The sequence below is a fragment of the Pinus tabuliformis genome, chromosome 9 (genome assembly GCF_031772625.1).
Source record: "Pinus tabuliformis cultivar Carrire ecotype Pingquan chromosome 9, CPIR1, whole genome shotgun sequence".
Lineage (NCBI taxonomy): Eukaryota > Viridiplantae > Streptophyta > Pinopsida > Pinales > Pinaceae > Pinus > Pinus tabuliformis.
In genome coordinates, this window is record NC_142307.1 from 586,529,061 (window position 1) to 586,601,149 (window position 72,089).

Genomic DNA, 72,089 nt, shown 5'->3' on the forward strand with positions numbered 1-72,089 from the left:
CAATAATAATGTAAGGGCACAATAATATCAATAGTGGGCTTCTATGGGTTAGAACAATAACAATATGGGGGTAACACTAACAATAAAAATAAGGGGTCTACACTAGCAATAACAATAAGGGGGTTACACTAGTATTATAGGGACCTAACATACATATACAGAAATCAACGCTTGCATATGCACATATATGGAGGTCAAATTCTATACATGTTTGGTATAGTCATCAACATCCAATATTGATATCGACATCATAATTATCGTCAAGGGGTCTTATATTCTTGAGAAAACTCTGGAGGGATATATACAATGAGTATATGCAACCCCTTGATGATGATGATGATGTCAATATCGATGTTGTTGTCTATATATGTGTGCACACATGAGGCCATGCATATGCAAAATCTAACATTTGTATATGTGTATATTGGAAGTATATTTTGTGTATGTGGGGCTTCCATATATGTGTGCATATACAAAAACCATATTTTTTATATGCAAATCTTCCATATATGTGCGCATATAGATTCCCATTCATGTATATCTGCATAAATATGCATATATGGAAATGTAGGCTTTTGTATATGTGCATATATAAAAGCACTTATGTAAATGCACATTTACAAAAGTCAACTTCCCTATATGCACATTTCATTTATGCATACATAAAAATGTAATCTTTCATATATACATGCATATATAAAAGCCTCGAATTCCATATATGTGTGCATATATGGAAGTTGTTCATATGCAAAAACTAGATTTTGTATATGCATAGCTTCCACATATGCACACATACAAATCTCTGAAAATATATGCATGTGTAGAAGCACTTTTGTAAGTTCACATTTATGGAAGTTAGCTTCCCTATATGTACACATACAAAAGTGGACTTCTATATGTGCACTTTCTATATATGCGCACATACAAAAATCAACTCTCATATATGCATAGATATACATGAAGGTTGAATTCCATTAAATATAGCTTTTGTATATGCATGCATAGCTTAGGTATATTTGTGCATATGAAGAAGTTTGATTCCATCTATAATATATCGAAGTTAGTTTTTGTATATGCACACATATACAGAAGCCAGCTTCTGCTTCCGTATATGTATGCATATCTAGAATTTGCACATACATATTAGAAGTTAGTTTCCATATATGTGTGTCTTTCATATATGTGTGCATATACAGAAGTTGACTTCAATGTAAGAAGACTTCTATATATGCACATATACAAAAGAAGGCTTCCATATATGCATGTATCTGGAAGTGGGCTTATGTATATGTGTGGTATATGTGCATATATGGAATCAAGATTCTATATATGCATATATATGGAAGCACACTTCCATATGCACACATATATAGAAAGTGAATTCCATATATGTGTAGCTTCTATATATTCCTACATATATAGAAGTTGGCTTCCAAATATTTGAGCATATATAGAAGTAGGCTTATATATATATGCACATTTACGAGAACATGCTTATAAATATAAATAAATAAATATATATATATATATATATATATATATATATATATATATATATATATATATAGAGAGAGAGAGAGAGAGAGAGAGAGAGAGAGAGAGAGGCAAGCTTTGGTATATGCACATTCATTAACTCTTCCTCCAACATGGTATTCTTATGGAGCAATATCATAGGTAATAGTTAGTTGGCTCTACCTCATTAATAGTGTTTGCATGATGAGTGGAAGGGTCAATTGCCCCTTCCTTAAGCATAGTTTTCAAGTAGATGGGGACCTAAGACGTGTCAACCATCTCTTCCTTCAAAATATATTTTTTTTCTAAGGGATCCCAAAGAAAGATCTACTAACTCTAATTACAACATAGCATTTCCATTGAGTAAGTACAAGGAGAATGGTTGTTTAATCCTTTGTAAATCATAATATTTTATTCTAGGCGATCATAGGGAAGGGTTGAATTACCTTTCCTTCAATATATCATTTTCATAGAGGGTGAGCATGAAGAAGGGAAAACCAACCATTCCTATAGTGTGGTATTGACATTAACAGGTATCCACTAGAAGGGTTGGTCAAACCGTCCTTAAAATAATATTTTATGTAGAGGGTGACCTTACAAAAGGGTTATTCAACCCTTCCTCTAGCATATTAGACTAAGGGTCAACTAATCCTTCCTCAATGATGGTATTTTCATTATAAGGAATGTAGTGGAAGGATCAACCTGTCCTTTAGCAACCATAGATTTTGCATAGAGATAGATTCCAATAATGGGTTTGCCAAACCTTTCACCAAAATAGAAACTGTATCAAGGGGAGATAAAAGAAATATTGTTCAACCTTCCCACTAGCATAGTATTTTTATTGAAGGGGTGCATATGGAAGTTTCAACCAATAAATCTATTTTAGGGGATCATGAGGAAGAGTCAACTAATACTTCCTCTACCATAGTATTCTCATGTATGTGGAGCACAAAGAAGGGTCCTCAAAGATAGCATTTGCATCATGATGTTTTTGGTGGAAGTGTCAGTTGACCCATCCTCAATCATAGTTTTTTCATAGATTTGAATCCAAGGGAATGGTTGGCCAACCCTTCCTTGAGGATAAAAATCTCATTTAAGGAACCTAAAGAAGCATTAACTAACCGTTCTTAACTATGAAGCTACCAAAATCCAAGAGGGATTATATATCTCAAGATGCAAATATTTTTTTTAGTGAAAAACGTGAGAAAACATTTGATCTTAAGAGATTTGATCCCTCTCAACATTTGATAGATTTGGAATTAATATGGAATGAGAATTTGTGCCCATAACACACATAAAGTACATCATAGTGACTAATACAAAGAAAACTTTTGCCATGAATCTAAAAGGAAAGGAGCTAAAATTCATTCTTTGCCCAAAAAAAGTAGGGGGAAGAGATCCAATACTAGACCTTTTAATGCTTGCACCTACTACCTCTTGAGAATATGAATGGACTCTTACAAATTGCAACTTGCACAATATGATGTGAAACCAAAACATTTCTATTTGAGAGAAATCAATCCACCACTAGACCCATGGGAGCAAAGAGAATTCTAGGCCCCAAATTTTAGGGTTTTCTTGCTTCAATATTTCCTACTTCTTGTTAAAGGAGAAGAAGAATGCGGATTATTTTTAGCACATATGAATAGGAAGGAGAAGAATAGGGAGGTTGATCTCCACCTCATCATCCATTCCAACTTATTCTTCTTTATTTTTTGTAAAAGGGATTTTGTAAATATCCTTGGATGAATAATTTTCCTCAATTGATGAATTAATATTATTTCGAGACACTTGATTTGGAACTAATTCATCAACTTAGGTCTCATCACCCATAACTTTTGCCTTAAGGGACTTCAAATTCTTTTGAAGTGATCTCACCTTCATTGTCTGACCTTATGCTTTTGATTTTGCAATTAGTTTCATTCTCATCCATGGCTTTGAACTCTTTGAACTTCTTAAAAGCTCCAAATTTTTCTTTGAGGAAGGAAACCCACATCAACCTACTAAAATCTTCAATTATTAGCATAAAATATAATTTACCTGTGGGTGACTACATTCTAGATCATCCACACAGATCCATGTGTACCAGCTACAATGGCTTCGATGATTATTTTTGTTTTTATTTGAATGAAACTCGATCTTGCTTTCCCAATTGGCAATATTTAAAAATTGTATTCTCTGGTTTTCAAAGCCTAGGAAAATCCTTGACAACATTTTTCTTGCTAAGCTTGACTATTTGATCAAAGTTCATGTGTCAAAGCCTTGTATGCCATAAATAATTCTCAGCAATCTTTGTCAAGCAACACCTCTTTTTCTTCTCTTTGAGCAGATAAACATTATTATATGTTCTCATAGCTTCAACAATTATCTCACATGTGCTTATAGAATTGATTTGCTAGTTTCTGGCTTTAAATATCACATCATAACCTTGATCACACATCTACGATGCACTATTCAAGTTATTCTTCAACCCATCAACATATAAAACATTATTGGCTTTACCTTTTCCATTTGATAAATTGACCACTTTCCAAGGAGCTCGTACCCCTTATCTATAAGCTACCACTTGCTAGCCCTGCTTAACCATTTTTCATCCATTTTCAAACTTAGATCAATAGGCCTTCTCTTATTTCAAAATAATTGAATTCATCAATCACCAACACCTTTAGCAATCTCTAAATATTGATGAAAAAACCTTCAGCAATTTGTCATCATTGAACACGCCTAATTGATCAAATCGCCAACCATACATACCTACAAAATCAATCACTAATCTACTCTTTTCTTTTTCAAACACCTTTGAGACACCAAGGTTGTTGTAATGCCCTACTTAATCTTATCATGCGAATTTTACTAGTGTTTAAATTACCTGAAAATATTGACTTATAATTATCAAGAAATATTGGTACATACCTACATGGGTGAAACTGTGAATATAATATTGATATAAATTTTATTACTATTCCCAACCTATCTCCTCAAATTTAAATTTTTATAGGATATGGTCTCCTTCCAATTATTACAATTTATATATTCATATCTCATCCCCGAAATGTCCTGTCAAATTTACTTGGGAGAAGACATGGTTGTCTCCAATTGATTACCAAAATATATATTCATATCTCATCACAAAATGTCCTCTCAAATTTACTTGGGAGAAGACATGGTCGTCTCCAATTAATTACCAAATTATATATTTATATCTCATCCCCAAAATGTCCTCTCAAATTTACTTGGGAGAAGACATGGTCCTCTCCAATTAATTACCAAATTATATATTCATATATCATCCCTAAAATGTCCTCTCAAATTTACTTGGGAGAAGATAAGTCAAATGTAAGGATGAGGGGGTAGTTATGACATTAATGATAGGTGGTTGAGGTGGAGAAGAGAAGGGGGCATAAAAGGGGAAGGATGATGGGAGGAGAGTGTGATCCTTGATCTTGGTTTTGGTTTTGGTTTTGGTTGTGGTTTTGGAGGGTTTTGTTTTGAGAGGAAGGTGAAGAAAAGAGAAGGGAGAGAAGGAGAGTATTTTTTTTAAATTGAACACACTACATCTAGTTGGACTTGGGCTCAAAGGGCTAGGGAACCTATGGAGGTTTCTTGGGCTAGGAAATACTTCCTAGTTCGCTGGGAGGCAAATCCAGACAGGTATTCAAGAGGAGCATCCCAACAGGATTAGGAGCTCAGGGGCATCTCAACTAGGCTATTGGAACTTATAGATTACTCATGTAAGTAATTGCAATGAAATGTTTACTTATTTAGTTATGGGAAATAAATTTTATTGGTAAATTATCATCACTTAAAAGTTTAGTAAGAAATAAGTTATTTAACCTTTTATTGTATATAAAAATAGAGAAATTTAGTTTTGTTAGAGGACCCTAGGACTAAGCCTTACACGTGGTATTGGAGCGGCTTCAAAATCTGGACCCAAGACCCATTAGACACAAATCTCCGCTAATTTTTTTTTATAAAAATTATGTGGAACTGATTTCATTTAAGACTAATTTAATGATTTTTTTCTCCACTTCCTGTTTTGAAAATCCTCTTCCAATGCCATTGAAAAGAGCTTTAAAATAGGCATTCATGATTTCCTATGGAGAACCATTTGAAGATTCTATGAAGGATTGTAATTGTTTCGGAGAATCTCCAGTCTTAAAGCGCTCCTTGAAAGCAAGGAGCAACTCATCATGAATGCTCAATGTGTTCAATTTGGTTAGAACAGTCTCCTCAATATCTTGTTGAATCTCAAATACCTCATCATTGTTTTCAGCTTGAGTTTTGTTATCAAGTTCACCCTTTTCATTCTTGACAGGCTTCTCAGACACCCCATCACCATTTTTAGCTTGAGATTTCTTATCAAGATCAACCTTTTCATTTTTGCCTGAAGGCTTCTTTGGTGATTTAGACTTTTGTTCTTCCTAGCTGTCCAACATGACCATTTCACTTGTAACAGTTGTTAACTACTCTCTGATACATTGTTGTGCGGCTTCAATAAAAGTATCAGTAGCCCATTTCACATCATCATTCTCATCTGGCTCCTCGTTTGCATCATCATGGCTTCTGGGAGGAGAACGATCTTTGTCAGAACTAGTTTTCTTCTTAGCAACGTTGGATGCAACTTTGTGGCCCTTTTTCCTGGATGGTTTCTTGGATTTTTTTAGCTTCTTCATCAATAGCCTCTCCTACATTCAAATGTTCCTTTTCTACTCTTCTCATGGCCTTCTTATCTTTCCCCCCCTTCTTCTGCTCTAGCAGATTCTTCAAAATAAACGTAGTAAGCTTGTACCTCATATCAACATTCGAAACATATCCACATGTAGCAAACTTCAGTGAAATCATTTGTGTTTTTGAAATATGGATCTTTGTCTTGGGATCTTTGTCTTGTGATAAAAATCTCCAACAAAGCTACAAGTTTAGCACTATCATGAGCACCATTGAATAGAGCAGTCCCAGATTTTTCATCGAACTTTGATTGCACACTGAGTTCACAGCTGAAATACTTTGTTGTATATGAATGGGGTCTGGCAAGAGCTTTAGCCACATCTACCATATTGAAAAGATTTTTCTTTATGCCATTACCTTGTCCATCAATTTTTGTAACCAACTTAGGCATCTTATACCTATAAAAGGCATCATCTTTGTTGCCCTCGCCAATATTTAGAAGAGCCATATTTTCTAATCAGTTCTTAAGTGGAAGGCAAGAGCGAATTTATATTTTGAAGAACCATTTCTATCAAGAGTTAGATACTATAGTATGTAAAAGGCCACAAAATGCCTTCCGGGAAAAGGGACTTTCTCTATGATGTTTTAGCACTCCACCTTGCACATGGAAAAATGGGTGCATCCAACTACAAACCCAAATCAACCTCGATTTCTAACTTGGCTTCGGCTGCATATAGCCAAAATATTTTGTTACAAAGATGAAGCTGTTTATTCTTTTCTTTGACGTAGGACAGTATTTGACAAGTAGGCGAATTAGCGCCAAATATGAACAAACAACTTCATACTTAAAAAAGAATATTCAACCTGTATGCCCTCCACTTTGAATGTGATTGACAACCGATAGGACTCAACTTGAAATCTGGACCATACAAGTGTTGAAAAAGATTAGCCATGAATTATAAAAACCTAACAGTACAATTCCATATAAATCACAAATGATAATATAAAAAAAATCATAACATTATAATACGACAAAAGGCATCACAAACAATGTCATAAGAATTTGTTTATAGATTTCACATGTGGGCAATAATGGATGCAAGTTGGATGAAGATAAAAGATATGTGACAAATTTAGACAGTAAGAAAAGAATTTAGACAATCAAAATTTAGCAAAAGATGCAGAACTCAGAGATGCCTGCACTACAGAGAGAGCAATAAACGTAACAAGTTTCAACATAGAGTCAAAAAAATCTGAGCAATCTACATTATAGTAGACAATCATGGATTTCTACATTATCAAATTAACAATATTTGATATTTAGAACTTCTTTTATCATACTCTGTGTATTTCTTTTAGCCATTTAACAACATAGGACATATGGTGCTCATGGTGATAGGGAAAAACCTAGATTTTATCTCCTTCCTCATATTCTGCAAGGAAAATGTAGCATTGTGCTGCTTCATTATTTACATTTTCATTTTTCTCGGGTTTCTTGTGATTCCTGATGGGGAATGAATTGACAGCAGACTTAGTTATTGGCGGTGAGACATGAGATAATGGCATTGTCTATGAACGAGCTATTGATTATCGAGGAATCTCATCCGGTACCTCAAACAAGGCCTCGGCAAGCATCAATACCTTGAATGCCCATAAGAGGTTCCGTCAGAACCCTGCACAATCTTTGCAATGCCCAGATCTGGGGTCTAAAACACCATCGCCTTTCTACATTGTCAGCCTTCAGCTTTTGAGAATCTTTGATGATTGCATTTGCTATAGGAATCTGGAAATGCAAATAACAATGAATCTCCAATCTTCCTCCCCATTCCCTTTGTGTGCATAACCAAGATATCACAGTGATCCAAGATACCTATCTCACTTAGGCATTTGTCAAATTATTGGTGTGCCTCCTCAATTCTCCCAAGACTTGAACAACAGAATTACGAATATCAGAAACGTATTTCCATGCCGATGATCCCTTGTATGCAAGCACTAGTTCTTCCACCAAGCTTTCCACATATGGGGTATTACGCATCCACGCCAGCTTAGTGATGGTGAGAATCCTTTGAATAACCAGTATCATTATGGCATCATCCTTTGCATGCAACCAATGAAAGAAAAGGGAAATAAACGCCTGAAATAAGCTATGATAACCAATTCCATTCCCTTAATCAATGGCTCAATATGTTGGAGCCATATGATGCGGCGTTCCTTGTCTCTAGTATGCCTCTCCATCTCTCTAAGCATTTCATTGAATATTTCTCCATACCAATGTCCACGAGGGTTCCTCCCCTCAATACAATTGATAAGTGTCATAGACATTTCAACTACAGCTTTCCAAGGTTGTTCACTACCAGATATATTTCGGCAAGTTGCATCGAGTATCACATCCTTGTACCAAAAGAGCTCAGCAAAATTCATATTCATTTCTAAATGGACAAGAGCTATCATACCTTGACCCTTCACTTCAGGAGACCAATGATCTAAGGATGTCAATGCCCAAGGGATAACCAATGTACATAATGGTCTAACATATGGATGTTGAATCTATTTCAAACACCAACGCATTTGGTGTGATTCTATGACTGAAGGAGTTACTGATGCTCTACGAAAGTCTGCATCCAATTCATCGTCCTTAAAATTACTAAAACTACATTTAATGGCATCTTTTATCATCGGAAATATTATGGGTATTAACTCTATAACTAATCTCTTTTCGAACCCTATTTTTGTCAAATCCAAACCCTTGTCATTGTATGAGATTGAATAATTGCCAACAACATTCAATGGGTTTTGCTCAGGATCAGAATAAACAGCCTCTAATAAGTCTGTGATTGTCTCAGCTGCAACAACCTACAATTTTTTTGGAATCCATGACATTAGGGCTGCCATGTTGGCATTGGATGAAGCTAGTGATGCACAACAAAGAAATAATCCTGTTATTTTTTGTGTTTCTGTAGCGTCTTTTAGCAACCACTGCCCATCCTTGACTAGAAAAAGAGACTCCAAAGTAGATTTTATTTCTACTCTTTTCCCATCAGAATGATTTTGTTGGGTTGAAGACAGTATTTCCAGTACTTTGAAGGAGTCTTCAACTAGCCATCCCTTGGAATCTTTGAATCTACGCAGGCCTCTTTTGGTCTTCGTTGTTATTTTTATTTAGTTTCACATCTGGTTGAGCCAAAACTGCCTTCTGTGTTTCTAAGTCTTTGAAAACTTCGATCCTTGAAGATTGATAACATGTTTGACAATGTTTGGGTATGAAACACATTGCTCTAGGCATGGATTAAACTCATTTTTGTGCATACCAAAGCTACGCCACTCATTCAAGATAAGGCTCAATCTTGCAACCTCACAACCATCTCTTATGTAAAAAAAATAAAAATAATAATAATAATAATAATTGAAATTAAGTCACAAATATTGACCTAAAAGCTTCTCTCAATTCCATTAGTTTTGATGAGTTAAGAAGTTATGAAAATTATATGTTAAACTTATTTTGAAATTGAGATTTATGTGATTTGCAAGTATATAAGTGATATTAATTTTTATTCTCCATTCTATTAATATCACAAAGTGGCATTCTTTCATCCCACAATATTTTAGATTTTGTCTATGAAGCTAGTAAGAAGTCACATTTATTTTGGCAATGTAATTTTTCTTCTTTAATCTAATTACTGCAAATATGTATATATATATATATATATATATATATATATATATATATATATATATATATATATATATGCATTCATAATTTCTTAGGAACCTTTGCTTCAAAGACACTGCCTCTTCAAGAGGTGAGACCAATTGTTTATATGTTTTATAGGAGGTCCCAAGATTCATAAAATGGACATAAAGGGTTTTATAAAACATAATATAAAGGGTGGGAAGGAACAACTAATGGCCATAGAAGGAAGACATGACTTAAAAGGGTATTATTCACATTAGTATTTAACTTAATTATTTGAATATATTAAACCAAGTTATTAATTAGCTTAATATTAAATTATATTTATGGTACTAAAGAAAACAATTTGTGTTAGAGTGTGACTTACAAGTACATTGCACCAGTACCCTAGTGAGTCTCAAGAGAAAATTTGTAAGTTATGTAGAGGTCACACATGAGAGGATTTGGTAGATCCTTGGGAATATTCTCAATACTAATAATGCTTGTTTACGAGCATAGTAAAAGAAAAACTTATGACTGTTGTTATACACATCTATGTGAGTCAGTTAAGAGGGACACGTCCTAGGATGGATTAATGAGTCTTGTGTATCATACAAATATTTGAACAATTCAAAATGTTGAGGATGCGAAGAAATCAAGGTCAAGGAGAGTCATCACAAGGACCTCCTACAAATAACCCATTACCTTCACCAGAGTTGACTCTCATCTTGCATTCCCTAGAAGAAATTAGTGATACTTTAAAAGGGTGCCAAACAAATGAAGTGGAAGTGGAGAAACCTCCATCAAGGTTAGGAAATCTCGAGGGATCAAAGAGACTCTGATGGAGGACCTCCAATCAAGGACATTACTAGGGAATTCCAAAAGATTAAGCTCCCGGAGTTTGCAGGAGGTCATGCCAGCGAATGTGCAGAAGCCTGGTTAGAAGAAATGAGAAGGTTCTTCGCACTAACGGATTATAATTCCAATTCAAAATCTAAAATATCAACATTCCAACTCGGAGATAGTGCTATGAATTGGTGGGGTAACTTAGAGTGTCAACTACACCTCACTCCAGACACAATTATTTTGGAGTTATTCGAGAAGAGATTCAATAAAAAGTACCTACCAGCATATTATGAAGAACAATAGGTAGGAGCCTTCCATGCCTTGGTACAGGGAAATCATACAGTAGAAGAATATGAAATTAGATTCATGGAATTGGCCAAGTATGTCTCCTACATGGATACTGACCAGCACCAAGCAGATCGTTTCATTTATGGATTGAACCATAAGATTAGGGCAATGGTACGGATGTGGAAACCATCCTCAGTTGCAGAAGTTGTGGAACATGCTCATTATGTGGAAGAACACTTAGACTTAAATGGGGGAAACAAAACCATTTTTCCAGGCCAACCAAGGTTTATGGGGAAGGCCCCTTGTACCTTCCCTAAGGGAGGAAGTTTGAGACCACTGCCATATGGAAACAGGGTTGTACCCAGAGCACTGACGGTGGGGATTTTAATGGTTGCTAGTGCAGCTTCACCCGCAGCTTCAAGGGCGTGTGTAAATAAAGGTCATACGCAAGGAGAAACAAGTAGGGGCAGAGGTCCCAAGGGAAGGAACTCTTTCCAAAGAATTCCACAACATTCGGTTCAAGGTCTACCACGCATCACTTATTGGGGATGCAGGAGACCTCATTACCGGCGTGATTGTCCTAAGTTACAAATTGGTCACAATCATAGAGAAGGAAAAGCACCAATGGGGGGAGAAAGTAGCCACCACCGAATATATGCAACAGTTGATAACCAACAAGTTGAACACCAGTTTGCTGTGGTAGAAACCTCGAGTATGATAAACAAATTAAAAATTAAAATTTTTTTCGATTCGGATGCTACAGATAGTTTCATTTCATCAGTTGCATTAGAAAAATGTTGGTTGGTAGCCTATGAGCACGATGACTTTAAGCAAGTTGAGATGGCTTTTGGGATAAAACAAGCAGTAGGACCTAGTGTTGATCAATGTCAGGTAAACCTCGGGGTGTGTATGACTAAGTTGAAGGCATACGTCACAGCATTAGGGACGTATGATGTAATTATTGGAAGGGATTGGCTAGAAACTCAACGAGCTTTGGTAAACTGTTTCAAGAAGAAGGCAATTTGTTTAGATGATGAAGGTAGGCAAATTGAGATTTTTGGAATCAAGAGAGGAGTTTCACTACAATTCATATCCATGATGAAGGTAAAACGTTGTCTCCGAGAAGGTTGCAAGCTATATGTGGTCGAGGTTGTAAGTGACCAGAAAGGATCCTCCCTAGATCAACACCCAATTTTGTCAGAATTCAAGGATTTTTCTCCCAAGGAATTTCCTGGATTACCTCTTGTAAGGGAGATTGATTTCACAATCAACCTATAACCTGATGCAGAACCAATATCTAAGACACCCTATAGGATGACTACTCCAAAACTTTGTGAGTTGTAGATTCAGTTAAAAGAGCTCTTAAACTTGGGATTTATCAAACCTGGTATTTCACCTTGGGGTGCACCAGTGATTTTTGTCAAGAAGAAGGATGGTTCCTTATGGCTATGCATAGATTATGGGGACTTGAATGGAGCCACAATAAAGAATACGTACCCGATACCTCAAATAGATGACCTATTTGATCAAATGAAGGGAGAAACAGTTTTCTCAAAGATCGATCTACAATTTAGATACCAACAATTGAGGATTAAGGAAGAGGACATCTCAAAAACTGCATTTTAAACTCGGTTTGGGCACTACGAGTTTGTATTTGTTCCATTTAGTTTGACAAATTCACCAGAAGTATTCATGAGCTTCATGAATGGTGTGTTCAGGAAGTATTTGGACCAATTTTTGCAAGTCTTTCTGGACGACATTCTTGTGTATTCCAAGAATGAAAAGGAGCATGAAAAGCACCTAAGGATTGTATTGACTTGCTTAAGGGAAAATCAATTGTATGGAAAATTGTCAAAATGTTCCTTCTTTCAAAGGAAATTTCATTACCTTGGGCACATCATTTCAGGAGAAGGAATTTTAGTTGACCCAGAAAAGGTGAAGGCCATAATGGATTGGCCAGTACCGAAAAATGCTCATGAGGTGCATAGTTTTATGGGGCTAGCAGGGTATTATCGTAGGTTTGTGGAAGGGTTTTCAAGGATTGTAAAACCCATCACCACATTACAGCAAAAGGGGGTCAGGTATGAATGGGCATATGAATGTGACATTGCATTCACATAACTAAAGAGGTTACTAACTAGTGCACCGATCCTTCGAGTACCGGACATGGAAAAAGACTTCACTATCTAAACCGATGCTTCGAAGCAAGGATGGGGTGCAGTATTGATGCAAGAAGGCAGAGTAATAGCTTAGACATCTAGAAAATTGAAGAAAAATGAAGAGTTGTATGCTACCCATGACATAGAATTAGTGGCAGTGATGTTAGCTTTGAAACTGTGGAGACACTACCCCGTTGGGAGAAGATTTGAGTTAAGAACAGATCATCAAAGCCTGAAGCATCTCTTCACTCAAAGGGATTTGAATGCTAGAAAAAGGTGGTGGAGCAAATTCATGAGTGACTATGATTTTGAGATCTCATACATCAAGGGAAAGGAGAATGCGGTGGCTGATGCACTAAGCAGGAGACCATGAACCTTCTCCCTAGTATCCTTAAAGGTAAATTTGAGGGAACGTGTATTGGAGAAACTCTTTGAAGATAGTTGGTATCTAAAGGTTATCTCAGCAATCCAAAGAGGGAAGTAGATAGAACGAAAGTTTGAGGGATATGTCCTTGAACCAGATGGACTATTGAGACTTCAAGGGAGAATGTGCATACCTAAGGAAGGGGGTATAAGAAGGACCATCCTCGAAGAGTCACATAGAGCACTCTATTGTGCACATCCTAGAGTGAAGAAGATGTACACAGGCACGAAGAAACTCTTCTTTTAGGTAGGCATGAAGCACCGCATAGTCCAGTTGTCGCCAAATGTCTTGAATGTCAACGAGTGAAGGTTGATCGTCGCTATCTAGCAGTACTCCTACAACCACATGACATCCCTATATCTAAATGGGAGATAATTTCCATGGATTTTGTTGTGGGTTTTCCCCTCACGTCATAGGGGCATAATGCTATATTCGTTATAGTTGATAAATTGACCAAATGTTCCCATTTCATTCCAGTAAGAGACACTTACGATGTTACTAATGTGGCACGAGTTTTTATAAGTGAGGTTATTTGACTACATGGGTTACCCACAAAGATAATTTTTGATAGAGACTCTCAATTTACATCTAGGTTTTGGACAAGTTTGTAGTCATCACTAGGGACTTAGTTGAACCTGAGCACTGCATATCATCCAGAAACATACGGGCAAACTGAAAGAGTAAATCAGGTTATGGAAGACATGCTTAGGATGTATGTCATGGATAATGAGACTTAGTGGGAAAGATACTTACCATTGGTAGAGTTTGCTTATAATAAGAGTTACCATAGTTCAATCGGGATGCCTCCTTATCAAGCTCTATATGGAAGGCCATGTAGGACACCACTGAGTTGGGAAAAGTTGGAGGAGTGATTAATAGTTGGGCCATAATTAGTTCAAGAAATAGAGGAACAGCTAAAATAGATTCAAAAAAGGTTAAAGAAAGCAAAAAATAGACATAAGAGTTATGCTAATTCACATAGGATTGATCATAGTTATGAAGTAGGGGACCAAGTTTTTATTCGTATCCAACCCAACAAAAGCACCATTTGGTTTGGGAAAGGGACGAAGTTGTCACCTCGGTTACTAGGACCTTTTAGGATCAAGGAGAAGATTGGACCATTTTCCTATCATCTTGTACTGCCACCCCATTTGCATAAAACTCATGATGTTTTTCATGTATCTATTTTACGACATTATGTTTTTGATGAATCTCAAAAACTAGATTGGAGCGAATTGCAGGTCTCAGACGTGGGAACCATAGTGGTCGAACCATTACACATATTGGACCATAGGGTTTGACAGCTCAGATGTCATATGGTGAACCAAGTTAAGGTCCAGTGGGACAAGTACAGCCCAGGATCCGCTACCTGGGAGGATGAAGAGACTATACCTCGTGACTACCCCTCACTTTTTGAGCATCTGTGATGCCCATTTTTTTACTTAGATAGCTACCTATGCTAAGGTTCTATTTTGCAGTTCCATGTTATTTATTTATGAACGCTATGTGATATTGATGCATTTAGTTGGACACGTGAAACTACTTATATAAATCATTTGATGGATTAGGTATTGATGATGGAAATGTTTGATGTATGACCTAATGCATGACTTTCTTGGTGATGATTTATCTAGTGCATGACTTATCAAAGTTATTTTTGTTTCATGTATGGCTTAAGTGGATATGATTTATTTAATGAATGACTTAGTGAAATTATGATTTATTTCTAGTATGAACTACAAAATTGACACATGGATACTAGACTTAATAACATGATGTTTAATATCACTTATCTATATATATCTTGTTGTTATATAAATGCATGAATGAGAACTAACCTACAGATTGGAAAGAACTATATGATAGCCAAGATCTACTCTTCCATTGGGGAAGGTCAAGACATCTAATGAGGAAAGGTATGATGTACATTGTTCTATTACATTTTGTATCTATTGAATATGCACTCTTATGACATGGGTAAAATGTAAACGACAGGTGACAAGACTACTTGACTGGATGATTCGATGACAAGTATCCAACCAGCACTATAGTGTGGTACATATTAGGGTGTTGACCCTATTTGTGAGGAAGGATGGAGGTATTTCCCACCGTGTAACCTCCAAACTTGGAATCGTGTGAGGGCAGTGACGGACATGCTCCCCTAGACATGTGATGACGATTTCCAGTTGCTTGCTAAGGAAGTTAGGTCAATATAGTGGACGCTTCTGTCATATTGGTCTTATCAGTGGTTAGATTGGTATAGCTGATGCCATAGTATATAGCAACAAATGATGGATAGGGTGGGAATGAAAGTAGGCTAGGAAGGATAGGAGGATATAGATTAGTTGGAGACTCTTGAGGGGATGTGATGTCATTGTCTGACTTATCAAATTTTACTACTATAACTCTCTCTCTATTTGTTATGCCTTATTATCAAACTGCTTCGAACTCCTTGTATCTTTTTTCACTCTAACTTCGAGACAAAGTTTGCTGAAGGAGGGGTGTATGTAATTCCCTACTTGATCTTATCATGCAAATTTTACTAGTGTTTTAATTACCTGAAAATATTGATTTATAATTATCAAGAAATATTGGTACATACCTACATGGGTGAAACTGTGAATGTAATATTGATATAAATTTTATTACTATTCCCAACCTACCTCCTCAAATTTAAATTTTGATCCTAGGATATGTTCTCCTTCCATTTATTCCAATTTATATATTCATATCTCATCACCAAAATTTCCTCTCAAATTTACTTGGGAGAAGACATGGTCCTCTCCAATTAATTACCAAATTATATATTCATATCTCATCCCCAAAATTTCCTCTCAAATTTACTTGGGAGAAGGCATGGTCCTCTCCAATTAATTACCAAATTATATATTCATATCTCATCCCCAAAATGTCCTCTCAAATTTAATTGGGAGAAGACATGGTCCTCTCCAATTAATTACCAAATTATATATTCATATCTCAACCCCAAAATGTTCTCTCAAATTTACTTGGGAGAAGATAAGTCAAATGTAAGGATGAGGAGGTAGTTATGACATTAATGATAGGTGGTTGAGGTGGAGAAGAGAAGGGGGCATAAAAGGGAAAGGGTGATGGGAGGAGAGGGGGATCCTTGATCTTGGTTTTGGTTGTGGTTTTGGAGGTTTGTTTTGAGAGGAAGGTGAAGAAAAGAGAAGGGAGAGAAAGAGAGTATTTGTTTAACTTGAACACACTACATCTAGTTGGACTTGGGCTCAGAGGGCTAAGGAACTTGTGGAGGTTTCCTGGGCTAGGAAATACTTCCTAGTTGGTTGGGAGACAAATCCAGTCTTGTAGTCAAGAGGAGCATCCCAGTAGGATCAGCAGCTAAGGGGCATCTCAACTAGGCTATTGGAACAGGTATTCCTCTGTTTATAGATTATTCATGTAAGTGATTGCAATTAAATGTCTACTTCTTTAATTGTGGGAAATAAATTTTAATGGTAAATTATCTTCAATTAAAAGTTTAGTTAGAAATAATTTATTTCCCGTTTTATTGTATTTAAAATTAGAGAAATTTAGTTTTGTTAGAGGACCCTAAGATGAAGCCTTACAGTTGCTCTATGATTCACCTTTGATGCATACCTAGAATATTATGCATCATGTTGTACCAACAACTCTCATCCACACACTCCTCTTTGCAACCTCATAATTTCACTAGAATTTTGTTTATAAATAATTATGGACTAATATTGTTGAATTGGACTTTAGTTATCTTGTTCTTAAAATCTTTGCATGAGTATCTAATTTTTTCCTTTCTCATGTTCATTTTTGTCTTCTTCATCTTCTCTTAACTTCTCAATCTCTGACCTATTGTTTTGGGCTCAATTTTTGAGTTAAATTGCTGATTTTAGCAATTTTGGCATTTTAACATGTTTTAGCAGTGCTTCTTCTAATTTTGTTTGCATTTAACTTTTACTTAATTTCTAAATCCACTGCGAAAACTTACAGTTCCACTTTTTGAGCTTAAGCCCCTTTTTCTCTACTCCTTACCTATTCTTCTAAGATAGGACCAAGTATCTGCAACCATTGGTCAAGGCTTTTGGACGCTAAGTACTTTTAAGCCCTTTGTGAGCCAAAATACTTTGTTAGTGTCTATGTTCCATTGGTTTCATTTCTACGTGAAACGACCATAAATTGGCATTAAGTTCGGAGCTCCCAAGCTTGACGCTATTAGCCTATGCCTCTTTTTATTCCACTATGCACTTGGTCTATTTCTACGCGAAATGACCAAGGGTTAGGGCTTTGCCCATAACCCTTTTTATCCACGCACGTTACCTTTGCACCCTCTTTATAAATAGTTGGGGTCTATCCGTCAGGTAGACATGTCTTGTGAGGACTGCCCTAGTTCCTTTTGATTGATTTTTGTTGTGTTATCTATCTATCTTCCATTTCCTAGCACTCACTTCCTGGTGCTTCCACTGTGCTTTGTTAACAAACTCGTTGGGGTCTATCCTACAAGATGAGTTATCCTGGTGGGGTCCTCCCATTGCAGCAAGCGCTAATAGAAAAGCTCTTCGGGCTGAGTTAGCTGCCTTGTCATCCCGATGCCTATTTCCCGGTGCATCCCTTCTGCACACTATTAACAACCTGTTAGGCTCCATCCAGCAGGATGACATCATGCTAACATCACCTATGCTATGTTTCGATTTGTGATAGGTGACATGTCTTACTCAAATATGGGTCTTTCGGATGTCCAAAAAAAAAATCCAAATCTTCCTGTTATGTTTCGTGCATTAATTGGTTGGTACTTATGTCATCATCCTCCATCATCTAGGCCAATCAAATTCTGCCACATGTCCTCTGTCAGAGGAGAGGAAAAGGGTCCAAGGCTGATTTTTCACCATTTTTCTTTATTAAATACTTTCAAGGGCTCATGGTTTTTTCTTTGTTCTTCTGTTGGGACATCTCTCCTTCGCTTGTAGCTTTGTTATACCTCTAAGCTAGCCCTTAGTAGGCCAGTTATATAGGTGGGTTCCACCTTAACCAATAAAAATGATTAGGACTGCTTTTCTGCACAATCTAGTGTATCTTGGTCCCTATCTCTTGGCACTTTCACTATGTGTGCCTTATGCAATGCTCCAGGGTGCACTGGTTGGGGTAAGTCCATCGGGATGGCATCATCACCTAGCATCATCCCACTCCATTCATACTAAAACTAAGACTTTTTCTCCATAACTATACCATCGAGGTAACTCTGTTGGGCCGGGCTATTAGGTGGGGTCCTCCTGCACCAATAGAAATGCTTCATGTTGCTGTGTTGTCGACCATGTCTACCAAGACCTTTGTATAGCAGTTCTTCCAACCTTTTTTGTCATGTTTGGAACTTGTGCCAACTTTTTATAAGCGCCAAAGGCTCATCCCATCATCTTTTAGCTCTGTTATCATGGACTTAAGGTCACCAAAACTTGACTAGATCTATATTTTGATCCAAGAGGCCATTTTCAATCTTCGACATATCCTTGGAAATATTTTTTCGAGCTCTTTCCATCTGTGTGGGTTCCACCTACTTCTAATATGATCTACTTCTCTAAAAATGGCTCCAAATTCTCTGCACCATTCTCATCCATGTTGATCTTCTTGTGACTGATCCTTTACCATGTATTTTCCTTTCCACCTTTCCCATTGCCTTTTCATTTTCCAATAATGAAAACATCATTTATAGGGATTTGAAATTACCATCTTTGTTACTTTTTCCTTTGTCACTAATGATAACATATTTACCAATGCATTTGCAGTCACCATTTCTTACCTTTGCCATTACCTTTACCTTTGCCTTTTCCATCAATGAAAACATATTTCCAACAATAATATCAACAATAGTGTTATTTCTCCACTCATCCGACCAATAAACAATGTTATTTTGTTGGATGAGAACCGTTAGCATCTGGAAGGGAAGTTAAATCATATGAAGATTCTCTTACTCGATATTAGTGATCAATTTCAAGATTGGTAAAAGAATCCCCCTAAGTCATTGCAAAATTATCTATGAAAGATGCAAGATGTAGTTGGAAGAGAAAGAGACTTGATCAATGCTCTTGAAGGTGGTAGTGATGTATCGATTGTTTCCTATGCAACCCTAATCTCTCCATAGAAATTTTAATGTGGAAGGAAACTTTTGATGAGTTCTTTCACAATCTTCAAACCAACATTTGTGTGCTTCACAATGCTCCACATATTGTGTCAGTGGAACCACAACCTACACACTTTCTACTTCAAGACGAAGCAGACATTAGACTTATAAGGTTGGAAATTAAATCTACTGATATGCGACTTAAGAGGTGGCTTAAAAATTCTCCCTGCGATCGGATATTTGTTGTATATGGGATGGGTGGGGTTGAAAAACAACATTGATAAAAAAAGGTCGACAACACCTACAAGGTGAGTGGAATTTTTATCACGTGAATTGGGTTATAGTTGTTTAATTTTCTATTTTAGAGTTTCATAGTCGTATGTCTTATGTGACCAATTTAGGCCTTTCTAGTTGTTCTTATAATGATATTGATACCCAGAAGATGAAGTCGTCAATACATCTCAGGACGAAGAACTTTTTCCCTAATTTTAGACGACATGTGGAGAAAAATCACTCTCAAATAATTGAGCATGGAAATTGGAAACATCAAAGGAAGCAAAGTTGTATTCTATACTCAAAATAGAGATATAATTCTAGTAATGAATGCAAACCAGTCCATGCAAATATAGCCACTACAAACATAGGATACCCGGGAATTATTTTGCAAAGTAGCCTTTAAAGATGGGAATGTTTTGAAGGACATAGATCATGTTGCCAAAGTAGTCATGGAGTGTAAAGGGTTTCCCTTGGCTATAAATTTAATAGCCTCAACAATGATTGGAAACTGGGACCTAAATTTGTGGAACCTTGCTTTAAGGAAGATTTAGATAGTGGATTCAAATTTTCCAATTACTCATTCTCGCACTCATCGAGATCTGTATCAATGATTGAGATGTATAGTTTACACCATGAGAAAGAAATTGAAATTGTAGACATAGTAGTCATAACTATCCAAAATAATATTATTTATTTCACACCTTTGCACTCAATTACCATATATTTACATAGTTGGTCTCATATCCAACTAATTCTAACATTAGAGATAGGAATTGAGAGTATCTCTCAACAATCACCTACAAATCTCAAACCAACTCTAAACTCAGCATGGAAGCATTATCTCCAAGTCCCTCCTTTAACGCTTACATGTCAAATACTAAAAACACAAATTACAATAATAATATTGATCTTTGTCTAGATAGTCTTCATTAACACTTACACTAACTCTAGTCTAATCTTGTAGACACCGCTCCTTCTTCACCACCACAAATTTGAGCTACCACTTGACCCCCATTTAAAACATAACTACCTCTGACCATCATTGAAAAACTTGCATAATTGACACTTCTTGACGTACCGAAGGAATATCTCGATATTGAACCACTTTATGGACTAACTTCCATCTATCAAAATGCAAAAAACTACAATTTTGATTGTTATATAGGTAAGTTGTCTGGGTATTTAGTGTATTCAGAAGTCAATTATAGAATTTGACCTCTTTTGACATACAAATCTACATACTCACAAAAATAACCTGTAATGATGCTCTACATACATTAGCATATAACAAAATCACATAATCAAATTAGTGATATGTTCTCTCAACACCAAAGAATGTCAAGAATTACTAATTTAAATTATGCTAATATATCCATTGATTGGTTCTTTATTATAAAATTTTACAAACAAAATGATGATATATTATTAATTATTGTGGTCACTTCTTTCTTACGCCACACACACACCACACAATAACACTGCATATAGTGTCAATAATAAAATGTTGTAAAAGATTCATGACATTAGGGTCTCTATCTCCTCGCATGGTTGAAGCTCAATATTCCATCCGTAGTCGACATAATTTCTTCGTATGCCTCCAAATGCATTGTAAATCACTCTGCGTATCCATTATTTGACTCAGTTTTCTTGCATAGGAATCAACGAGAAAGCATGGCACAACACAAGATTACATTATCCATTATTCTATGTTCTTTAAGCACTAGCAATGAGGACATTGCCGCCATTAGTGGGAATAATCTTGTCGGATTCATACATCTGATCAAGTGAGGGGCCTTATTACAATAATGTTGCACCATCTTTCATTAAGGACGTCCACTTCATAGATTTATTTCTTAATGATGCCACCGACATTGAAAATAAGTCGATCCTTTGAATATATAATAATGACTCTCCTACATGCAACTTTGCTTTAATGATAAGTAGATAACAAGACTCTTATGTATACCTTTTAATGACATCCGGAAATTGAAAACCATCCAACAAGGGTGTGTGTTAATAGTGAGAAACAACACATAGAAATCCTAGGCAAACATTGGAATAATGGTGACTCCAACTTTCAAACCTAGGAAGACATTATGGTTACAATGTCAGGGATTACTCTTCAAACAATATACAAGTACGTAGATCACACTCAACACAAAAATAATACTATTACATGGTAATATATAATCTACACCTAATTTATGTACATAAAATTAGCATTAATCCTCACATATTTTTCATCTTCCTGGGAACTCCCTTGAGGGATTTAGGCCCATATGGGATTTGATATCAAGAAAAAAATTGAAATTGTAGACATAGTACTCATAAATACACAAATTAATATTTTTTATTGCACACATTTGTACTCAATTACCACACATTTATATAATTAGTCTCAGATCCAATAGATTCTAACATTAGAGATAAGAGTTGAGAGGATCTCTCAACAATCACCTACAAATCTCAAACCAACTCCAAACTTATCATGGAATCATTATTTCCAACTCCATGCTCATTTAAAAACCAATTTTAGTATTGTGTGATTTTTCTAGAAGACTGGTAAATTTCGTTTCACGGTATGTTGCATATGTGGATCACAAAACGTAAAATAAAGAGAAAATGTGTGAACAAGTTAATGGATATTGTGCACAACTATGTAAAGTTACTTGCAGATCAACCTTATTCCTACTACAAATAGATTATGGATCTGATGACTAGGGCCTTGTCTTAGGAATCCATCGCAGGTCAGCATTGCCTCAACATCGACACCCTTTTCCCTGACATCAGCACTCGCGATAATTGCAGGATTCTCTCCCTTTTTTGTAGCAATATTACATCTCTACCAAGCAAGGAATTAAGATGTCCAAAATTGGTCACTCTAGCTTTAACACTCGATTTTGAATTGAAAGAGATTCCAGAAGGATTTTTCCCTAACCTCGTCTCTCTCGGGGTGTTAGGTTTATGTAACATAGGGCTACAATTATTGCCAAGATCATTGTGGCAATTGAAGTAACTTGAATTTATTAGTCTAAGATATACTGAAATTTAGGAATTGGCAATCTTTCAAACCTTCAGTTTTTACATCTCCAGGGATGTAAAAGGTTAAAATCATTTCCATGTGAAAAGAGAAATCTCAAGAATCCCAAATTTCTAGGTCTTAGGGGATGTCATCATTTAGAATCATTGTCATATGAAATCACAAAACTCAAAGATCTCAAATATCTTGATCTTAAGGGATGCCATGAGTTATAGGTGACGTCTCTTGAGCTAAGGATGCTTTCAAATTGTCAAATTGTACAATAGAAAGAGTAGTCATCTTTATGAACGATGAAATTTTAATATAATAAGGATGTGATTGTTATTTTTTTTAATAAAAAATTATTATGCCAAATAAATTTTCAAGTCGGCAAAGTTTACAATCTAAATAAATCATGTAAATATTTTAATAATTTTTATTTAAATATATATTATTTAATTTTTAAATATTTTCTACTTTTTTAAATATATATTATTTCTTATTAATAAAATTGATAATTGTTATATCCATCTACTATCACCATAACCACACCAATCTCGTCTATGCAATTAACACAAGTTAATAAGGAAGTTAAACTAAAATTTGTATAATATATTATATAACATTTTGCATGATTTATCAAATGAATTTATTGCTGGAATCATGACTATTGTTACACCAAAAACCTTTCACCGGAGTTAAGGATCCTTGAGAGGTGATTAAGCACATGTCACTAAACACACAAGGAGTGTTGTCAAATCCAACAATCTCCCCCTAGCGTGAGTCGAAGGTGTTTTAAACTCAAGACCTTTGGCTCTGATACCACTTGTTGTCATCACAATATTTGTTAAACCAAAACTTGCAGGTATTAGTAAACAGACGCATCACCAAAGTTAATGGATCCTCGAGAGGCAATAAAGAAGATGCCACGAAACACACGAGGAATGCTGCGAAGTGAGTTACATTATTTCAAAGTTCAAATTCTATGATAACAGAAAATTCATTGGGAAGTTCTACCTCCTCTTCACAAAAACAAGAAATACTTACAGACTTCCTATTGGCATGATTACAGTGATATATCCTGCAAAATTGGCCACAAAGAAAAAGAGTTTTATAACACTTATTTATTCACGATGAAGGGAATCCACTACCATTGCATCTTCCAGTTCAATATTTACGTACCCTTTTGCTAGTTATGGTCTCTTTGTTGGGCTTGTCATTGGCATATTCTCCACTTAATGATGGATAGCATCGATTTCATCATTTTAACGATCCATCTGTTATTGAAGGGCTAGCATCTTGTCTAATTGGTTTGCTACCTGGAGGGAGAGTTGATGAATGAGCTACAAAAGAAGGTGACAGTCATTGTTGTTGACGATGGGTGGATGAGGGAAAAGAGGGCACTCTGGGGAACCTTCTCCTTCATCGTGATGCTTGTGGGTGTCTATTAGGCCCTTGCATTTTTTCCTTCTACAAATCTAGAGTCTATCATCTTACAACACTAACTCAAAACCCTTACAGAAATGACACCAATGATATAGAAGGAAAACCCCTGCTAATGAGCTTGCAGACAGAAAAGGAAACTCATACTAAGCATGGAAAATTTGGTTACTAAATTCGAAGCCAATTGCCAAAACAATTCTTGCAGACCCTTCACACTGATAGTTTCCTTGTGCTTAGCTTGCTTGGTGCACCAATCGACCTTGCCTTTTATCAATTGTCACTTGTATATGCTTCAAATTCAACTTGTGTTGGAGATGCCTTCTGTGAATTCTAGGACTCAACGTGACTACAAGACTAATGTGACCAATCCTGAGTGAACCCAGCCTCGGTCCTATCTTATCCTCTTAAGGACGTAGACACCAGGGATGAAGAAGGAGGATCATGTCTTTTTGGCACTTTAATTGACAATACAACCTTATCAAATAACCTTTAAATATTTTTTAAAAATATTTATGTTTAATCAAATAATAATCACGTATTTTCATAAAAATAAAATTATAAATTATTTATTATATATCATAAAATGTTTTATTTTAATAATAAGTGTAAAATATTTAATATTAAAATTAAAATTGATTCACCGTAGTTTGGAAACTACTTTGGGGAATTAAATTATTCGAGGAGACTTCCAAACTTGACCAATTTCGCATAATCCTCGTGATAGCATCACATTAATAGATAGATCATTATCTGTGCATACTATATATATATATATATATATATATATATATATATATATATATAATCAAACTAGTTATTTCATAACTTCCATATGTATATATCTATATATATATATATATAGATATAGATATAAAATCAAAATAGTTATTCCGTACCTTTCTTTTAAAAAATGTTAAAAATAATAATTATTTAAGTAAAATAAATTATGTTTTATTATAATGAAGGCAAGTTATGTTGTTGTTTTTTTTTTTTTTGGTCAAAAATATTTGAATTTCAATTAGTTTTGAAATTTTTAAACAAAATCTAAGAAGTTTATTAAAGTATTGAAAACTTAAAAATAATTTAAATTTTTTAAAATGTAAATTGGTTGATGACTATTTTTATGTGGTTTTAAATTGAATTGTGAGATATAAAAATTATATTGAAAAATAAAGAAATTATATTCCCCGAATGTGATAATAATTTAGGCTTTAGCCAATATTGTGGAAAAAATCATAACTCATTTCAAAATCCAAATATTTTATTTTAATTTTATTTTATAGCATATTTTAAATTAAAACTTAATACTTGCAATATAACAATATTCTTAACCATGGATAGATACCACTTGTCCAAAACTCATAACTCATTTTAAAATCAAAATATTTTATAAATACTTTATTTTAATTTTATTTTATAACATTTTTAATATTTTTTTTTTTTTTTTTTTCTTTGTTAAGACGAACCTACGCACCCACGGGGATTTGAACCGGTGACCTATCGCAAGGAGTGCCTTAACAGTGCACCCATTCACCGTCTATCCAAAGCCCCGTGGGCATAACATTTTTAATATTATATTAATTTAAAATTATATTAAAATAGGTTACATATACATACATACATATATATATATATATATATATATATATATATATATATATATATATATATATATATATATATATATATATATATAATTTAAAATTATCAATTACTTTTTGCATAAAAATTAAGTACTACCTAGCAATGTTGTATGTTACACTTGTTTATTACAATAATAATTTAGAAGAAATATTTTTTTGTGATTACTTAAATCAATATAATATTTTTTTATAAATAAAATGTTATAAAAATAATAATATTTTTTATCGCAACGCATTAAATATAGGAATATACAATGTCTATATATATGAGCTTAATGGTTAAGAGCATGTGTTTTGTCTTAAAATGTCACAGTTTCAAAACGAGAGAAAATAGAGTATGTATGCCTTCATAAATTTAGTAATCAAATCATAAAAGAAAAAAGATAACTGCACTAAACTCACTAATGTAAAATAAAGTTAAAAATATTAGACATATTGATATATATTCTGAAAGATGTAAAACAAAATTAAGAATATTAGACATATATGTATATGTATATGTATATGTATATGTATACATATATATATATATAGATTCTGATTTTATCATACACGTAAAAGACAGCAAAACAAACTTATGTAAAATGTGAATATTTTGTATAAGTTAAAAATTTTCATTTATTTGTAAAAAAATACATAAAATATGATTTTATTAAATATGAAAGAAGTAAAATGAAATTAAGAATATTATATATATATATATTCTGATTTTATTAGACACATAAAAGATGGCAAAACACACCTATGTAAAATGTGATTTTTTTGTGTAAGCTAAAAATTTTCATTTATTTCTTGGTTGACCATTTTGAAAACCTCTTCTTTGCACGCACAACAGCCCCTGGTATGATTTGAGTACTTGCTCCATCACCATGGCCCTGAGAGGGGGCCCTGAGGCCCCTCCTCCTTCGCCTCCTCCACCAGAGATCCCTGCATTCAGGAAGCTGATTGGTGATAGTAGTAAATGCCCAGCAAGGGATACTCAGCGCAAGTTTGTAAAGAAACTTGACAGCATCCCCACAGTCACCCTGCCCATTGAAGATTCTTCCAGATCTGCTTTAAACTTAGCTGAAAGAGGGCTCATAGGTCAATTTACAGGGCTATGGCCTTCCCCCAAGGCTGTGGAGGCATGGGTACCAGAGGAACTGGCAACCAGTAGTAAAGGAAGGCATTGGAATTTTCTTGGTTTGTAAGGGCTCTTTTGTCTTTGTTTTTTATTCAATAGAAGACAAAAATCTCATCTTTAGGAGTGGACCATATTTCATGGGTCCTCAGGGTCTGTATCTAAACTCATGGTCTCCAGATTTTGATGTGACACAAGATGTGTTGTTAGTAGTTTCGGTGTGGGTGTGCCTCCCTCATCTTCCACTGCACTGCTGGAACTCGAAGTCACTAGAAATGATTGGTAACACCCTGGGAAAATATATAGAAAGAGCAGAGAGAAGGGATCAATATTCATGTGCAAGAATATGCGTCGAAGTTGATTTGGAAATAGGGTTACCTGAATCCATAAAGTTAACAATAGCAAACTGTTATATACCTAGGGGGGATAACTGTTATATACCTAGGGGGGATAACATTGGGTACAAAGGGAGGTATCCAAGGGAATAATGTAATAATGGGATGGGCCATAGTAATAAATAAGGTGCTTAACCCATATCATGTAAGGGACCACAAGTAGTTAGTAATAATGTAATGGGCCGGGGGGATAACATGGGGTACAAAGGGAGGTATCGAAGGGAATAATGTAATAATGGGATGGGCCATAGTAATAAATAAGGTGGTTAACCCATATCATGTAAGGGACCACAAGTAGTTAGTAATAATGTAATGGGCCCATGGTATTAGATAGATGATATTGAGAGAACCATGGTAATGACCCATGGTATTGTATGTATGAGGCCTATAAAGAGGCTAGAGACTCCACATTGAGGGAGGTGAAGGATTATTGTATGAACAGGCATATGGCTTGTGGAGTGTTCTCCTTCCTTAAGGAGTGAATATATGGTGTTGCCCTACCTTAAGGGTTTGATCAATAAAGTGAATCATTTCTATCTATATTCAGATCTTGTTATTTCTTGGGTTTATTTTCATTGTCTTATATTTTCATATCAGATCTATAACAAGTGGTATCAGAGCACTTTCCTGGGCAAAAAAGTGGAGAATTTTTCTTATGTTTTGCAGGAAATTTTTGGGGCGGCGAGTTTGCAGATTAGATCTGTATGTTTTGGTGCAAGATCTGCAAAATCTAATTGCAGATCTGGATTCTATGTGAAAAAATACCCGATTTCAAAAAAAAAATCGGTCGAATCGGAGTCCGGATGAAGGAGATATCGCTGATTTAAAAATCAGTGGGGTTGTAGACAATTTTTCGGGGCAGCGAGTTTGCGGCACAGATCTAGACGTCCTAGTGCAAGATCTACAAAATCTAATTGTAGATCTGAATTCTTTGTGAAAAAATACTCGATTTTAAAAAAAAAATCAGTCGAATCGGAGTTCGGATGAAGGAGATATCGCTGATCTAAAAATCAGTGGTGTTGCAGACAATTTTTTGGGGCAGCGAGTTTGCGGCGTAGATTTGGACGTCCTAGTGCAAGATCTACAAAATCTAATTGCAGATCTGAATTTTTTGGGAAAAATTACCCAATTTCAAAAAAAAAATCAGTCGAATCGGAGTCCGGATGAGGGAGATATCGCTGATTTAAAATCAGCTCTTTTTTGCAGAAATTTTGGTGACGACGGGAGAGTTGTAGTGCAGATCTGAAATTCCAGTGCCTGGATCAGGATTTCTATCACATGGGTAGATGCAAAATGATTGTTCCATTTCCAAAAATAGTTCATAATAGGGATTCTGAGCAATATTGATGAAATTGTGGCCATTTCAAATTTTCGCCAAGTAAGTGAATTTTTCTCAAACCCTCTTCATGGAAAATTTTACTGGAAAAGATGATAGCCCTACATAAAACAAACTAAGTCAGTATGGGCAAAAAATTGGAAGGATTCAGTGTGGCTTAATTTCAGAGATGAGGCTTACAAATGGTATTTCTCACTTGACGACAAGCAGTTGTCCAAACTTTCAGATGCAGAATTTGAAAGTGTCCTTTTAAACAAATGGTCTCGGACTAGAAAAAAGGAGAATGAGACACGTAAAGGGTTATTTTCTACGGGTGTCTCCTTATTGCAGGTTCATGGATTGATTCAGAAGGAGAAAATCGTTGTATCTATAAATCCTAGTTGCAAGCACAATTTTATGAATGTTAATTTGGTAAAAAAATTGCAAGTTCCAGCAAAACACATTGAAAACACACAAGTGGATGATGAGGATGTTCAAGTGTATAAGGATTTGAAGATTTCTATGGATAAGTATGTGTGGCATGGTGATTTTTATACTTCAGAGATGGATAATATGGATGTTGTTTTAGGATATCCTTGGATGGAATCCATGGGTACTATCAATATTAATGTGCAGAAGAAATTCCTGAAGCTCTGGTATAAAAAGAAGAAAATTACATTACAGGATATTTCCATCAATAAACAAGTAGAGTCCATGAAGGTTGACGCAGAAGATGTTCCAGGGACTAACATATCAGATGATGAGCCATTGATGATCGACAATCAAACACAAACAGAGGCTGAAGCAGAAAAGGATACAGGTGCTGATACATCAGATGAGGGCTCAGTGGTTGAAGTAATATTGGAAGATAAGACACCACAGCAGGCACCACAACAGGGTGAATTAAATAAAAAGACACCATGGGTTAAAACTTCAACATATCATCACCCACATCACCCTGCAAGAAAACAACCAACAAAATGGCAACCAATTAGCCACAAGGACAACAACCCCCACATGACAGATAGAGAGGAGCGAAGATCCACCTACTACACATCAACACAGAAGAGCTACCACGGTCAACTTCCATCTCAAGCGAGCGAGGCACCAGCAAGATCGAGGGTTCACCTTTCTCTTGGATGGCTAGATGCACGTGCATGGTACCAGTGGACTACTCTTTTGAGTAGATCTTATTATTTGTGTTCTTCTCATGTTTCGGGGACGAAACATGTTAAGGGGGGTGGAATGTTATATACCTAGGGGGGATAACATGGGGTACAAAGGGAGGTATCCAAGGGAATAATGTAATAATGGGATGGGCCATAGTAATAAATAAGGTGGTTAACCCATATCATGTAAGGGACCACAAGTAGTTAGTAATAATGTAATGGGCCCATGGTATTAGATAGATGGTATTGAGGGAACCATGGTAATGACCCATGGTATTGTATGTATGAGGCCTATAAAGAGGCTAGAGACTCCACATTGAGGGAGGTGAAGGATTATTGTATGAACAGGCATATGGCTTGTGGAGTGTTCTCCTTCCTTAAGGAGTGAATATATGGTGTTGCCCTACCTTAAGGGTTTGATCAATAAAGTGAATCATTTCTATCTATATTCAGATCTTGTTATTTCTTGGGTTTATTTTCATATCAGATCTATAACACAAACTTGTCTTATATCCAAGAGTTAGACTACGAGAAGCTACCATTCAAATGTAGAAATTGCCATGAATATGGGCATTTCACAAGATACTACAAAAAAAAAGGAGGAGGAAGATCTAGAGAAGTCGAAAGGAGAAAAATGGATCCAAGTGCAGAAAGCAGTCCAGGCCAAGGTGAGTAACAGGAATAAAGGGAAAGAGGTACCGATGGAGTCTGGAACTCCCTTAATAGGAATGGTTCAAATGGAAGGAAGAGGAGAATAACCAAAGACAACAGCCTCAATAAACCCATTCGAAACCCTCAACACTTCAATCAAAATTCCAGAAACAGAGATAGAGGAGATTGAATGCCAAGTTCCTTCACTCGAAGCAGAAAAGAAGAACATAGAAGTAACCCAACTTGACTCCCCAACAGGAACCTCCTCCTCACCTACATATGCAAAAATGATAAGGAAAAAACCCCCGAAAACCTCTGGGTCATTGGAAGATGAGACATTCAAGAGACCCTCTAAAAGAGTTGGAAGGAAATCTCATAAGGAAGCCAGGGAAGAAGAGGTGGAGAGGCAAAAAATGCAAGGCAACCAATACACCATTGAAATGTCTATCGGGAGAAACACTAGAACAGGGCCCTCTAAGTGGGGATCAACTCGCTCCAATCCCGTTCAATAATGAAACTAGTCTCTTGGAAATTGCAGAGGTTTACGAAACCCTTCGAAAGCTGAAGCAGTCAAAGACATTCTGAAAAATAGAAACTCCCGAGATCCTCATGCTCCAAGAGACTAAGATTGAAGGGGAAACCCTTCTTGAGATCAGCAAATTAAAATGGGGAAAAATGCAGGAAAGGCCATTAGTGCAAGAGGTTCCTCTAGTGGCCTAGCAACATTGTGGTTAGAGGACAAGTATCAACTAGAAAGCTCCTTTGAGACCCAACATTGGATATTCACCGAACTTCGACACCTCTCTAGTAAGCTCTCCATCTCTCTCTTCAACCTTTATGTTCCAGTCCACCTTACAGAGAAGAAAGAATGTTGGCAGACCTTGTCTGATTTCTTAGACATTTACTCCCCTCAGAATATAATAGTGGCTGGAGATCTCAACCTCATCATTGATCCAAAAGAAAAGAGAGGTGGCAATAGTGGCAGGGACCAAATGCTTCCATTAGTAGAGGAGCTAATACTTCATTGGGATCTTCTTGACTTCAAACCGAAGAAAGGTCTTTTCACTTGGACAAACAATAGAGCTGGGGCATAACACATCTTTGCTCGCCTAGATCGCTTCCTAGCACAGAGCTCTTTGTTTCTAGGAAAAAGATTGATCTCCTCGAAAATTCTCCCAAAGCTGGCCTCAGATCACAAACCTATTCTCTTACAACTGGAAGAGGAAGAAAATTTGGGCCCTATCCCCTTTAGATTCAACCCCTCTAGTTAGGGAAAGAAGGGTTCATGGAAATTGTTTTGGAGGCATCATCCATACCCGTGACAAGATCTCCTAGCTTTGTGTGGGAGCAGAAACTAAAAATAACCAAGAGAGCTCTGAAAAAATGGATTAAAGAACCCTCAAATTCTCCTACCAGCAACAGAAAGGAGACATTTTAGTTTTTATTAGATCTACATATGGATTTGGAAAGTAAGTAGATATCTGCTTCAGATTTAGAAAAAGAACAAGCTTCCCAAACCAAATCATTTTGCACTTTCCACCATGAAGAAGAGACTTGGAGGCTTAAGTCTTGTAGCCTGTGGCTTAAAGTTGGAGACCGAAATACCTCTTTCTTCCATAGGCAATATAGAGCCCAACTATCTCGAAATCATATCTCTGAAATCACTTGCTCATATGGGACTGTGCTCAAAGGCCAAGAACAACTTAAAAGGCAGCAAAAGATCATTTCCAGAATCTATATAAAGAGGATGGGAATGGGAGTGAAGAAGTCATCTCGTAATTTCTCTCCCACATTCCATCTTTGGTAAGCAAGGAGGACAACACTAGTCTTACGAAACCTTTCTCTGAGGAAGAAATATGTAAAGTAATTTGGTCCATGGAACTAGACAAGGCACCAGGATGTGACGGCTTCTCAATTCATTTTTATAGAATTTGTTGGGAAACAATAAAAACTGATATTCTGAGGATGATTAAAGCTTTTCATAAAAAATCCAAAGTGGGAAGTAGTACTAACTCTACCTTCCTTGCATTAATACCAAAAGAAGTGAATCCGGGCACTTTTGACAGGTTTAGGCCAATCTCACTCTGCAATGCATCATACAAAATACTGACAAAATTGTTGGCAAACAGAATCAAGCCATTGCTTGGGAAACTCATTTCTCCCACCCAAGGAGGCTTTGTCAAAGGGAGACACATACTAGACAATGTAATACAGGTGCAAGAAGTCATACACTCCAGTTACCTTCGGCAGGAGCAAGGTATGCTCATAAAGCTCGACATGGCAAACACATTCGACTAGGTAAATCTTTCTTTCCTGTACAAAGTCCTCCTTTCCTTTGGTTTCAGCTCTAACTTTGTCAATTTGATTAAAGCTTGTACTGAAAAGCCATGGATAGCACCTTTAGTTAATGGCAGGCCAACAAACTATTTTCAAGCCTCGAGGGGAATAAGGCAAGGTTGCCCCCTCTCCCCTTTCTTGTACATACTGATGGTAGACTCGTTAAGTAGAAAACTGACAGCTGAAAAGAAAGCAGGGACAACTCCAGGAGTCAGGTTGACGAAAGGGCTAGAGCCTCTCAACCATGCATTATTCGCAGATGATTCTCTTCTTCTAGGCAGAGCCTCCATCAAGATAGCCAAAGTTTACAGTGGAATCCTTCAAAAATACTGCAGCATATCAGGAGCTCTTATAAATAAAAGGAAAAGTGCAATATACGGGTGGAATGTGGATCAACAAGCAATTCAGAGAATAGCCTACTCCTTAGGATTTTTGGGATATGCTTCTTGGGATAAAATCAAATATCTCGGGTTACCAATAACCCTGGGCTCTAACAAATTATCATTGTGGAAAGAGGTAATAAGCAAAATTAAGTCCAAGATTACAGCTTGGGGAGGGCAATGGCTCACCAATGCTGGAAAACTCATCTTTATAAAATCTGTTTTGTCCTCCTTGCCAATCTATCAGGCCTCCTTTCTGCTGGCTCCAAAGAAGATCACAAAACAGATCTCCAGAATGATCAGGGATTTTCTGTGGAGAGGAGGAAGAGGAAATCAAAGAAAATTCCATTTAGTGAATTGGGATATAGTTAAACATCCCATCTATGAAGGAGGCCTGCAAATAAGAGACCCAGGCCTTGCCAATCTAGCTCTTGGAGGCAAAATACTCTAGACCCTCTTCTCAAATAGCAAACACCCTGTCAGTTAGGTCATAAAAAAAAATCTAAAAGGCTCAATGCTAAGAAACATTCAGATAGATAACAACATCAAAGGGACGTCGATATGGCACCTCTACCACCAGGGGCTCGAGTTCTTTCAAAATCACTTGTATCACATCCCAGGCAACGGAAAAAACACGATGTTGTGGCAAGATAGCATAATGGGATAGTTGCCTCTGAGCAAAAATGAAGCAATCAAAGAAATCAGGAACTTCCTCATGCAGCAAGGAATCCTCACCCTGGCAGATATTTTGACTTGTGATGACTTCAGAAAATGGAGAAATTGGGAAATTTGACGAGTTCTTGAATAACTACACAGTCAAAAGACTCTCCTGGAAGAAGCGTTAATGGGCCTAGCACCAGTTCACATGCGTTCGACGGATAAATGGGGATGGGGAAAGACTGGAATTTACAAGGTAAGGCATGGATTTGCCTCTCTTCAAGCACAACAAGGTTCGAGCCACATTGCATCGGTGTAGAAACATATTTGGGATACTCTTGGGTTTCCCAAAATAAGCTTCTTCACCTGGGTTTTAATGCATGGGAAAGTGCTAACTGGTGACAATCTGAGTAAAAGAGGCATTCATGGGCCACATTGGTGTTCTCTTTGCTACAAAGCTCAGGAAACCATGGAGCATGTGTTCGTGGATTGCACTTTTGCTCAAGAAGTCTGGGACTGCATCCTCCAAGGTCTCAATGTCTCTGCCCCATCACAAGTCAAAATAGCTAACCTTTTCAGCACCTGGAGAATGCGATATCCTCACAAGACCCAAAGAAAGACAACATGGAACAGAATCTGGAAAGTAGTTCCTAAATACGTCTGCTGGAAAATATGGCTCGCCAGAAACGATAAGATCTTCAACAACATTTTGAATTCCCCATTGAAGGTGGCAGCAAAAGCAAAAGCACTACTCCTCGAGACTGTGGCCAATCACCCCCTTAAAAATGATAACACACTTCTCCCTGAAGAAAAGAAATGGATGGGAACATATATTTTTCGAGACAGGATAAAGAACACCACTTGCCCCAGTAAAACTCTTGTATGGAGATTACAAGAAATAGACTCAGATTTTCAAGATTGGTGGAGGAAACAGGGTAAAACAACAATCTTTTTTATGGTGCCTCCAAAGGCAATCCAGGGATAGCAGGAGCAAGTGGAGTGATCTACTCCTCGGAGGGAATTCGAGAAGATAGCTTCAACTGGGGCCTTGGACAAAGAACCAAAAACCAAGTAGAAATCCTTGGGCTACTAAAAGCCTGTCAGATAGCATGTGAAAAAGGAAATAAGGAAATACAAGTATTTGGGGACTCAAAAATTTTGATAAAGATATTAAACTCGGAGGACCACTTCAGCAATCTGGCGCTCAACAAGACACTTCAAAGGCTGAGATACGTGCTCCAAGATTTCTCCTCCTACCTTCTTTTCCATATTCTACATGGCTCAAATAAGGAAGCAGACGCAAAAGCAAACCAGGCATGCCTCCTGCCACAAGGAGCTTTTAGCAAGAATGATGAAGAATCTACATGGATCCCGATCCCATAATCTAGAGTAAATCTACACCTATGTAAGGAAAGGATAGTTGCAACTAAAAGTATTTCTGAATATTGTAATGATGGTTGTTTTTGGCCTTGGCCCAACCAAGTTTAAATAATTAATATAACCGTTATAATTATATATATATATATATATATATAATCAATCATTTATTTGTAAAAAAAAATACATAAAATATGATTTTATTAAATATAGGAGAAATGATTAAATTGAATTTTTAATGTTAATATAACACAAGTAAATTATAAATATTTTCACAATATTAGATATATTGATATATTATTGATTTTATTAGACAAGTAAAAGATGGCAAAACACACTTATGTAAAATGTGATCTTTTATGTAACCTAAAAAATTTCATTTATTTGTAAAAAAAATACATAAAATATTATTTTATTAAATATGTGAGAAAGGATTAAATTGAATTTTTAATGTTGGTATAACACAAGTATATTATAAATATTTTCACCAAATCGTTTTCACCAAATGGCAGGACAGGTTTGTGAAATCTAAGTTTCTTGTATTTTCCAAAATGACTATTAAAAAATGGTGCGGTACGAATGACTATTAAAAAATGATGTTAGAGTAATCAATATTTATATTTATTTTAGTAATTGAGATTTATTTTGCATAAAAACATTACATTAAAGTATTTTAGTGTTAACAATAAATTACGGGAAAAAATATATTGCATTTTTTTTTCTCTTTAATAAAGGCAAGAAGACATATTTTTATTACTAAATATAAATTTTATTTTTCTCTTTCTTTTCTATTTATTTATTTTTTTATATAGTTGACATACATATTATCTTAGCAATTTCATAGTTATGACTTTTGGGGTTTTAGTAACTTCAAGGAAATTTGGAAGTTTTAATAGCTAGTTTAATTAGTAGATTCTAATGTTCAAAGAGGTTTTAAGGTTAAATCACATTAATTTTGTTGTCATTAACTATGAAATGTGAAAAGTTAGGTGAAGCATATTAGTATTTATAGGCATTTGAAAAGTCTCTCGCATGAACTAATGAAGGAGTCATGCATGTCTAGAATAACCTTAGGACTTATTCATGGTTTCCTCATGGAGGGTAGATAACCTACAAAATTGTTATAACATGTAGGTATATTATATGATTGATAAGGGCTAAAAATGTTTGTATAATATTTAAAAGGGAGGTAAGTGCAAGGAGTAGGGGTTTCTGATGGTATTAAACGATGAAAAGACATGGATCTTGCTTCAAGATTTAAATCGCCAATGGTAATGAATTTGAAATGTTTTTTGTTATACAAAATTTCAATGTTCTCAAAAGTAAAGAAGTTGATGAAAAGGTAACATTGATAAGTGACTCAATGGTGATTATCCAAGAAATTATCCTTCAAACTCCCTCTACAAGTCATAATTTTCAATTATCTATCTTAGTGAGGCTAGATGTTGACCAAATTGACTTCTCTTATGGGGACTCTACAACCCTAAAATTGAAACAAACCAGTAGACAAAATTGGGGATCCAAATGAAAGAAGATTGCTTAAGAGTAAATGGTTTTCCTTCCCAATATCACTTATCTCCTCTTGAGGGCAATGAGAATAAAGCTTAGTAAATAGGTTCTAACTTTCCTCATCTCCTAATTACACTTTAAAGAATCATATATTAGGGATATTGACCCTTAAATGTACGACCACATATTTTCTCACTCTATATCTATACTATCATGAATATCATCGTGGGTAATGTCTGGATAGAATGTAGTCAAGAGTACTAGGCAATTCTACTTCAACTATATGAGTTTCATTTGCAAATCCAAGAAGTTGACCATAAATTCATTACCTACTAATTAATGTAATGGGCATTCAACCCTAGCATGAGTTACTACTTATGTCTAGTCACTCACTTGGAAGACATTGTTCCCCTAGTTTAAATTTTGGCACTAGTTACATGGCCTTTTTGCTAGTTTTCTCATGCTAAAAAGCATTGCCTACCCTATATAGAACTTCTAAGTTCATGAAATGATACTTCTAGTTTTATGTTCTCATGTCATATATTTCAAAGTGCTAATATTTCTCGCACATCTTAGACAAAATCATTATTTTTGTGCTATTGGTCTAGTTCCCTCAGTGGTAGCATCAACCATGTCTATATACTTTCTAGTTTTTCTCTATTAGTATATATACTCTACCTAGCTTTCTTAATTAAAATATTTGAAGGTCGTGGAGGTGGCATAGTGGTAAAGTCGGCCTCGTCATGACGGATCGGTCTTGTGTTCGATCCCGAGCAAGGACGTTGCTCGTCATGCAAGTAGTTAGTCTAAACCGGGCCAAGCCCACTACCTTTTTCCATGATGCGGGTGGAAATGGTGGACGATGAGGTGGCTGCCAACTGGGTTGGCTTGTGGAGAGAGCACATGGCCTCCCATAGGGCGGCATAGAGATCCAAATATGGCATTAAACACAGCCATAAATGTGCCTTAAATGAACAATGCCACCACCCTGATAACCGACCTCAACCTCGGCTTAAAGTGACGATGGGCTCTTGGGAGAATACCATTGCTGCTCCTGCCGTTCCTCCTCTGCAACCTCAGCCCCTGCAATGCCTTTGCCCTCACGTAGTGGCGGTGCCCAGTTCCCGCACAACCACTGGAAGACGCTGCAATCTTTATTGCTGCATCGATTTTGGTTTGGGCATCCATTTCACCCACAGCTTGAATTTGCAAATTCGCATCCCCTCGGCCCTGGTAGCTCATCCCTCTGCTGAATTTCCTGTTAGCTCCGCTGCAACGTTGCAGCCCATTGCGCCTAATTCGGACCAAAACTCACCTCCAATTGCAGAAAGCATGGTGCGCCATAGGATGCGCAGCCACAGAGGTGGGAACCGAGGAAGCCTGAGTCGCTCTAGGCACTCTCCTACTTCGGAGACCACCTCCTCTCTGGCTGAGCAGAACATTGGCCACTACCCCAATACACATAGTGGCAAAGGTTGTTTCCACTCGGGGGCCTCTGCTACGCCTCCCTCCACCTCCGGCCCTTCTCCTAGAAGCACTCCGCCTGCTCCCCAATCACACTCCTAGAATGCTCAATTTACCTTTCGCTCTACCCTGAACCAGCCCCTCATCACTGCAACCATTACCATTAGTTTTCATGAGGAGAAGCAAAATACGGAGGCATAAGACTTTGAGGTCGGCGATCAAATCACAGCAGCTGAGGAACACAGAGCAATGGGTGAGGGCCGCACTGAAGCAATGAGGCTCTCAGGCATTGCAGCGGGAGGACGCACCACTGCGAGGAGCAGCCAACCCAAAGCCAAAACAAAACTAGCACAGTCAAGTCTTCAGGGTGCAGGGGAACGAAGCACAGAGCTGCCAACCAGACGCGCAGGGAAGGAAGTGGAAACGGCTTTGCAGATGAATTGGGTCATCGATGAATGCTGCTGCATCATCGAGGAAGAGCAACCGGAGCTGCATACGGGCGATGCAGAGACTATGCCACTAACAAGTGGCGCCATGGATGAATACAGATGCTTCATTATGGAGGAGCAGCCTCCATCTCAGCCACGTCCCTAGCTTCCACCTTGATGCCATGCGCTTTCCACCTGGATTGCCACCTTGCGGACATTCAACGTGCCACGTGCCTGCCTAGCAGACTGCCACTCAGCCGCCATGTGTCTCAGGTTCATTGGGACTTGTTGTTCAATTTCTGTTTTTTAATGGTTTTTTTGGGGAATACTACAATTTCAGTTGGGTTTTCCTTTCTAGTCTCCTCAGATACAATGATGTAAAACTTGTTAATTCATTGGTTTCCCCTGCGTGGGCAGCAAGATCATATTTTTGAGAAACTTTGGTTAAGAACTGGTTTCCCTTCTAGGTAGTTCAATTCTAGTTTTTTGTTGGTTGATGCCTTTCTTCTGACATAGCTAAGTACAGGCTTCGGTCTATGTGTATGATAGTTTTCTTACATTAATAGAATTAGCATAACTTAGAAAAAAAAAATTGAAATATTTGAATATTTGTGTTAACTAATATATTTCAATATCAACTCCATATATATGCATAGAGAAAAAAAAAACTAGAAAATAATATTAAAGTATCAATTATAAATAAAAAAAAATTAATGTCAATATTGAATCTCAAATACGTATATATTAAATAAAATAATTCAAAATAAAAATTATAAAACAATTCAAAATATAAAATATAAAACAATTAAAAAAAATCTTATTCTTAACATTTTATTAATGTGTTGTTAATAGAGAAGATGTATAATTTATGAAATTTATATATAGAAACTTATTTTAATCTTGAATTTATGAAGTATAAAAAGACATTAAGATATTTTAAAATAAGTTTGTATTTAGAAAAGTTTAACTATTATAAAATTAATCAATTCAGATTAAAATGTACTTATATTGATATTTATTTAAAAAATAAATAGGATAATTTTAAATTTTAAAATAATATGACATCTTTAAATATATATATATATATATATATATTTATTGGGAATAAATTCATTTTAATTTTAAATTTATGAAAAATGATTGTGAGTGTGGGTTGACTGAAGGTCCAACGACTGATCATTGCAAATGCTAGAGATGTTGGAAGTACGAGATTAGCTTCCGTGAGATGCAGAGGAGGAGAAGTGCAGATGAACCTATTACTACATACGTGACATGTACAAACTATAACTACTATTGGAAGTTCTGCTAATATTTAAAACAGACTTAAATGATGATAGTTGTTATTGTGGGTCACATATTATTGTCTTAGATATTTCTTTATGGTTGGATATTGACAAGCAAGCAACAGGCCAACAGGGATATGCGTTTATGGTGTTCAAACAAGATATTCATGTGAAAGATGGTACACCATTATCCGGCTGTATGACGGTACACCATACAGGCAATATGGTAGTACGGACTCCGACTGCAAGCACGTAGTGTGACAGTACACTGATTTAAAACGACGGCGGAACTCAAACACCTTTAACCAATCATAATTCAAAAAGAATAATTAAAAAAATGAATTGATTTATTTTTATATTGTAAACATTATTCATGATAGGTTTAATTTTTAGTAAAAAAGAATTAATAAAAAGTCAACACATTTTCGAATGCGTAATACTTGTAACAAGTGACGCGTTGGCAATCTTATTATATTTTCTCTGCCACGTTGATCACCCATACCACGTCGTTCACTTACTATACACAGTGAACGAAGGTCATAACGCATAACCATAATCCTCGCCCATCAAACCTGCCTCACTTATAAAAACTAAAATTATTCTTCTGCATATAAAATCAACGCCGAGTTTCAAGTTTCAAGTTCTCAATGTGGAAATGGAAATTAATTTATCAATTGCCGAAGACAGTTAGGAATCAGGTTGCGCAAAGCTGAGGGCACACAGGGTAATTCCTCATTTCACCAGAGAAGAATAATTCCCAATTTGTCAATTTAATCCTTGAAGGACGCAGATGAAGTGTTAGCTTCCCATGATTAATCAATTTGTTCCATCCATTTTGATAACAAACTGAAAGACTCAAAAGGGTTGAAACATCAACATAGGGACAACGTTCTGTAAATTATTTAAGAAGGATTTTTATATCGAAAGGGGGGTCGGCTTCCGGATCCACACTACAGGGGTCTCCGAGATTTTTCTTCTTCCACATTTGCACTTTTGTGATGAAGAGGGAGTTAAATTGTACGGAAACATAACGTTTTGGGCTATGAGAAGAAAAGTTGTGTTGCACTTTTGTAGATTATTTCTTCAAGGAGTCAAAGTCACTCAAGGACTGCATTCTTGTAATGAAATTTTAGTTTTGTTCTAATCAGTTTTTAACTTTTTATTCCTAGGCAAGAAAAACTCCTTAGATGTACACTTGCGGTGAGCTCAGATACAACTTTCTGTTTTAATATATACATATACATTTCTCAATTTTGGCAAAAAGCTAGATATGTCATTTAGAAAGTTATCTAATAAATTAAATGATAAAAAATTCCGTATTAAAGTAAAAATGTGAAATTTAAAAAGGTCAAATAATAGAAAATTTTACATTTGAGAGCATATAGGTAAATCTGAACGTTGGTGGGATTGAGGTGCGTAACCGACGGAGGTGCCACGAATTGAGAGGTCGTGGCAAGAATCGAAAAGCATATGAAGCCATGCGCGGCCACGATACACGTAAAATTGCCACAGAGGTGCTGTTTTCAGATAGCCATCTAAAAACGTTTGGTGCAGGTAATACTTTTAAAGCATTTATATTCATCACTCATCACAAATGAATGCCATATAATATAATCACATTATGTTGATGAACAGGTCGAAGCAAAGGACGTGAGTGTGAGAAGGAGAAGGTGGAGCATGAAGAGACATTGAAGGAGCAGGTGGAGCAATATGAAGTGGGACTCACAGGCGGAGAAGCGGAGCAATATGAAGTGGGACTCACAGGCGGAGAAGCCGGAAAAGAGGAGGTGGTAGAGGAAGTATATAGGGAGATCGCCCATAAAGGAGGAGAGAGTCGTAACTAAAAGCCTGGCCACTGAGGCTATCCAGACCGACGGACACACTGACGAAAATGTTTTATTGCTGTAATACGTGATGTTATTGTATATATTCGATCTGTAATTAACGAGGACGGTTGTGAAAGCTTGTTGGAGTAGTTTTAGTTGCCGGGTTTTTTTTAGTTTTCTGGCCGGTCAGAGTATCTTTCGGCATATTATCTTGCTAGTAAAAGTATCTTTCCGCTTCTTTGCTTGATTTGGAATTATTCCTTACCTTCTTTGTTTGATTTGGAATTATTCGTTCTGCTAATAGATAAAGCCGTTTCCTCTTTTCGGACTCTTCTCTTTTCTTTGCCGATCAGAATCTTTTTTCTTTGCTTTGCTTTCTTTCTTTTCTTTGTTTTTCTTTCTTACAGAGATTTCTTACACTTCTCTTTTCTCTTTTCTGTAATCTTTCTTACAGAGATTTCTTATAATTTGCTTTTCTTTTTTACTAATAATCTCAGTGTCTTTTCTTTGCTTTCTCCTTTCTTTCTTACTAAGAAGAATCTTAGTTTCTTTTCTTTCCTTTTCTTTCTTACTTTATTTTTACTTTGCTTTTTTTTCAAATATTTGTTACACATTGCTTTTCCTTACTAAACTAGGAATCTTAGTTATTTACTTTTACTTCGCTTTTTTCAAAGATTTCTTACACTTTGCTTTTTTTACTAAAGCTTTTCTTTACTAAACTAAGAATCTTGGTTTTCTTTACTAGAGTAAGAATCTTAGTTAGTAAAAATCTTAGTTTTTTTAATCTTTAGATTTTTTTTTTATGATTTTTACGTAGTAAAAATCTTAGTTTTTTTATATTTAGATTTTTTATATTTTTTCTTTTCTTTTTTTATTTTGCTTTTCTTTTTTCTTTTCTTTCTTACTCTACATTTACTTTGCTTTTTTACGAAGATTTCTTACACTTTGCTTTCTTTACTAAACTAAGAATCTTAGTTATTTACTTTTACTTTGCCCTTTTTTTTTACAAAGATTTCTTACACTTTTCTTTTCTTTACTAAACTAAGAATCTTTCTTATTCTTTACTGAAGTAAGAATCTTAGTTTTTTATCGCTAGATTTTTTATTTATTTTTCTTTTCTTTTTTCACTTTGCTTTTCTCTTTTATTTCTTTGCTTTTGTTAAGAATCTTTGTTTCTTTGCTCTTGTTTTTCTTCTTTTTGTTTTTTTTCTTTTTCTTTCTTATAAGAATCTTGCTTTTCTTTCTTATAAGAATCTTAATTTCTTTGCTTTTGCTTTTCTTTCTTTTCTTTCTTACTTTACTTTTACTTTTTTTTTTTTTTTACAAAGATTTTTTACACTTTGCTTTTCTTTACTAAAGCTTTTCTTTACTAAACTAAGAATCTTAGTTATTCTTTACTAAAGTAAGAATCTTAGTTAGTAAAAATCTTAGTTTTTTAATCTTTAGATTTTTTATTTATTTTTTCTTTTCTTTTTTCACTTTGCTTTTCTCTTTTTCCTCTTTTCACTTTGCTTTTCTCTTTTTCTCTTTTCTTTCAAGAATCTTTATTTCTTTTCTTTTGTTAAGAATCTTTGTTTCTTTGCTCTTGCTTTTCTTTCTTATAAGAATCTTAGTTTCCTTGCTTTTGCTTTTCTTTCTTTTCTTTCTTACTTTACTTTTACTTTACTTTTCTTTTTTACAAAGATTTCTTACAGTTTGGGTTACACTTTGCTTTTCTTTATTAAGTAAGAATCTTAGTTCTTTTATCTTTATTTTTTATCTTTAGTTTTTTTATCTTTTTAGATTTTTTTATTTCTTTTGTAATAGCAAAAATCCTTTTTTTTAGATTTTTTATTTCACTTTTCTTTTTTCATACTAAAAATCTTTTTATTTCCTTTATTTCATTTTTCTTTTTCATACTAAAAATCTTTTTATTTCCTTTTTCTTTTTCGATACTAAAAATCTTATGTTTTTAGATTTTTTATTTCTTTTTCCTTTTTTTATACTAAAATTCTTTCTTTTTTCTTTTTATTTCCTTTATTTCATTTTTATTTTTTCATACTAAAAATCTTTTTATTTCCTTTTTCTTTTTCGATACTAAAAATCTTATGTTTTTAGATTTTTTATTTCTTTTTCCTTTTTTCATACTAATATTTTTTTTTTTTTTTTTTCATTTTTTAAATCTTTTTTCATACTAATTTATTTATTTATTTCTTTTTTTAATATTAAGATTAAAAATTTTTCTTTCTTTTTTCGCTTTTCATTTCTTCTTTCATACTAAAAATTTCTTTTTTCATACTAAGATTTTTAGATTTTTTATTTCTTATTTCTTTTTCTTTTTTCATACTAAAAATATTAGTTTTTTCTTTTTATTTATTTATTTTTTTTTTTTTTCATACTAAAAATTTGTTCCTTTTTCTTTTTCTTTTTTCATAATAAAAATCTTAGTTTTTTTTTTCTTTTTTTCTTTTCTTTCCTTCTTTTTTTTTCTTACTAAAGATATTAGTTTTTTTAATTTTTAATTTTTATTTATTTATTTATTTTTTATCATAATAAAAATCTTAGTTTTTTATTTCTTTATTTCTTTTTTCTTTCTTACTAAAATTATTAGTTTTTTTTTTTTTTTTTTCATAATAAAAATCTTAGTTTTTTTTTTATTTCTTTTTTTTTTCATACTAAAAATCTTTCTTTCTTTTTGGGCATAGTATCTTACCGGTCAGAGTCTGGTGGCATAGTCTCTCTCTTCGTTTTTTCTTGCGGGTCAGAGTATTTTTGGGCATATTATCTTGCCAGTCAAGTTTTGGGCATAGTATCTTACCAGTGAGAGTCTAGGGGCATAGTCTCTCTCTTTGTTTTTTCTTGCGGGTTAGAGTATTTTTTGGGCATAGTATCTTACCAGTCAGAGTCTAAGGTTTATCTCACCAATAAGAGTCTATTCTGGTTTTTCCATATCGATAAATGGTTTGGTTTATTGATGAGTGGTTTCTATTATGGGTTTTCCATATTGATGAGTGCAATATGAGTGCTTTTTTTTTTTACGGGACTTGCCTACCTTGTTTCTTAATATCTATCATGCTTTTTTTTTACGGGACTTGCCTACCTCGTTTCTTAATATTTGTCAGGCCAGGCAGTAACTCCATAAGGCAAAAATGATTCGTATGTTCTATTCCATCAGGTAGGTCTTCATTATATACATGAGGGAGAGATTATTCAGTTCGTCTCCCGATCACTGTTCATATTTCCTATTTATCTATTTACATAAATTCACCCAATCACAAGGATTAGGTGTCAACATTCCCCCCCCTTAATCTGAAGGGATGTTGGTGAGTCCAAGCATCATTCTGAATCGTTCAAGCTTTTCTCTTCCAAGCGCTTTGGTGAAGATGTCTGCAATTTGCTCATTTGTGGAACAATGACGGAGATGGATTGTTTTGGCCTCAACATGATGTCGAATCAGATGATATTTAGTATTGATGTGCTTCGTTCGATCATGGAACTTTGGGTTCTTGGCCAACTTTATTGCAGAGGTATTGTCAATCATGAGTGGAGTTGATTGTACTTGTTTTACCTGTAAATCTTCAAGAATTTTCCTGAGCCACACAATTGCTTTGTTGCTTCAGCGGCTGCCACGTATTCTGCTTCTGTTGTGGAATCTATTGGAACTGATTGTTTGCATGATCTCCAGGAGACAGCTCCTGATCCAATACTCATAGCATATCCTAAAGTTGATACCCCAGTTTCTTTGTCTCCATCAAAGTATGAATCAGAGTATCCAATCAAACTGAAGTCATCCACCTGTGTATACTTAATTCCAAAGTCTTGAGTTCCCTTCGAGTACCTTAGAACTCTTTTTGCAGTAGACCAATATCCCTCACAAGGCTTTTGCATAAACCCGGAGAGGATTCCAACAGCAAACGAAATGTCTGGTCTGGTAGTAGTTAGGTAGTTGAGACTTCCTACAAGCTGTCTATACTTTGTTGCATCCTCAAATTCTTTTCCTTCAATAGATGTGAGCTTTAAGTTTTGTTCCATTGGAGTAGTAAGAGGATTGCACTCTGTCATGCCAAACCTATTCAACAGATCTCCAATGTATTTCTTTTGAGAAAGAAATATGGACTTTGGATGTTGGGTTACTTCAATGCCAAGATAGTAATGAACATAGCCCAAATCAGTCATTTCAAAACTTTTCCCCAATTCCTTCTTTATGGATGCAATGTAGCTTTCATTGTTCCCTATCATGAAAAGATCATCTACATATACCACAAGATATACAACTGTTTTGCCAACTTTCTTGACAAATAAAGTTGCATCATCAAGATCAAAATGTTTGAAATTGACTTTCAGAAGATGCTCAGTTAGTTTTTCATACCAAGCTCACGGTGCTTGTTTGAAGCCATACAAGGACTTCACAAGTTTGCATACTTTATGTTCATGTCCTTTCACAACAAATCCTTCAGGCTAGGACATAAAAACATTCTCTTTTAGATCTCCATTCAAGAAAGCAGTTTTTACATCTATTTGATGGACTTTCCAACTGTTCTAAGCTGCTAGTGCAAAGAGTGTCCAGATGGTAGCCCATTTTTTTGTGGGGGAAAAATTCTTCTCGTAATCGACTCCTTCCTTCTACGCAAAACCTTTTGCCACAAGTCTAGCTTTGTGCTTGTCAAGTGAGCCATCATTTTTATACTTGTTCTTGTAGACCCACTTGCAGCCAATTGGTTTGGTTCCTAATGGAGGATCAACCAGCTTCCAAGTGCCATTCTTTATCAGGGCATCATACTCCTTTTGCATCGCTTCTTTCCATTCATCATGAGAAGCAACTTATTTGAAGGAAGTTGGTTCAAAGTCTGTAGACAAGTTCAATTCACAATCATAAGAGACATCCATATCAACAGGTGAATTAGAGTCATCTACATCACCTCCATTTTGCTGGTTTGAATTTCTGGTTCCTGTCTTTCCAACTTCATCAGGATGAACACTTTCAAGTGTCTTTGTCAGCCACTTTGGGGGACCTTTCCCAGATGGTCTAGGCTACTCCGTTGATTGAGTTGGGGCTGAGTCAAGATTGAGGCTCCCAATTCTATCAATTATATCACTTAAAGCATCATCTGTTGTTGGAGTTTCATGTGGGGGAGAGTGTTCTTCAGAAGAAGATTCCACATGTTGATCTAGTATAGGAATCCCCCCTTCAAGATGTGGAATCTGATTATCAAATTTTTGAAATGATTTTGCTTTTGTGAATCTATCCAATCGATCAAGTTGCCGCTCAACAACATTGTCAGTTTTGGATGATTCAAGAAAAATTACATCTCTAGATAGAAAAAACTTTTTATTTACTTCATCATAGAGATGGTATGCTTTGGAGGTGTTTGAATATCCCAGAAAGATACACATACGACTTCTAGCACCAAGTTTGTTTCTATGTACCTTTGGTATCAAGGCATAATAGGTGGAACCAAAGACCCTGAGATGCTTTACCGAAGGAACATGTCCATACCACATTTCATATGGAGTCTTGTTTCTTATAGCATTAGATGGACATCTATTCTTTATATATGCAGCGCATAGAACAGCATCAGCCCAAAACATTATCTTTACACTTTTGAAGAAGAGCATGGATCGTACCATATTTAAGATTGTCCTATTCATTCTTTCAGCTATACCATTCTGTTGGCGATTATAAGGCACAGTTGTTTGATGTTTGATCCCATGTTGGCGAAGATAGTTTTCAAATTCATTTGATCTGTATTCTTTTCCATTATCAGTGCGAATAGACTCAATATGAGATTGTGCATCATTTTCAATCCATTTATGAAAATTCTTGAATGTTTGAAAAGCATCAGATTTGTTCTTCAATAAATAAATCCAACACATTCTGGTGTAGTCATCAATAAATGTCATGATATATTTATTTCCATTTGCAGAAGGAACATGCATTGGACCACATAAATCTGAATCAATGAGTTCAAGTTTTCTATGTGCTCTTGAATGTGAATCATGAAAACACTGTTTGCTATGCTTTCCTAGAATGCAAGCATCACATTGCTTAAGTTTCCTAGGAATTGTAGGCAAACCAACAACACCATTTTTCTTCAACAAGCGGAGACTGTCATAGTTCAAATGTCCAAATCTAGCATGCCATAATAAACTTGATGGAAGTGTACCTTCTTCATGATGGGAATTGTATGAGAAATGTTGTGCATGAGCAGAGGTTCGTTGCAGTTTGAGAAGCCTTTCTTCTTCTATTCCCCTCATGACAAGTGAGTGGTCAGATGCTTTTCTTACCTGAAGCTTACTATCAAACATATGAATGGAGTGACCTTGCTGGAGGATGTGGACTAAGGACAGCAAGTCTCTCTTGAGCTGTGGGAGATATAGAACATGATGCAGAAGAAAGTCTGGAAGACCAGATAGTTTAAGCCTAATTGTGCCAAGCCCAGATGGCTTGATTTTTGATTGATCTGCAAAGTATACTGCTCCATCAACATTGTCAGTGAAATCTTCAAAAAAATCTTTTCTATGAGTCATGTGGCTGGTTGATCCTAAATCAAGCAACCAATCATTTTTCCAAGAAGCAAGTGAAGCATTAAATAAATCTTCATTTACTCCAATGTTACATTGTGCCACAACATAGTGAGCGGATTCAGGTGCTTTACCTTTGTCTGTATCATCCGTTTTACCTTGCTGTTGATTTCTTTTCTGCTCAATTTTGTCCCATGGTAGCTTGCATGTAGAGGCATCATGTGATCCATTTCTTTTGCAGCGAATGCAGTGAAAATCTGCCTTTTCTCCTTGAGAATGTCTGCCCCCCCTGCCTCTGAAATATCTTTCTCTTCCTCTTCGACCACCTCTTCCTCTTGTAGAATCTTGAGCAGGATGCTTTTGTTAGATTTTAGGCTTCTGTGGAGGTTTCTTGTAGCTTCATGACCCGGATTATCCACAGTTTCTTGTTCATTCTGCCAACGTTTCAAACCCCAAAGGGGGTCCATCATCAGGACAAAACAGAAAGAATATGAATGAGAAATTATTATTGAGAGAAGAGAGCAAGCGACCTGGATATAAATAAACTAAGAACCCTAATTTTATATAATGGCCGACACATGATATAATTTTATTTTAATTTTATTTATATAAATCTTAATTGATCAATTCATTTAATAATTAAATTAGTTTATTTATTAATTTTATTATTATTTTTATTTTTATAAATTGGTTAGTTAGTAAATTTTTGATTTTAATTAATAAAATAAATTTGTTTTTTATCAATTAATAAGACTTTATTAAATTTCATTAAAATTTTTCTTTTAATTTTAATTTAAAATTTTTAATCCAAATGAATTTTAGTTTGATTGAAATTATTATTTCTTTTAAAAAAAATTTAATTTTAATTTATTTAAAAATTTTTCATACCAATTGAATTTATATTTATATTTGATTAAAATTATTTAAAATTGAATTTTTTATTTGATTAAAATTATTATTTTATTTAAAATTATTATTTATTTTTATTTTCATTAAATTTATATTTAATTTTCAATTTCATTAAATTTTCATTTTCATTAAAATTTTTATTAAATTTTTTTATTTAATAGATTAAATCAAATTAAATTAAATTAATTTATTAATTTATTTGATTAAAAGATTTTTATATTAGAATATAATTAAAATTATTATACATAAGATTAACTTCAAATTCATTTCTTTTTATTTAAGAATTAAATCATTAATTTAATTAATTTAATTAATATAATTAATTAAATTAAATTAAATTAAATTAATTAAATTAAATTAATTCAATTAATATAATTAAATTAATATAATTAATTAAATTAAATTAAATTAAATTAATTAAATTTAATTAATTTAATTTAATTAATTAAACCATTAATTTAATTAATATAATTAATTAAATTAAATTAAATTAAATTAAATTAATTAGATTAATATGATTTAATTGTTTAAATTAATTAATTAAACTTACTGAATGAGCAAGGCACACAACCTCTTCAGAAGATTCAAGGGCTGTCTTCTTTCCAAAAGCTTTCTCTCTTTCAGCAAACCTTTTCACAAGAGAGTCAAAGGTTATATCTTTGAGATTTCCATTTGCTTGTAATGACTTAAGATAATTGGAGTAAGTAGGACAAAGTGCCTTGAGAAAAGCAATAAGAGGAATATCCAATTCAACCTTAGTGGATTTGATATCATGAATTATAGACTTTATGAGCAAGGCACACAACCTCTTCAGAAGATTCAGGGGCTGTCTTCTTTCCAAAATCTTTCTCTCTTTCAGCAAACCTTTTCACAAGAGAGTCAAAGGTTATATCTTTGAGATTTCCATTTGCTTGTAATGACTTAAGATAATTGGAGTAAGTACGACAAAGTGCCTTGAGAAAAGTGATAAGAGGAATATCCAATTCAACCTTAGTGGATTTGATATCATGAATTATAGACTTTACTTCAGATGCAAGAGCAAGAGGATCAATATTTTGCAGTTCAAGAGTGAAGAGTTTAATCATGAGTTGAACAACTTCAAGTGTAGAATGTGAGTCATAGAGTTCTTTTAGCTTTTGCAAGGCTTCAAAGGCAGTTGAATATGACGAAATATGGTCACTCACCTCTTCATTTACAGATGCTGCGATTAATGCATAAGCTTTGCTATTCTTGTTTTTCCAAATGACGAGCTCTTTGTCTGAGGTAGGCTGTACTGGTTCATTGTCTCTGTCTCCGACACACACTTTTTTCCACAAGTCATTGAAAATGAGGGTGTGTTTTATGATCCGAGACCATTCAGGATAGTTCTCCTTGCTAGTGAGAACTATTCCCACCATGGATATGATTGAATGCATACTGTAAAAAATACTTCTGTTGATAGAAAAATACTTCTGCCGTAAAATTGTACTTCTAGTGGTATATATATATATATATATATATATATATATTTGATAGAAAAATAGTTGTAATATTTATTAGAACTTCAAGAAGCACAATACTACAGAAGGAGGTGCTCCAAGATCTTTACAAAATGATTCAACTAGAACAAACCATACGCCTTAATTTTCAAAGCCAGTGGGCCAGTGCAACATAATATTAGAAGTTTATGATCCCCAAACAAAAAGTCTACCACCAGTAGTTTCTAAACAAATACTCTGCTATAATAAAATGAAACACCAGTCACGTCTACTTCAAAGGCAATCCCGGCAACAGGGCTTTCGCCGCCAATACCCACAAAATCCAGGCTTGTAGAACTGGCCATTTTTCATAAAACCTCCAGAGACACAAAGAACCCTGAACAGATCAAATTCAATTCAGCGTTAATATAAGAGAACAGGGCCCCCAAAATATAATGCTTTGGTCGGAAAAAAATCCCCAATTCTGGGCCAAGAACTGTGCAGAGTACGGCAAAACGGAGATCAAACAAAAGCCAGAGACAAGCTACGGCGATCGCAGGGAAATTTGCGCGACGAATATAAGAAAAACTGCAAATAGTTCGAATTGATTGTGGGCAAAGGACCTGAAGTCTTCATTCCATAAACAAACGAACTTTAAAAGGTTTGAAAGACTTGCACCACAAACAAAGTCACCTGTATCTGTTTAGCCAAAAGAAAGCCTTTAAAAAGAAAACATTGTAGCGTAACATAACCCCATGACGACCAAATTAGTGTCGGCTGGAGTCATTCTCATGACCTTTTCACCAACGCGGGAATGAGGATGTCTTCACCGGCTATCCTCTTGTTTTGCCGCCTTGTACTCAGCTTTCTGAAAGCCGCAGAAAGTATTTCCGCACCGACATTTGAAGCCGGTCAGACCGACTCGTTTCCTTTGAGCACTGGAATAGTCGGACAGTCGACGTCCCACGTTATGGCAGAAAATGTTATGTTGACAGTCCAGAGAGCGCAGGTAATGCAGCGTTTAGACCTGGCAGCGACTGTGGAGGGGGCAAGACTGTATATATGGAATATGGCAGACAGAGGGTGCAGGTAGTGTCAGGCAGCAACGTTCAGGTGACAGCGTGGAGCAGGCTACCAACATTTATGAATAGGCAGCATTTTTGAATGGAGAGCAGAGGAGCAGAGGAGCAGAATAGGGAGTTACAAAGGGCATAAAAGCTAAAAAAAGGAGCTGGCTCTGATACCATGTCAAGCTAGGCAGTAACTCCATAAGGCAAAAATGATTCGTATGTTCTATTCCATCACGTAGGTCTTCATTATATACATGAGGAAAAGACTGTTCAGTTCGTCTCGCGATGACTGTTTATATTTCCTATTTATCTATTTACATAAATTCACCCAATCACAAGGATTAGGTGTCAACAATATCAATATATTAGTTTAGTTTAATATTTAAAAATAAAATAATATAAGGGTTGTGAACTTTGCGAAATCATTGTTCGATAACATCTTTTAATATCAATAATATATATATATATATATATATATATATATATATATATATATATATTTTAATATTTAAATATAAAATAATGTAATGGTTGTGAACTTCGCCAAATCATTGTCCCATAACATCTCTTTGGCATTTGAGGCTTATATTTTATTTATTTTCCTGCCATCGCAGTCCGTCGTCAAAATTGAACCATTCCCTTTTTATTCATCTGAAAACTAAAATAATTCATATTTATTTTTTTCAGAGCGAAAAAGCAAAATAGATTATATTAAGAGCATATAATGATAAAAAATACATGGAGAGAAAAGGTCTCTGCTAGAGAGAGCAAAACGAATGCGACTGAGGCAAGATTCCCCAACAATTCCTGTAGATATTGTTCAGATTGTAGCAAAAGCAGCTAAGAGTGGAGCATATAGAACACATGTTCAAAATAGCTGGTTCATATACGGGAAAATGGATCAGAAAGTGAGAAAGACATATAGACATATTGGACATATAAGACAAATTTGAAAAAGCATGCGGGGCCAGTTAGACCATGGGAGGCATGGACCCCGAGATAGAAGTCAAAATGGAGGCAAGAGGCAGACAGCAACCCTGGAAAATGCGCCCGTTCCTCCACTTCCAGATATGCCAGCAAGTGAGAATGAAAAGTGCAAGCCTGTTGGGACATTGAGAGCTCCACCAGAAAAAAGCTTCCTGTACAGAAGGAAAAAAGCGGAGTGGAAAACTATAAATCTGAGAGAGCTCGTACCAGATTGCGGAGGAAACGACACATTGAAAGAACATATGGTTGTTCGATTCAGCCTCTGATAAGCAAAGCTGACATCTGCCAGGACCATGCCAGCCTTTCTTCTGTAGAACATCCCAGGTTAGGTTCTTATTGGAGAAAAGAAGCCATGAGAAGAGGATTGATTTGAGAGGGCAGGGGGCTTTCCAGAATTTGACGGGAAAGATAGGGGGGGAAGGCGGTAATTCAGAAGATAGGACTGAGTAGAGATTGCGGACAGAGATGGGATGTATTGAATTATGAAGGGACCAGATCAGCTCATCTTTTGTTCCCAGTTGAAGGATCCCACGGTGAGTGAATCTGTTGGTGAAAGAAAGCCATAGAGGGCGGAGAGGGGGGGGGATGGCTAACTGAAGGTCGGTTTTCCAGATAGGTTCCTGGGAGGACCATGATTCTATGAGTTTATTCCAGGTAAAAAGGCCCCTAGAGTGGAAAAAAGAGAGTAAAGCTGAAGGGACCATGGATTCTAAGTTGTATAGGGTGGGGTCGATGCCAATGAGAATACTCGAGCCAGAAAAGATTGACCATTTTAAATTCTTCAAAAAAAAGGATTGGATCTTTCTGAAACTAAGCCAAATAGGGGAACCCTTTTTGATGCCGAGAGAAGACCTTCTGTACCAGTATGCCATGCTCCTGCTTTTTAGATACTTTTGGTTGATGAGGGTGCTCCACGGACTATTCCCATATATGCCCCTGTGAAGAGATTTACAGATAAGCGCTTTCCCAAAATATTTCATATTGAGAAGGCCCCATCCACCTGTCTTTTTCGGTCTTGTGATTGAATCCATCTTCACCAAGTGATATTTAGTCTGATACGATCGACCACCCCACATGTAGTTAGCTGCAATGGATTTCATCTTCTTCGTGATGGATGTCGGGAGAAGGAAAAGGTGGCCCCAATACACCGCAAGTTGGGAGAGCACCGCCTGTACCAAAATGAATCTACCGGCGAGGGACAGAAGACGCATTTCCCATCTTGAGATTTTGTTGTAGAAGCGGTCTATCAGCCAAGACCAGTCGAGAGAGCGATATCCCTTTGCTTTAAGGCGGAAACCCAAATAAGTGAAACCATCCTTAATTAGAGCGAGATTAATACCAAAACGTTCTGCAACCCATTCAGCTGTTACAGGATTTGTATCATTGTGATATAGCACTGATTTCCCATTATTGATCTTGAGACCCGTGGCGGATTGGAACTTCTGAAAGAGCACATAAAGACAAACCCAAGAGGATTTGCAGAGCATAGCAAAGATTAAAATATCGTCCACGAAAAGGTTGTGGGAAAGAGAGATATTCCTGCAGATCTTGACTGGTTTGCATCTTCCATCAGCAACAGCAAGATTAATCTGGGTACTAAGAGAATTCATCACCAAAATGAACAGGAGAGGGGAGAGAGGGCAACCCTGGCGGAGCCCTCTCTCGGCTTGAAAGAAGGATGTTGGAATTCCGTTTATGATGACTGAAAAATGAGCACTTTCGACGCACGCCATAATCCAGCAAATAGCCTGTGGTCTTAACCCAATTTTTGCAAGAAGGATTCTGAGGAAACTCCAATCCACACAGTCAAAAGCCTTTTTGAGATCGATCTTGAGAGCAGCTGCATCAATGTTCTTGGAGCAAATTGAGAAGAGGCATTCCTGAGTCAGAGCAACAGCATCCAGGATGAGCCTATCCTTTAGGAATGCGTGTTGTTCCTTAGAGATGAAAGAGCTGAGTGCTTTCTTCATTCTTACTGCGATAATTTTGGATATGATCTTGTAAAGCGAATTGCACAAAGCGATCGGCCTGTAATCCCCAAACGAAGTTGACTTGTCTTTTTTGGGGATTAATGCAATGAAGGTGGCCGATAAAGCACTATTTATGCTTCCAGAGAGGCGAGAGGCGTCCACCATGCCCAGCAAGTCTTTTTTGAAAAGATCATAGAAATGAATGAAAAATTCTACCGGCCAGCCATCTGGCCCTGGGCTTTTGTCTTTTTTGAAGCTCTTGATAGTCTCAGTTAGCTCCTCCTCCGTGATAGGCCTGTAGAAGTCATCATTAGCAGCATCGTCAAACATAACCGGAGAAGGGTCCACGGCCCACAGCATGTCATTGAGATCACTATGTTGCCTCTTGTATTGTTCCTTGAAGAATCTTGTAGCTTCTGCGCATATGTCCTGTTGGGAGAAGAGGAGGTCGCCATTACCATTCTCAATTTTCCAGATAGCATTTTTTGCTCTACGAGCGTTGGCGAAGTTGTGAAAAAATCTTGTGTTTCGGTCCCCCTCCTTGAGCCAGATTGCTCGGCTTTTTAACCTCCAAGTTGCTTCTTCTTTTTTAAGCAGGTCTTGCTTCTTTCTTTCCAGAGATCTGATGAGAATTTTTTTGTCAATCGACAAGCCGCTGAGATGGATTTTGGAAGAAAGCAAACTGATTTCTTGATTTATGTCCTGAAGATCCTGTTTGTCTTTTCGCATCTTTTTTATCTGCCAAGTCTTTGCATTCTCCCTCAGCATTTGGATTTTTTCACGAAATGTATAAAAAAGTACCTCCTCGGATTGGTGAATGTCTTTCCAGCAAGTTTTAATGAGCTCATTGAAAGATTCATCCTGTAGATAAATGCTGTTGAACTTGAAGGAATAGCCCATCCGACGCTCGGCATGCATCCAGTCTAGGAGAATGGGCTTGTGATCCGAGGTGAAATCCCCTCCCGTTTTTGCAATCGACATCCCCCACTTTTCAATAATGCTGCAGTTTAAAAGAAAACGATCAAATCTTTTTGCAATGTAGGCAGATCCCAGCCTACCATTGTCCCATGTCGGAGTCATTGTTTCAGGAATGATATCGACGAGATCCCTTCTCAAGAGCTCCCCTCTCATTCTGTCGGCCATTCTATCCACAGTTCTGCATTGACCCCAGCATTCTTCTGGACTAAGAGTCAGATTTAGATCACCTGCAATCAACAAAGAGTTAATGTCTAGAATTTCCGAGCTGAAAAGAGAGTCCCAAAAGGGGAGTCTGTTCCTGTAAGGCGCGTAAATGTTGAGAATGTTGAGGATCTGGGATCTTCCTCTGATGGAGGCCGAAATAAGAATTCCAGCAGAGCACTTGAAGGCCTTTGCTTTGACCTTGTGCGGGTCCCACAGTGCCACCAGTCCACCAGACAGGCCTTCTGCGTTAGTAGCGACCATGTGCCATGTAGGAAACATTTTTCTAAAAAAAGCCAAAGACATCGAGCTGGAGTGCATGGTCTCCTGGATAAAAATGATATGTGGTCGAGCTGAGACAAGAGTCTTCTTCAGAGCCAGGAATTTTGGGGCGGCTCCCAGGCCCCTGATATTGTAAGAAATTAGAAAGGTCATTTTGAGGGCTGACCAGCCATGCTTGCTCTAAGGGGCTGTGACACAGGTGATTCCAGAATTGGAACATCTATCAGGGGAAAATTTGTGATTCCCAGATCGGAAGCAGTCGTCCTGCCTCTGAAATGACGGCTCCCACCCTTATGCTTCTTCCTTATAGTGATGTTTTTAGCTGAATTGGGACTGATGACCGGGAAGGACGGCTTGTGGATGGTGAGCGGCTCTAGAATCGAAGGGTGTCGATTAAGAAGAAGATCAATATCACTATCATATGTGTTGACGGGGAATCTGATGGAGAATTGAACGGGGTCGGGGACAGCTGAGGTTCTTTCCCTTTTTGCATGGCTGTGGGAGATTTCATTGGAGAGGGCGAGGAGGATGATATGAGGATGGGATGCGATCCCACTATAAAGTCAGCAGCATTCATCGCCGGGGGGGAAGGAACCGTGGCCTCCTCTATTTGTTCAGGGACAGGGGGGCTAGAAAAAACAGCCGAATTCATGTGCGGAAGGGAGGGAGAGACTGCATATTTAAGCCCGGCCGGTGATGGAGGACTCTTGAAGACCGTAAAGTTAGGCGATTCAGGCCTATTCTGAGGATTTCCTTGTGGACTTCGAATCTCTGTGGAATTGAATGAGAATTGATTCCCCGAGAGGCTGGCATTATCAGACTGTGAGGCAGTGCCCCTTTGCTTCACCTTTTCAGAAGGATGAGAGATATGCCTGTGGCGACGGTGCCTGCAATCTTTGATGAGATGACCCGTTCGGTGGCAGGAGGAGCATCGAAACGGGATTCCCCAATAATCGAGCCTTTGACATATCTTTGCCCCGTCCCAGGAAATTTCAATTTGGTCAGGATAGCCTCCCTTGTTAATCCATATTTAATTAGGGCGCACCTCTTTAAATTCACGACATAGTTCGATCTTATCATTTATAATTGTCTCGACGTCTACATCATTTGGAGTATTAGATTCATTACATAATTTAAATCCACATTAAATTAATGGCATGATTTAAATCAATATCTTATTGCACAGTTAAATTTATCACATAATTTAAATCAATATCTTATCACCTGTTTGTTCTCATTCATTTAAAAGAAGGTTAATGAAATTTTCATTACACATTGTGTAAATCCCAGATACTCTCGGGGCATCCTTATTCCAAGAATAAGGTCAAGGAAAATGACGTGATACAATATAAAATTTCCAAAAAAAAAAAAATTACCGCCTTTCTGAAATCGTTTAGTATTAAAAATACACTAAAAGAAAAATTGTTTACCATTTCTTGTGCACCTTTCTAAAATGGTTTATATTCTTAGCCACTTATATTTAGCGTTCGATATTATTGAATTTTTTACACCCTACAGAAAGACCATTTCTTATACGCCTTTCTTAAATTGTTTATATTTTTAGTGACATAAATTTAGTCTTCGATATTATTGAATTATATCTGATCTTTCATAGACAGTCTTCGATATTATTGAATTATATCTGATCTTTCATAGATAGTCTTCGATATTATTGAATTATATCTGATCTTTCATAGATAGTCTTCGATATAGCGGAATTTTCCACGGCATTAAATTCCAATCACATAGTTTAAATTAATGTCTTATTATTACCTTTTCACAACATTAAATTCTAGTCATAGAGTTTAAACTAGTATCTTAGTATTATTAGTCCCTGCCATCTGGCAATGGCCAGGGACTATAGTAATCAGATTGACGATATTTAGCATTAATTCACGCGGTTTATACACTGAGTCTGCGGCTTATGCAACCAGTTCAGTATGTTAACTATATGGTCGTTTCTTTCATCATCTTATTTGGCCTCTTCCCGAGGAGAAGAGGCCAAAAGCATATGCTATTTTCGACTGCGTTGTTTTCATTATTTGCGAAGTGGAGAAGTGGAGATTAATGCTAGCATTAAAGGACGAGATCTGAGGCGTACGTATACGCAACAAGAAATTTAACCAAAGTTTTCTGTACCACCGCCTTGTAACTGCCACCTACACCTTTCAAGACGGTGACACAACCCTACAACTACACGTTGCATGGTGGTGCCACGAATACTGCAATGGAAATAGGAATAAAAGGCACTATCTCTGCTAAAAATTGCAACGCTTTGTAGTCGACTTTTCTGCAATTTGACCTTCTGCCCTGATTGCTTCTGTGTTGCAGATCACAACAGCTATTGCTTTTGTGTTGCAGATCACAACAGCTATGCAACAGCAACTCTCTGCAACAGCTATGGATACTGAATTACCTCTTCTTCATTCTTATTATGTGCTTCTGCCGGTCACCTCGTCCTTACTGCTGCCTTTTCCTCTTCTTCATTCTTATTATGTGCTTCTGATATGGGCTGTGGACAGAGTCGTCTGTGTTTCTGCGGTGAAATACAATGAACAAGGTGAGATAAAACTGAAATGGTTACTAGTATATCTGCATGGGAGACGGTAAATCCCTGCAAGCTATTTTGATTTAATTTTAAGGAAATAGTGTATTCTGTAAAAAGAAATCCCCAAAAATGGATACAATTATTTCTTTATACGATCTACAGACTCTAAAGCTATTACATGTCTACGTCTACTATATCAGTTTCAGGCCACCGAAAATCTGTAAGGGAGGATTTCACAGGGAAAACTGACTGTAATTTTTCATTGATAGAATATAAAACATTTGAAATAGCAGTTTCACATTATATAATTTTTTGTATGTAAATCCGTGTTTTGCCTCATGCATTTAAAACGAATCAAATATGCCTAGCCTAGTATATTTGAACTTTTTTCTATAAACCATGAATATTTTTCGGCGAAATATGAAGTCGCATTCAAAATTTATTTTCTTGAAAAGTGGTCAAATAGCCATGAATGCGATATTGCTGCTGGTAATCCTACCTACTGCCTAGTTAAATTTTTCCGAGGCTGTAATGGTACTAGCAGCAAGTACATCAGATCAATATCATGTCAGAATATTACCGAGAGAATTTAGTCTATCTATACATATCAGCAGATAATTTAGTCTCAAAGCAGAAAAATAATCTATGCATGTTTATTTCTTGTGCGACTATAGATCAACTAAGATGACATGGAGACTAAGAGGATCCCACAACACATGAGCACACAAATGCTGAAGCAGTCAAGGAAAGAAAAATTCATCAACCAAACCTGGAGAAAGGCAGTACTATATGACAAACAGAGATGCAAATCTTTACATTCTGATAGAAACGAAAGCTGTGCAAGTTCAACCAGCGACCTGGAGGCAGAAACAGCTTTCAGGTTTCACTATGGTGGCACAAAGAGTACAAAAACTCGGGCTCTGAGATGTGTATTTCATAGAAGCAGGAGTCCGTGAAAGAACAGGAGTCCTATCAGCATGTTACCAGGAAGGAGGAAAACAAGAAACAATGGTAAGAATGTATCCCCTTTAAGCTCCTTTAAATTACAGAGAGGATATTGTCCTCCAACAAAGGATTCTTATGAGGAAGATGGCTCTGAAAATTGTTCTTCAGAGGCCTCATCCTGTAATCTAGGCTGCAATGCATGCATAGATGACGAAGGGATGGACACGAACTGTAACACGTCATATCATGAATCCTGTATTAATCATTCAAACACAATGGCATCATAAATTATAATTGCAGGCTTACAGATGCAAATGGCACTGAATAAGCCACTTATATTGTTGAACCCCTGCATGACTTGATTATTGTCCATAAGAGAGTCGGGCGGGCTTCAGACATTCATAGGACTAATAAAAAATAGTATACAGGGTAAGACTACCAATCCATAAAGGGGAGTATCCAGGGCATGAAGCTACTACCTCTACCAGGACAAGAATTAGATGCAGGAGTAGGATACCTTCGATATGGAGCCCGAGATGCACGAGTAGCAGATGGAGTAGCACCAGTACGATGAAGGGAAAATCCTGAATATCCAGACGCAAAAACGCAGGGCAGGCAAGCTTAAACAAGCGTTGTTGTTGCGATTTTCATGAGCTGGTGTTTTTAGGATTTTAATTTTCTCTTACCACGTGCTGGTCTTCTTCATAGACATGAAGACAAGTTTTATTTTCATGTGACATGTTTCATTTTCCTTACGCATGTTTACAGGTTTCGTTTTCTATGGGCATGCCATGTTTCATGTTCTTTCACTGACCACGTGGTTTCTTCGGCCAACGGGAGTCTAATTTATTTGTGTCAAGATTTCTGGGATTCTGCAACCGAAAGCAAAAATCATTAAAAATGCAGTTCAATGAAAACAGTGCTAAGTCCTTTTTATACTATAGTTAAGAACAATATGATACTTTCTTTATTTATGTTTTTTATGTGGTTTTTTTATTTTCTTTTGGATTGAAACAAACATCCATTCATCGCTGTCAAACTCTATAACGAAAAAAATTCTTCGATGGAAACTATGGTATAAGATGGAACAAAGCGGTTGATATTAACCTACAAATTATTTTGGATCTTTGAAGCAAAAGCTAGGCCGATATTTTTTAACTTCTTTTTTAGTATTAATACGTATAACGCTTCCTTTAATTATATCTTCTGATGCTTCAATATTAGTACATACATTGCGTGACAATCCAAATTTTATCATAGCCTTGCATGTCTGTATTTCTCGGAGAACTTTTGGTACACAACATTTGATCTTGTTCACAAGCAACGCATCTCTGCACTGGAAAATGAAATCGTAAGATAATTTTAATTCGCTACATGGAATCGTTATGATAAATATTATATTGTATTATGGAACCGTTGAAACGAATTTAAACGCACATGCGCAAGTAGTGGTTGCCCTATGTGACAGGTGTCAAAGCCATACTTTGAACAAGTATTCTCTTCACGGAACTATATTTCTTCAAAATCCTTTAATATGATGAATCTGCTACTTTAAATATTAACGAAATATCATCATGAAGACTCGACATGCATTGTTATTCTCTTGGCTATCCAAGCAAGTAGTATGTGCATTCTTGTTGCCTACTAATGCAAGTTCAAAAGACTATGCAGGTGGATCATGTAGACACTAATGCATGGCGTACCTTTCATTCCCACCAGATTCGGCTGCTTCTGTTTTAATTGCTTCTCTTTTCTCTTCATTTAGCAGCAGGGACTTGCTGCTTTGCAGCCTCTCTTGTTATTATATTTGTGTATGTACCATTTCTTCTTATTATATTGTCCGCTAGTTTAAATTAATATCTTATTATTACAAACATGAATTTTCCCTGCTTCTTATCCACAACGTTAAATTCCAATCATGGAGTGTTTAACATTAAAGTCCAATCACAAAGTTATGTTATTCTTATATTGGTTGTTGTATGCATCATTTAAAGACCATTTTCACACCTTATCATTACACATCATCACTCAAAAGACCATTTCTAATCCTGCTCTACAGAGATATGATATCACATTTAACGCACATTTATAATGTTTTTGTTATATTTTTTGTTATATGCTATTATGGTGCTCATTGTGTATCACACATTAACTTAATTATTGGTATTGGTATTGTTTCAAAATACGGTATATCAACTCTATTCGTTTGATGCATATATTCTACTAGTTGGATTGTATATTTTAGTGTTGTATTATTGTATTTTAAAAAAATTCATCATATTGATATCAACTACTTTTTGATTATTTGTTTTCACAATAGTTATAAAAAAATTCATCATATTGATATCAATCACTTTTTGATTATTCGTTTTGACCATAATTATCAAATCCATATTAAAATTTAATTGAAAAAAACAAATATTACTTAAAATTTTGTACCTAAACAATTGGGAGCATATATTTTAGAATTCTCCAATATAGTATTTTCTTCCTTTTATTAAAAAAAAATGAAATAAGAGATTATACTATTGAAAATCTTACTCAAAAATGATAAATTTTGCGAATAAAATTATATACTAAAATAAACTAGATAATTTTATATTAAAATAGAAAATAATAATTTTATATTAAAATAGAAAATAAATTGTTTTTAATGATAAATGTTGCAAATAGAATTAAATACTAAAACAAGCCGCATAGTTTTACAGCAAAATAGAACATTTTGAAAACTTTTGTATTCATTCATACACCCATATATATATATATATATATATATATATATATATATATATATATATATATATATATATATATATATATATATATATAGCGAAGTAAAACAAACTGCATAGTTTTACATCAAAATAGAAAATTTTGAAAATTTTTGTATTCATCTATACACCCATATATTTATATATATATATATATATTGTGCGGAGTAAATATTTGGATAGATTTATAGATCTATACTTGTAGGGATTGATTATTAGTTCAGAGGCAATATTTCGGAGATATATCTAGAGCCAAGCAGATCTACCTCTACTTGGAGGGATCACATCACATATCTGGCAGATCTACCAAGAGCCGATTAGATCTACCTCGAGGGATCACATCCCATATCCGGGAGATCTACCTGCAGGGATCACATCGCATATCTCGGAGATCTACGGAGAGTCAGGTAGGTCTACCTGGAAGGATCACATCTCATATCTAGGAGATCTACCCAGAGGGATCACATCACATATCCGAGAGATCTACCTAGAGCTAGGTAGATCTACTTGGAGGTACCACATCCCATATCCAGGATATATACTTGGAGGGATCACATCGCATCCTAGGGAGATCTACCAAGATCCAGGTAGATCTACTTGGAGGGATCGTGTCCCATATCCGAGAGATCTACCTAGAGGGATCACATCTCATCGGATTAGTATTAGTTAAGAGGAAATATTTGGGAGATCTACCCAGAGCCAAGAAGATCTACATTTACCTGGAGAGATCACATCACGTACCTGGGAGATCTGCCCAAAGTCACGTAGGTTTACTTGAAGGGATCACATCCCGTATTCGGGACATCTACCTGGAGGGATCACATCGCATATCCAGGAGATCTACCTACAGCCAGGTAGATCTACCTGGAGGGATCACATCCCATATGTGGGAGATCTACCTAGAGGGATCACAATGCATGTCTAGGAGATCTACCGAGAGCCAGGTAAATCTACTTGGAGGGATCACATTGCATATCTGGGAGATCTACCCAAAGCCTGGTAGATATACTTGGAGGGATCATATCCCATATTCGGGAGATCTACCTGAAGGGATCACATCGCATATCCAGGAGATCTACCTAGAGCCAGGTAGATCTACTTGGAGGGATCACATCCCATATGTGGGAGATCTACCTAGAGGGATCACATTGCATATCTGGGAGATCTACCTAGAGCCAGGTAGATCTACTTGGAGAGATCACATTGCATATCTGGGAGATCTACCCAAAGCCAGGTAGATCTACTTGGAGGGATCATATCCCATATCCGGGAGATCTACCTAGAGGGATCACATAGCATATCCGGGAGATCTACCCAGAGCCGGTTAGATCTACTTGGAGAGATCGCATCCCATATCCGAGAGATCTGTCTGGAGTATCACATCCCGCTAGCTTATTAGCAAAGCCTAACCCTAAGGCAATTGAGGAGAATTGACCTTGTGACCTCCCATTAGCAAGGTGTTTTAGTAATTGGAACTGGACCACTTGAGCTAAATATATTTCTATGAGGAATATATTACATTTTTCTAAGAAGGAGATATGTATTTCCTCACTAGCTAATATTGATACTACATGTGTGTAATTCATTCTATGTTTACTTATATTTACTTATATGTAACATTTAAAACAACAATATCTTAATAATAAAAATATATATAATAGAATTTTATATCAATTTTATAAAAGAAAAATAAATAATTTAATTCAAATGTGGAGTTCAATGTACATACTAAATAACCTAAGTTTTATGTAATGAAAAATAATATAATCTTAATCTAAAACAACTTTTATTTTCACTTTACATTGGAGAGAGAGTGTGTTCTCTTATTAAATTAATAAGTTGTTTCTAATTCAAAGTATAATGGATATTTGTGATTCCTTTGAGTTTTGATAAGTTGAAATGTAACATTTTAAAAAATATTAATAGTAAAAATGCTATTTCAATATTAACTATATATATTACATAAAACAAGGGGAAAAAAATTGTTGTTAAAATTTTTTATTAGTATGTTGTTCAAAACCAGTATAGATTTGTCTTAGCTCTTAGTGTGCCAAAATCCATGAGGAATCAAATATTTTGAGGTATAAAGTGTTTCACTTAAAAATAAATTTGCATCATGAGAGATTTGATTCTTCGACTCTCTAGAGTTAAAATGGATTTAAAATGGATTTATGTTAATTTATTTAATTACTAATTATTTATTAATTAATCAAACCAAATTTTATTTTTGGTTTATTTTATATACAAAATGTTAATATTAAAATGGATTACTTATTCAAATTTCTAATTAAGAAAACTTAATAATTAATTAACATGCTTATAAAAAAAATTACTTCAAATTTTTTATTAAACTTCAAATAACATTACCATTCATTGATTTTATTTTATTTCTTTTGGTCAGAAGGATGGCACTGCGGTGCGGTCAGTTTTTTTCGTTCGAAGGTGACCAAGGCTTCACTGATAGCAATTTGTTAGGGCTTCCCTGTCGCCTCCCTTCTCGGTCGCTTTCTTCACTTGCACGACATCTTTGTTAGGGCTACCCTTTCGCCTCTCTACTCACTCGCTTTTCTCACATACTCGACAACCCTCATCTATGGCCTTCTCCCAATGCACTCATCTTACCTCGCATCGCCTTTCTTCCCTGCATCCCCTCCGAAAATCATGTTGTGGCCGACTAGCGTCAATTACGGGGAGATAGGTTTTTTTTTATGAATTTCTCATGGTTTTTTGGAATTGACCGAGCGGATATTCAGGATGGATGAGGAAATTGTTTATTATTCTAAATATCCCAAAAACACTCATAAATTTTTTTCCACCTCAGATATATTTTTGAATAAAAATTTATAAATTCAAATTTGGAAAAAAATAATAGTAAAATTATTTCAGACAAATCCTGGAGATGTATTATATATTGTCTCTGTTCTCTTTCATGTGCATTTCTGAACTGGTCCGACATTATGTTTTCTGCTAAGGATGATAGACATTATCTGCTTGTATGGGAATCTGTCTGCATTATTATGAAGAGATCTGGGCATATCCATGCCAAATCAGTCATCTTGAATTATGTATTGAAGATCTTTATATACTCTTAATATAAAGCTATGCTGTTTTTTTTCTCTGAAATAGATGTAGTTATTCGTCCCCTTCTTGGATTATTGGAGGGATGCGAGGAGTTTCGTTATTCCACAAATAAAAACAAAATAGGTAGTTATTCGCGCGCTTCTTTGATTATTGGAGGGTTGAGACGATGTGTAATTATTGACCCAAACCCCAAAGTCTCGGCGTAGTGAGACCGAATGGAGGCATGGGAAGGGTAGGTGTAATTATTGACGGATACCCAAAAATTTGGCCGTGGTGGAGAGGGCGCGTTGAACGCAAATTATTCGTCCACTTCTGTAATTATTGGAAGGATGAGAGGAGCTGTAATTCTTGACGGAGACCGCCAAAGTCTTGGCGTGGTGAAGACGAAGTGGTGTACTTATTCGTCCGCCTCTGTGATGGTTGGAAGGAGTAGGTTTAATTCTCCACGGATTCCAAAGATTCCGCGAAGTTTTCTGCGTGGTGAAGCAAACTGTACAGAGGTGGCCTAAATGTAACCATTCGTTTCATATCTTACAATAGGAAGAGGTGTAATTACCACATCTACATTAATAAATCTGATAGGCCATAAAAGTATATCAACCATATTCATCAATATAATTATTATTAAATATAGGATAATAATTTAATATTAATATATAATTATAATAATTAGATTTTAGTATTATTATATTATATTATAAATAGAAATATAATAATCAATATTATTATATTATAATTATAATATTATAATATTAGTATTAGTATTGGGTATTAGTACTTGGTTTAATATTGGGTTTTAGTATAGGGTTTTAATATTGTGTTTTAATATTTAGATTTTAATATAAATAAAAAAAAGAAAAGATTCAATTAGATAAGTAAGTTTAAATTAATATTGAAATTTTATTATTAAATTCAATATTATAAATTCTAGTATTACAAATTCAAGATTAATATTAAAGTCATGATTAATATTATAAGTCGGTTGTCAAGTCTTATTAGTGACCAAGCTAGGGTGACTATCCACTAGTTTTCAATCAAGAATCTTGGCCCTATCCTAAGGTCTCTATATTGTAACTGGCCTGGCGCAGTGGTATGTCTAACACCGAACTTCAATTCCTAGAACGAAATCTTGGGCTTGAGGACATACACTCTTCGGTCTTTATCTATCTCCCGAAGACCGACTGAAAGGAGGTTAGTTTTCACGGAAATGCCAACCGAAGAGTCTTAACCCACATACTCACAAAGGCCTGCCTGCCCCCTCAGTAAACACACTTGACTACGAACCTTGGCCCCTCATTAAAACCACTTTACTACTAACAAGGGCCCCTTAACCTCCACATAAGAACCCTCCTTAAACACCTAATAACTTCCCTTCCCCCAAAGAACTATGTTTATCCTGGGCATCCCAAATGACTTTTTTTTTCAGGTACGTTAGTGACTAGCACAATTGGTTGAGGATGGCCTTGTTAGCAAGATGACCCTGGATCGTATTTCATGAAGGTTGTTGTGCCTGTGTTAGGAGAAGGATACATGCAAAAATCTAGTCAACTTAGGGTTGGGCCCTTAAGGTTGGTGTGACCCATGGGAGTGTTTTGACCGCCTAGTTTATCACGGATTCTCAAGTCACATGTCAAACCTGGATAAACACATATCACTTACAAACAAAAACATTAATATTAATATTAATATTATAATATTAGTATTAGATTTTATTATAATATATTAATATTAATATTAGGTTTTATTAGTATTATATTAATATTATAATATTAGTATTACGTTTTATTATTAGGTATTAGTACTTGGTTTTAATATTGTATTTTAATATTTGAATATTAATATAAGTAAGAATAAGTTAAGATTCAACTAAATGAGTAAGTTTCAATTAATATTGAAATTTTAATATTAAACCTAATATTATAAATTGTAATATTACAAATTCAAGATTAATATTAGAGTCACAATTACTATTATAAACAATAAGATTAATATTATAAGCCAGTTTTCAAGTCCCATTAGCACGACTGGTTGAGGATGGCATTGTTAGCCGTGGATAGAACCTTAACCTCATAGACGTTGTTTTCTCTGTGCTAGGAGAAGGAGGCATGCAAAAATCTAGTCAACAATTTAGAGTAAGTAAAATATAATAATAAAATAAAACAACCTTATGCTCAACCCCATAGTCCACAAGATCCCTAGTTCTATGGAATGTTTTACATAGAACCAGCTAGGAGATCCTTCCAATCCCAGCTTAAAAAACACATGGTTGACACCTATATAATTTTATATCCAAATCCACCATGACCAATTGGGATATCCTTCCCTAACTTAAAAAACACATGGCTGACACCTACATAATTGTATATCAAAATCCACCATTACTGAATACTCCCATAAAACTAAACTCCATATTTATTTTGATAAAATCTTGATCTGTGCTCCTTTTCATTCAAACTGAATCATTAGGTAAGCCCTTGAAATCCAAACCACCCTCACAACTTTAATCCAGATAAATTAAGCCACTCTTCGAAACATATTATCCATTTTTTGTCTTCCAGACCTCGTCATTCAAGCCTTATTCTCTGATGATTGTAACCCTTCCCCTCACCTTTGCTCTATTTCCTTTAAATCATTTTCTTTCTTTATGATTTTTAATTATTATTCCTAAAAGAATTAATACTATCTTAATCCTAGTTAATTTAATATTTTCCTTAATAAAATTCAAATTTAAAATGACCTCTAACCCTATATTAATCCTAAATTCATTCTATCCCTAATATTCATAATATTCCTCTTTATTGGATTCCCTCTTAATCTAATTTATGCTTTCTTAGCCTATTTAATTTTAATCTTTATTAATTTTTATTCACACCATTATCATACAAATTATTAAATCTCTTTAAATTAGTATGTTTTAATGCTTTTAATTCCATTATTAATTATCCACTATAAATTCCCTTTAACCAAATCTATTAATTTTTATTATTCTATTTTTCCTTTCCAATATTTTATTATACATAATTAACCATGGTAAATTATTCTTTAAGTTTTTAAATTTGACCTTGATTCATTTTCACATGTAATCTTTTGATTTTATTTATTTAGTTTAAAGAAAATATTTTGTCTTATTTTATTAATATTTTTATATTTTATTATATCAATATATTATTTTATTAATAACATTTTTATCATTTTTAAATTATATAATTAATTCTCATTTCTTCAATATTATTTTTATCTAATTTATTAATTTTTATTATTATATTAGTATAGACCATTCTAAATTATTGGTTTGCAATTTCAATTTATCTATTTTCTCTTAAAATATTTTTATTTTATTCATTTATTTACATTATATTTTTATTTTATTTTACTTACTCTAATCTAACTCATTTTTCCTAAATTATTAATTAATATAATTTTAACATTTTCATTTTTCTCACATTTCTTAATAGTCATATATTTTTCTAACGGTCATATCATCTCTGTATTTAATCCTGGTCTTGTATTCTTTGTATCAACATTCTTAGTTTTTTTCAAGTGAAGTGTTTGCCCAAAACGTAAAACACCTCAATGAGAACACACACTATTCCAGAAAAATCTCTCAACATCAAAATGTTAATTGTGAAAATCTTCATGCAATTTTTTTTTTTTCTTATAATAATATTTATCTTAAAATGTGATTGAAATAGAAAATACTACTAACTTTATGTAAATGATAAAGAAATAATTTTGTTTTGAAACTTATAACATATACATCTATTTACCCCATTGGGGGTGAATGAATGCGTTGAATTGAATGAGGAGGGTGGGGGTTGGTTAATCCCACAAACCGATATGACAACTCATGATGAGCCATAAAGGAAAGTGGAGGGAGGGGCATCAGACACCCAAAAACTTTGAGTAGAAAGTTTGGCTATTTATATTTCAGATGGTGGCTTACCTCCAACAAGCAATCCATCTTGTTATGCCAAAAATTGGAAGTTGGTGACAGGAATGTTGTGTGTGCACATGCCTCCAACCTGTGCATTCATGTTAGCTTAAACATTGCAGGGAGGAAGGTGCTTGTTGTATGGCGGATTGGTTCTCTTGGTGAGTTCGAGACACTAAGTTGCAGAGTTTGAGACCCTAGTGAATGGTGGGGTGAATCATTTCTTGGAGGTTGAGTTGTCAAGGTGCAGTGTGTATATCTTAAGTGCGATCCCACTATGGATACCCTAAGGGTGGAACAATTTCTTTTGATTTTTCTGGGAAGTATCATTGCACTCTATCTCCTCTCTAGGAATCCCAAGGTTGTTGGCTATTCTAGGGTGGTGGCCGTCAAATGCTTCTATGTTTTCTCTATTATGCACTTGTGGATATCATTGGATTTTTAGTAGTTTCATGTGGGGCATGCTGTCGATCTTCACCTGCTGGTTTCCTTGTGTTTAAGTGCGGGCATCTAATAAACTGGATCTTTGGCTCCCACCCCAGAACGTATAATTCTCTAGTTGTGTCGTAATAATGTTTAGGGTTCCTGAAGTGCGCAGGTCCTATACCATTATGGCATGGTTTTGCTGCATGGGAGGGGTTTCAAGGTTCTAAGCAGTGCATGGAGGTTTCCCTAGTAAACTAAGGTGTCTAGGGGGTGGTATTTAATTGGTCTTGGTGTTTGAGACCCTCTAAAGGAATGTTTCATCAGAGAGGGCAAGCTTGGCATGGTGGAGTTCTCCATGGGGAACTAGTGGGTTGCGGTGGCAAGGTGGGTGTAGTAGACAATGAATAAATTTGTGGACATGGGTTTTGAAGGTGAATTGGCATAATAAAATTTACCAGCACCTATTACTGTGAGTGAGCCTCCTACTTTGGATTCAATGGAAAGACAATTGTAGAATGTAACTGCACTCCTGGTTAAACTAGGGTAACAAATATATGATGACCAGAATGAGGTAATCACCTTCATGAATGACTTACAAAATTATAAATGGTAAATGTTGGACATGAGGAGTCAAAGGTGTATTCACGAAAGGCTGGACCTAATTGAGGGCATGATCGATCAACTAGAGTTTCATGTACATGGGGGCCCTAGACCCCTAGACCATCTTAACGTCAAACAAACTCCAACTCCTCCCCATAATCAATGATAATGATTGGCTATATATGTATTTCTTTTGTATTTTGGAGACTTTGTGTGTTCGATATCAATTTTCATTTATCTCTCCTAGGCAACAAATCTAGTTAGAATGAGTTTGAGAGAGAAGGGTGTTTCTTCAAGATCTTATGTAATATTTTGGTGAATTAATAGAAGTGGTTTGATAAAAAAAAAAAGAAAAAAAATTAGACATCTATTTATATAAAAAATTTGCATTTTATTAAAGGAAAAGAAAACAAATTGATAAAAGCTATTAAATTTAGTAGTGAAAGATGCAATAGACTTTTATGTGGAAATTCTTAAGGTGTGTAAAAGATTGACAATTTTGAGTTTCTATTATCACGACGATGTCAAAAACATGATTTTGTTAAAACAAACTTAGATCCATCTAAAATCAGATCTATCATGCACCAAGAGGGACTAAATCCCTCGAGGTGAAAAACCTTCTTTTTGGAATGTACAACTTGAGGAAAAGTTTGCACCTCAAGAGATTTGATCCCTCTTGACACATGATAGATCTAGTGTTAGATGGATATAAGTTGCTTCTAGTTGAAGGCAATAATATCACATTTTTAGATTATCATTATTATGTATATGTTTGAGATTAACTTCAAAATTCGCATTATGTTTTCTTTGCTTGCCATGACCATATCATTCTCTTCTTTAATTTAGTTTATGTTGCTTGCTTTGAATGGTTTATACATGTTTGTTTGAATGCTTTGAGTGGTTTGTCTACTTACGTGTTTGGATTTCGATGGTAGTGTTTGTGGATGTTACAATTGTTATATTATATTTTTATATGTGTATGTAATAGTCTATTAATAATTAGTTGGAAATGAAGGAAAGAGTCAATCCTTTCAATAGTTTGATTTAATTTTAGGTATCATTCTAATAGTGCCCTCTAGGTATTACTAGATATATCTTGATGAGTAGTTTTAATAATTTACTATGCTACTCAAGAAAAATGCTTTAGGAATAGAGGAAAATGGCAGACAAGGGTTTCTGACAAACCCTTCCACGACACAAAGACAGAGGCGGCAAACCTTCAAAAACAAGTTGTAACACTTCGAGCGCGGGTTTAGCTGATCTGACAGACACAAACAATGAACATTCAGATGGGGGAGGCCACAGGCCTCCCCCCCCCACATAGGTAGCAACAATGGAAGCAGGCCAAATGGGAATGAAAATGAACAACCCTTATCCGGGAGCATGGAACAGTCGCCGCTCCAACCTGCACAGCAACCAGAAGCAGAAGATCTGAACAAAGGAAAGGAGTACACCTCCACAGGACCT

At 35.6% G+C, this 72,089-nt stretch overlaps 2 pseudogenes; both read right to left on the reverse strand.

Moving 5' to 3' along the window:
* Positions 1–5,606: 5,606 nt before the first annotated feature.
* On the reverse strand, positions 5,607–6,685 carry LOC149149924 (eukaryotic translation initiation factor 5-like; annotated as a pseudogene).
* A 1,371-nt stretch (positions 6,686–8,056) lies between these two features.
* LOC149149925 (uncharacterized protein At2g39910 pseudogene) lies at positions 8,057–18,204 on the reverse strand (annotated as a pseudogene).
* Between the last annotated feature and the right edge of the window lie 53,885 nt (positions 18,205–72,089).